Source organism: Dasypus novemcinctus, chromosome 2, assembly GCF_030445035.2.
Source record: "Dasypus novemcinctus isolate mDasNov1 chromosome 2, mDasNov1.1.hap2, whole genome shotgun sequence".
NCBI classification, from domain to species: Eukaryota; Metazoa; Chordata; class Mammalia; order Cingulata; family Dasypodidae; genus Dasypus; species Dasypus novemcinctus.
Genome location: NC_080674.1, coordinates 84,541,321 through 84,613,409, shown reverse-complemented (window position 1 = coordinate 84,613,409; position 72,089 = coordinate 84,541,321). Strand labels below are relative to the sequence as shown.

Sequence of the window (72,089 nt, the reverse complement as noted above, 5' to 3'; positions counted from 1 at the left end):
CTTGATGAAGTCCTCTGAATCACAGAAATGTTTAAGTTTGAAGAGGCCCCATTTATCCATGTTTTCTTTTGTTACTTGTGCTTTTGGTGTAAGGTTTAAGAATCTACCACCTACTGCCAGGTCTTGAAGATGTTTCTCTACATTTTCTTCTAGGAGCTTTATTGTACTTCCTTTTATATTTAGGTCTTTGATCCATTTTGAGTTAATTTTTGTATAATGAGTGAGGTAGGGGTCTTCTTTCTTACATTGGCTATAGATATCCAGTTCTCCCAACACCATTTGTTGAATAAACTGTTCTGTCCCAACTGGGAGTGAAGCCTTTCTTTTAATTTGCACTGTGACCATGCAGTTTTGCACAAGAATTTTATCTCTTAATTAATGGCCTATAACTAAAATGTCTCCAATGCTTTCAGACAATTTTCTTTTGCTTTAGAACCTTATGTTTTTCTTTGACTTTAGCAGACTTTGGATGAGCAAGACTAATTATATGTATATTTATTGAGGCTATTAAAGCCTCAGGGACCAGTAAGACAGGAGACAGGGATGCCTCAAGTTTATTTCCCCCTGAGCCATAGGGGCAGAGGCTGTTAGGCTAAATTTACCCAAAATATAATTTTAGTTATTATTCTTCTGCTGTTTTACAATATAAAGGCATCTATAAATAATATTAACTCTGAAATAACGATAAACAAAGGCAAGGGGTGAGGCCAGGCTTGAAGTGACCAAGAATGAAGGTAAGGTCAGTGTAGAATTTGGTTACAGTTTCTAGTAAGTTTTTACATAAGGTGAATTGGGTACTCTTATTAACTAAGCCTCAAGAATTTTATCAGTAACAACTTTGTGAAGTTTCTCTGCTTTTTCAGCAATTAAATAAATTCTACTTGTGATTTATACATTAAATCCACTAGCAAGACAGTATTGACATTTAAAGATTCATTTTTAGCTTACCTTTCAACGTTATCCAATTTCTAACAGGTAAATCCCAAATCTGATTTCCTAGGCACAAGCAAACTGACAAAGTTAAATGCAGATTTTAAAGTTGAACACAGAGTTAAGCACAGATTAAAATAGAAGAGAGAATTTTATACCTCCAGCATTTTTAGGAACTCTTTGATCTTAATTGATGGAATATGAACTCTCTTTATCTTGATCACTATTCACAACTTTTATAGGCACAACTGAGTTTAAACTGAGAAGTCTGAGGTATATTTCCTCATTTCTTTAAGGAGTCCTGACATGAGGTTTCTAGGCCTCAGATTTATCTGTTCTCTTTTTTCACACTCATTTAACTGGAATTCAGCATTTTATACATGTGGACCAGCAGCAGGCAGAATTTTGTGATTCGTGAGAAGAGACTCTTATGGGGAGTTTGCTGGTATGCTAGCGGCCATGCCATTACTTTAGGAAGAATGAAGAGGCACCTTTTCAGTCAATTGATCTGGTGTCCCAGAGTCCTAGTCTGACTAAAGTTCACCATTCCACATAATTTAATATTACCATCTGGAGGTATGAAAATATACACTGAACAAACAGACAAACACAAAAGAGCTGAAATACAGCAGTTTGTATTGCAAATAAAGTTTGATAATTTAATTTATAATTTTTACACTTTAGGTATGGTTGTTTCCAAGCTTTTCATCATTTCACATTTTTTAATTTTTATTGCTTTTAAGATCTTTGACTGGAGCTAAAGAGAACTTGCACAGCATTAACTCACAACTTTTTGGTTCCTTTTTTTCCCTACAACTCAAAGAAGATTTGAACATATGGGACCTTTTGTCTTTTTTTTTTTTTTTTTTTTCTGTTTACAAAGCAAATTTAATTGCTATATAGTACTGAAATTCAAAGACCCATTTCTGGACAAAGTTTTCTGTCATCTAATCTATATCTAGACCAAGCTTCATTACAAAAATTTATTTATTTATTTTTCTGTAACCAAGATCCCCCAAATTTAGACCAATTTTATAGGCTGCATCCTAGTAGGAGTCATTGGGGTACCAACATGTAATTTCCCATGGTGGCAGAAAGAGAGAGAGAGAGAGAGAGAGAGAGAGAGAGAGAGAGAGAGAGAGAGAGAGAGAGAGAGAGAGAGAACAGCCAAAATAAAGGCACAAAAAGGCAGTAGGCTTCCCCTTAAAGGGAGCGAGGGAGTGAGATTCTAACCCATGAAACCTCTTCCACTACCACCAAACAGGCTTCCCCTTAAAGGAAGTGAGAAAGTGGGACTCTAACCCATGAAACCTCTCCCACTACCACTGAACCTTTACTACCTTGGTGAAGGTAAACCAAATATTAACTTGTGGTGTTTCTATTTTTATTAATGGTTTTAAAACATTCCAAAGCATTCTCACACAAACCTGTAACGAGAAATTCAGAACAAGGAGTAGGAAGGTAGAAATTTGGGTAAAGGTTTTCAGCCTGCAACCTAGCAGGGTCCTACTTTGTGTGTTTCCCATGTTCCTACCCTGTGCCGGTGCAGTGTGACACACATTCAGCCTTTCGCTTCATCTGTTTCCAGCCACTCCCCTCTCAGGGACTTAGAGTGCCTCTTAGTATGGCAGGATGGTATAAGCCCACATCTCAGATGAAGGGCCCTTAACAGAGCTCCTCACTGCCCTTAACCATATGAGGTCACTACAGAACCACAGATTGGGACTTCACCCTCACCCCACAAAGGTTCTTTGCAACTTACACGTTCTTCTCAATCACACACACACAACCACCCTCCTGCCCTTTCTTTCTCAGACCTGGAGAAGAAAGTTTTCTCTCCTCTTGGGAGTACTGAGGTCTTCTCAGGAGGTGATCAGGCTCCCCTTCTGACTTTCCCTATGGCCCCGGGGGACTTACCTGTCCAAAGCATGGAGTTCCTTTACTTTGTTCTCAGGGTCTCCTCCAGACCTTTTGGTGCCCCTGGTTCCCCGGGAGGGCCTCGGTGGAGCTTGCTACCTTATAGTGGACTAAGAGTCCCAGGGCGCCTTGGGCAGGGTTTTTCCCAGGACGCTCCCAGTCTCTGCAGGGGATCCAAGAGGGGCAACTAAATGTTACCATCTATGACTTTCTTAGTGATCTCGGATGATACCCCAGAAATGTTGTGACATTGAGGAGTATTCTATGATCGCAGTATCGAAAGCTAGGATTTGAAACCTTCATGGGAAAGAAGTTTATTACAGCTGGCCAGACCTGGCAGATTTGAGTCCAAAAACCAAGCCCCTAGCAGGGTTTTCAGGTTGCTTTTATACAAGAGACACACGGGGGTGGGGGTGGGGGTGGGTGGGGGGGTGGAGAGGCCAGGAGAGGTTTTGGTGCTTAAGTGTGGGGGGAGTTTTCTTATATGATTAGGTTGAGGTTTCTCGGAGTCTAGGTACTTTTCTGGGAATTTTGTGAGCCTGAATACACATACAGCCCATATCAACAGGATATCTAAATTTGAGCTAATCATTTTTAGCCTGAAGGCAGCTTTTCAGCTAATGGCACTTTCATTCCTTGCATCACCACTTCAGCTAATGGCACTTTCATTCCTTCAATTGCTTAAGCCTCAAACACCAACTCCCTAATATTTTCTTTTTCTTCACCTCTTTTACTGGTTCCGTTGATTTTTGCCCTTCAGCTACCTTGCCACCTTCAGTTTCCCATTCTTACTCTCCCCTTTTAGTACACTTCCTGATTACCTTTCCCTGGCATATTTCAAAGTCTCTGATCTCATTTGTCTTTTCTTTCTTTCCTCACTCATCCTCTGGATAAAACAGCTAGATTATTCTTTTAAAGAAGAATACTAATCACATTGCCATTTTGTTCAGCAGCCCTTAAGGGCTCCCTAGTCCCTGTCTAATTGAGCCAAATCTTCACATCCTGCCATTTGTACCTACCATAATAGCCCCTGATCACACTAACCAATGGATATATACTATATTTATGTCCAAATTAAAATGGTGGTGAGTCACCCCCTGCAGAGAATATTTCTTAAACTTCTGGTTCTGGTTATCAAACATCATTTTGGAATAAAAAGAAAGAAAGAAAGAAAGCTGTTATCAGCTTATATTTTGGGTTTTCCTGAAGATTGTTGCATTCCATTCCATTCTTAGTAACAGTGGCACAGATCTCCTTTTTCTAGCTTTCTTCTTATATACATCTTAGTCCTTCCTCCATCCTTGTCATGAAAACTAAAAGAATGTAACTGAAAAGATGAGACCTTCCTGGTGGGTGGAGAAAAGAATGACATAGTACAAAAAAATCATACTTGTCTTGAGCAAATAAGTGGGTAAGGAAGATTGGCAACAGTCAAACCTTAATAATTTTGGCCCCAATCACAGTCTTTAGCAGCTTAGTTGACATTTGGCACCCTTCAAGTGCCTCCTTTCTGGTTCTTCCTTGTCAATGCCTGCTTCATAAAAACCTCATTGAAGGATCCTGAGCTCCTGAAGGCTGATGCCCATAGATCACCGTCCAGATGAATGGGACCATACATTGGCTTTTCCCCAAACCCACTTTAATTTCTTGACTCTATGTGTTCTCTCTTTCTGAAACGATATCTTCCCATTTCTGCCTGTTATAGTCCTAACTGTCCTTCAGGTTCCTTATCTCATACCAGCTAGTCTCTGAGCTAGTTTCCCCAATTTCTTTAATAACAGGACAATAGTCTAAGTCAGAGAACCATTCCTGATTTCCTTGAATAACTTGCATAACTTAAGACTAATTTTCCTATCTGAATGAAAAAAAGGAGCAAGTACTTTTATTTACCAGATAAAGTGGGACTACCACTGGTAATAGCATAAAGAGAGATGTTAATTTTCTTCATTTTCATACTTGGAAAATAGGTGATTCTTGACAAATTTTAAGCATTTTGAGAGATATACATTATTTTGAAATCTGTGCACACAGGGACACTTTGTTAATGATTTTGTTTTATATGATTTAAAAATTCGTAGTGTTGTAGCAGAGAAAAATAGGGTGATCATGGTACTGAAGGTCAGGATGTGAGAAATCTCTGAGAAGGAAAATTTATTAATAGCTGGCCGGGCCTGGTGGAATTCTGTCCAAAAAAACCAAGCCCTGAACAGGATTTATAGGTCTCTTTTATACAGAGGATGTAGGAGCGGGGGGGATGGGGGGGGGGGTGGCAAGTGGTGCTTTTATGCAAAAAGGACTTTGTTAGTTTTTTGGAGTTTTAGGGGTTTGTTTGGATACCAGGTAGGTTTGAATTAACATATGGCCCACATTCTAGGTAAGCTTGAATTAATATATCGCCCACATTCCATCTGGATGTAAGTTTGAATACACAGTCAGTCTGCATCCTTCCTGAATATTCAAAGCCTATAGAGCCTATATCACTTAATTGGCTTTCTGGAAACTAGGCAAACTTTGATACAGAATTATATGACTTTGAATTCATGCACAGGCCATATTAATATAATTAAAATTCTCATAAAACACAACTGTAATATCTACCAAACAGCTTTCCTTCATCAAAAATAAATCATGTTTCATTGTTTTACAATGAGTTGACTTTTTTTTTTAGGAGGTACCAGAGAATGACCCTGGGACCTCGTACTGGAAAGCAGGCACTCAATCACGAGCTACATCTGCTTCCCAAGTTGAGTTTTTGGTGATGGTCAAGCTGTGAAAGCTGTGTGCATGTGTGTATATACTCCTGAAACAAATGTTACCTAAAGACAAATGACTTGAAACTATTAAAAATATATTATTGTCTGGAATCTCAGTTACCACTCAGTATTGTAAGACTGAAGGGCATTCCTCGAGACCACATAGCATGCTATCCTTCTGAAAAGGACTCTTGAATGTTAGTTTCTATGACATAGATTTACATATTCTGCTTGCATTTGCATATGTTGTGACTGACACATTTTAAGGTACTGTCTATTTATGTTATTGTTAAGATAGGAAAATTTCTATAAGTATCTCACCTTTTGCATATGCCATATTAAATAATAAAGATACCAGGTTCCTCAACACAGTCTAGCATAATGACTGTTTCTTAGAATATGACAGTGAACAAAAACAGGCAGTCTTAAAATATTTTTTTTAAAACATATACTACAGCATTTTCAGAAGCAGATTTGCCATTTTTAATTCCATAAGTTACAGTGTTGGAGGACAGAGATCTTTTTTCCTTAGCTAAACTAGGGATTTTTTTTTTTTTTGCAAAGGGAGTCAGGATTCTTGGGACAGATGGCACACAGCTCACACACCTCCATTCCCAGGCAGGTAGGAAGTCCCAGAAAGGGGCAGAGAAACACACAGGTGGACCCAGAGACTGATGAGATCTTCTTTTTACCAGTACTCATCCCCCTCCCCTTTATTACATGACACTCATGACTCAACCAACACTTTTAACAAATGTGGGTTTTTTTTTTATTAAAAAAAGTGAAAAATATTGCATAGGTCTTATACATGAATATCAAGTGTATTCATGAGCAAGTATCTTCAAATAAACTATTTTAGATGGCACCCTTCTGGGGGCAGGGTTCCAGTCTCCACCCCACTCAATCCCAAGCTCTCAAAGCTCAGTTCCTCAGTATAAACCAGGACGGGGACAAAACGCAGCTCCCAGGTGTAGTTTTTCTTTAGTTGTTAAAGATCCCAATGCTAACTCCCTTCCTACTCTCACATTCATGTGTCTATAAGAAAACTGCCTGGAAGAGGTCAGTAAAGTTCTGATCAGACAAACAAGAGATACAAAAACAAAGAACAATCACTCTTGGTCCCTTCAGACGGTGAGACACAGAAACCCTGCTGGATGACACCCCACCTGCCAGGGCTGGCTACCATGAGCACACACCCCTTGCTGTGGCCAGGGCAGCCAGCTGCTTTCCTGGCTCTATTAGCCCACTCTTGCCATAACTTCCAGTAATAATAAAAATAATAAGGTACATGCTACATATCCAGCCAGAATCCTGGGTGGCTCCTAAGCCTTTGTTTTATGCTACAGTACTGAGGGGCCTGTGTCCTTACAGGGAAGCCACCTGCACGCACCTCAGTGTGCACATATGTTCACATATGAAGATTCTTTTAGTAGAGCAGAGGGTAGAAAAACCTCACATGCAGAGGCAAGAATCAGTTTCTAAATGCGGCTTCCAAGCAATACTTGAACTCTTCCCTAGTGTAGCAGTTTGATATTATTGATGAATTCCAAAAAGAAATATTGGATTATGTTTGTAAACTGATCTTTTCCTCTGGGCATATTAGATTATATTGGATTCATAGGTTTAATTGATTAAGTAATTATATAAACATCTTGTGCTAGTAGGGCATTGGGCCCTCACCCATCAAGGGACTCACAGAAAAAAGACATGGCAGCGGTGGACTTGGCCCAGTGTTTAGGGCGTCTGTCTACCACATGGGAGGTCCGCGGTTCAAACCCTGGGTCTCCTTGACCCCTGTGGAGCTGGCCCATGCCATGCGCAGTGTTGATGGGCGCAAGGTGTGCCCTGCCACGCAGGGGTCTCCCCCGCGTAGGAGAGCCCCACGCGCAAGGAGTGTGCCCCATAAGGAGAGCCGCCCAGTGCGAAAGAAAGTGCAGCCTGCCCAGGAATGGTACCGCCCACACGGAGAGCTGACGCAGCAAGATGACACCACAAAAAGAAACGCAGATTCCTGTGCTGCTGTCAACAGAAGTGGACAAAGAAGATGCAGCAAATAAACACAGAGAACAGACAACTGGGGTGGGAGGGGGAGGGGAGAGAAATAAAATAAATAAATAAATCTTTAAAAAAAAACAAAAACGAAAAGACATGGCAAAGGATAGAGTTGGAGGGTTTTTGATGTTGTGTTTTAATGTTGGAGTTTGATGCTGAAGCCTTCAGTTGGAGCGCCGGGAAGTAAGCTCACAGAGAGAAACCCTAAGTCTGAACAGAAGCAAGCCCCGGGAAGAAAGGAACCCATAAATCCTGAACTCACAGAGGTCGGCAGCCATCTTGCTCCAACATGTGAAAATAGACTTTGGTGAGGGAAGTAACTTATGCTTATGGCCTGGTATCTGTAAGCTCCTACCCCAAATAAATATCCTTTATAATGGCCAGCAGATTTCTGGTATTTTGCATCCACACCCTTTTGCCTGACTAATACACCTAGTATTCAGATAGGTAAGTGTCAGAACCTATGCACTTAAGAAACAAGTTCAAGTTGAATGTCACCCTTGATATGATGAGTTGGAATAAAGTCTACTTACCAGAACTCTTCAAGGGTGTGCTAGGTGTTCTTGATAAGACACGTGTGGAAAGAGGACAGGGGGCCTGGGTAAACTGTATGTCTCTGGGGTCTCAGGTTTTCCTGGGTGGGGTATACAAGTTTGAGGCCAGAGCTACCTTGTTCAGGGGAATAAAATAGAAGCCAAACTTTAATGAGGGGGTGAAAGAAGAAGGACCACTGGGGGCAGCAGAGAAAGAGACCACCAATATAGTAAGCATATCTGGTGGGAGAATATGGAGTGAATTTGATGAGGCAGTACACTAGGCACACTCTTACTTTTGTCGCCTTTATGAAAATCTTAATGAAGTCTACATTATTCACAAATGTTTTGATATGAATGCTTATTGGAGAAGGAAAATAAAAAGAGATGCTGACATCTGTATCAAGATTTGGGGACTTTAGCAGAGATATTTTACTCAAGGACAGCCATATAACCCAGGGCATAAAGAAACAAAAGGGCTCCCAACTATGGTTTTAATAAGTAAAGGAACATGGCAAATGGAGAAATGCTGCAAATCCTTTTTCTTCTCTTCTATTTCATGACATGAAGATGAAACAGGTATAGTCTGAAAAGGAAGCAAGAACAAAAGCACACAAACAATGTTTATCATTTGAAGAGAGAAAAATGTACAAAGGAACATATATATATATAACCATGACTTTAATAAAAACATAAATAAATTTGAGTATGTAACACTTTAGTTTTGTTTCTGAGATTGAAAATCTGGCACTGGGTGAAAGAATCTGGTGATTTCCTCTTTCTCATTGAAATGAATATGAACACAACAATTAGAAAACTAGTAAGTCATACTCTAAGGAACAAAGCAAGCCCACATTTATGCTGTAGCATAAATTATGCCTTAACATAGTTTGTAATTACAGATTACATGTCTCATGGCTTTTTATGTGTAGCGTTTTTAGGAGTCTCAAAAATTGAGGAAAGTTTAAGCCTTCATTATCTGCCCTTAAAATACTGACTGGATGTAGCAAGGAATTTATAATTTCTTAATACAAAATGTCAGTCAGCTATTACTAAATATTCAGGTTATTGCAATACAACATTTGAAATCCTATAAACACAGGTATTCTTTGAGGAAAAAAATTAATGGTCTGAAAAGCAGACATTAAAAGTAGCATGATATTTTTACTGCAGAATTTTAAAGTGGTATAATTTTATGTTAGAAGCAGTGAGTTCTTCTCATGATAAATTTTCTTATACCATTATCTTTACTTTTTCGGATTTTGCCAGCAGTTGTTATATAACTAATATAAGGTAGTTTAATTAGAACCAATAATTTTATTGCAAAATCAGAATGATGATAACTATTTCATGATCAATGACCTCATACAAACAGAATGCTCAGTAAACCATAAAATACCATACAAATTAGTTATTATTGCTCCAATTTTAGAACAGTACCAGATATGTAACATATGGCCAATGAATGTTTATTAAAAGAACAACCTTGGCTATGTCCATACAATGTGATGTGAAATTTGCAGCAGGTCTTTGGATAAGACAGTGAGTTCAGACTTTTAAGGATAGCTGTCTAAATGAAAAAAATTTATTGAGTGTCACGATTCTAGTACTTATAGGGAAACATTGTGAAAGACTTTGAAAACAATCAAAAAGACTCCTTTTAGTGGAAATCTAGGAATCATCTTTCCCCAATCATCACATCCTCTTTGTCTTTCGTTGTCTTTGAACAATCCACAACCCTGAAAGTTGCAGATAACTTATAGTTATGCAAATTATTCTTGTCCATAGACATGCAAATGAATTTTGTCTAGTGGAGGTTCAATTGATTTCCCTATGTGAGAAAATATACATGCCTGTTTTTTGGGATCTGCTTTGAACTAGTTATAACATCTTATTGGTTTCCTCATTAAGGGATTAAATAAAATCTTGGCCTTATGTTCATTTTTTATTGGTAGGGGAGCCATTATTATTCCTTTAAAAATTATTTTTTAACAATTCTGGGGGGGTCTGCCAAAATACTTAATTGATTCACCTGACAAAGCCAGGTAAACTTTCCTGCTGAAGAAGTGCACCTCATGGAAAGCTTAAGTTCAGGTACTGTCGTTTCATGGCACCCAGAGGTGATTCTCAAGCAGCAATAGAACTTAACTTTGCTGATTCTATTTGTCCAGCTTTTTCTTCTCTCTACAGATCAGGATTAATGCTATCAAAAAGCTTATAGTCCACATAAACAGAAAAATGAAGATGCATACAACAATTAGAAAATACCTAAGTGGTAAACTATAATGTGCACTCATGCAAGAGCAATGAGACTTTAGAATATTACATTATTAACAGTCTCAGTGAGACAGGTTAGTATAGAGAATGAGGAAGACGAGTCACAGCTGGGACCTGGCAGAGAACATGGCTTTGAGACCCTGCCCAGAAACCCCCTGAGGGAAGGCTGCTCTAAGAACAAAGCTGGAAAGACCCTGCTGAGACCCTGGGACCTTCTTGGCTCAAAACAGTCCTCCTCATTGGTTCCGGATAACTCCAAACAAAAGACCTCATCATTGGTCCCCTGAGAGCTAACAGATGGGGACAGAAAGGCAACCAATCAGAACAGCAAAAGCCGGACTCCTCCCTAACATTAGGAAAGAGGAGTAAAGAACAGCTTTAGTAAAGACAATCCGCCGACCCCAGGGGCTCCTCTTTCCCTGGAGGTAGCCGGCATCCACGTCTTGGGTGTGTACTTTTTCTCTTTTCTCTCTTTTCTCAATGACTTATTTTTACTGACTTAACTAAACTGGCATGTTCTTAAATTCTTTTATGCGACATAGCCAAGAACCTAGAGGAATCCAGTGCCTTCTGACTTCTTCAGGACTTGTCATCGCCTCAGAGGAAATTGGCTTTTATTTCTTAGCCCCTGTCTGAAAAAAATGGGACTCATTGGCGAGCTTGGTTTAATTTCCTACCTCCAGACCATTAACTAGGACCAGAGATAGGGTCAGATTGTGTTGTGATGGTGAGGGGAAGTTCCCATGGAACGTCCCATAGAAGGGAGTGCTGTGCGAAGGAAATAGTGTGTATCTACAGCATCCACCCAGACTGGGTCCTCTGGAATACCTCTATTTGTCCATAACCAACTTAGCTATGATCTAACTGAAGAATATCCAGAATTGTAGGTAGAAGAGGTAAGTCTCTATGATACAAAATATATTCAGTAAGGAAAGTTAGTATGAAACTAAGGTTAGTGAAACTTTTTGCCTAGGGTAAATAGCAGTGAGTATTATCATTAGCAGGTATCTTTTCATACATGAGACGACAGTGTTTGAGAATGTCACAGTATGCTGTGTGGAAAGGACTGGTAAAACCTTATGTAATCCAAACTACACTGGGTCCTTCTTTTCCTTTGAAGCATTAGTAAAACTTGACTGAAAGCCCCTAAAATTTATGGTTTACTTCTTCCTTCTGTCTACTTCAGGCACTTCTCTGTTAAAGCCTACAGTCTCTGCTGCTTTCCTTGTAACACACTTTAATAAATAAGTAAGTAGTAAGTATGTAAGTAAAAAAATACTAAATCCACATGGAGGTTCTGTAACTTTTATTGAAGATATTGAGGGAATGTGGTCTCATTGTGGCAGCTTTTTGCCATCTTTCTTTCTTCTGATCTCTGCCCATTTCCTTTACCCTCCACTCCTTTCCATACCTCTCTGGTATAACCAGAAAATCCTTCTGCTTTGTCTTATAGAACAGTTTGAAGAACAGTCTTACTTGCACCTTCAACTCTAAGTGTCCATGAAGTTTTACATAAGAATTTCAATATCTTCCATGAAAGGAATTCTAGCGAACACTTTTTTTTTTTCATTTTTTTACACTATGGCAGTATAGGAATCAGGGCTTAAAATTACACTGATGATATTAATATACTTGTGTGTTATTAATATCCATGTGTATAATACTTATGTATTATGTATACTATACTTTTGGAGAATATCGTCATTTTTATTTTGGAAACTTGTCTCAGAAAGAGATCTTGTCTATGTGGCTTGACAATGGGGTGCCTATTCTAGTACCATAACTTGAAGTGTTGCTTTTACTTTTTAATAAAATGTAATGCTATTTAAAGATATTAATAATTCAGATATTTTTACACTAATAGGAGTTACTTCCATGAATGTGGTTCTTATCCCAAAGATTGTTAATTGCAATGACTAGACTAGTCTGTTGGTTAGAAGAGTGAGCAAATGGGTCAAGGCAAAAAGATTGCCTTTCTAGGTAGTTATCAGAATAACAATACTTATCACCAAGTTCTTTAACACTGATATGGTCATGTTTCTCCCATGAAGGGAAAGGCTGAAAGTGTTAAGTAGTTGACAGACAAGAAAATTTCACTCTCCCACCTGTACTGCCAACCCTCTGGGGGAGAAATGATTCTAAAATGATATCTAATTGTTATGGAATGGGTGAGGTTGTCTAACAAAATTTTGGATTTTGAAAAAAAATTCTCTAGTCTTAATTTTGAGTCTTTTGCTTAAAAACATGAGAAAAAGAGGAGTTATGTAGGAAAGGATGGGGAATAAAAAGTGCATGTAAGTCTCAAGAAATTTGAAGTTTCCGTTTTTGTTGAATGTTTATCTTCATTCAAGAATTTACAGAAAAGAACATACAAAGTGGTCCAACAGAAAGAGGACAACGTATTAATCATGCAGACCTGATCTTAGTAATGGCTGCTTTCTACTTCAAACAAAAGACTTACTATTTTAGGGCCTGAAAAAAAAATGAAGTCAACAATATGAAACCATTTGATTACTTTTCAAGTGATTACTTTTGGAGTGTTACTGATCCAAATGACATCTGCTGAGGGAGGCTACCTTAGTTGATATCTCCAAATACCTAACCCATTTATGGCTGCCTGATAGTTGAAACTTTTTGAATGTCTGTGGAAGTGGTCAGTTTGGTGACATTTACCAAGGAATATTTCTTAGTTTACACTTTGTTTTGATTTTAAAAGCTTCTAGCTTGAGGTTTAGTCCTGAGCACATGGGCAAACGTTGTCTGTTTACTTCTGTTTCATTCCTGGAGTTTGCACCTTGCTTTTTTTTTTCTTTCCCTGAGTTAGTGGGATTAGGGATTGAACCTAGGACCTTGTATGTGGGAGGCTAGCACCCAACTACTGAACCACATTGGCTCCCCTGAGTTGGGTTTTTTGTTTGTTTTTTTTATTTTAGGAGGCACTGGCAACTGAACCTGGGAACTCCCATGTGGGAAGCAGGTGCTCAACTGCTTGAGCCACATCTGCTCCCCTGTACCTTACTTTTATCTTCAAGAACAAGAGAGCAACTTCAACAGAGAATTACAGACTCAAAGAGTGTGAAGATGCATAAAAAATTGTAGTGGAATTGAAACCAGTAGATCAAGAGGATTGTTCTCCAATTTCTGGCCTAATTTCCCCATAGGGGATAGCTTACTTTCTGTTTTCTTAGCTTTTTTCTCTGCCTAACTTCCTCATGGCTTCTGTAATTTTTCTTTCCTACAATGAAATGAACACGTTACTGTGATTTCCGAGGCCTCTTGTACCTTCAATGAGGATGAACTAAATGACAAATCCACTCAGTAAATTTCTTATTATTTATATTTCTATCTCCTTTGAGAAGAGCAGTCTGGTATTTTGACCTAGAGAGTAATCAATCACTGGGTTTTCCTGAGAAAGTAAAATTGTGAATCTGTTATATGAATTAAAGACATTTATTAAATGATAATCTAATATACTACATGGACATATTTGCATGCACATACATATATAAGTTTCAGTGCAGAGGATTTGATCTTAGCATTGCCTGCCCCCTGTCATTACTAATCTTTCAAGGAGATGGAATATATTTAGAGAAGGTCAGTATCTACGGTGCCACCTTCGTAGGTCAGTTATTAACCTGTTTGACAACACTGAAGCATGTTTGTAAGACTATAGAGTACAAAGGAGTAAGCATCTAAGATGCATGTAAGAAATAAGTCTTCTTCTAGAAGAAAATAAGGCTCACCCGATTGTGGAGAAGAAAAGAATTTATTCTCAATCTTGCAAGAAGGGGAGCACAACCAGAAAACATGGCTGGCGCCCCGAACAAAGAAAAATGACATAATTTATACCTCTAAGCCTAGCATGCAAGCCCTTCCTCTGTTTCTCCATAGATTGGATACTTCAGAAGTTATGACCTATTCGAGAAGATCTTACTTTCCCGCGCAAAATTTGTGATCAACTGCTGCCCTCATCACATTCCAACCATTTTAGTTTTTACCTGCTCCCCTTTGCCAAATAAGGAATGGAATTTACTGCTGAATTGGTATTGACTTAGCTCTTTCTTGGGTATCTTTTTTACTGCCTATAGGATTGACTTAAGCTGTTTTTCTTTGTTCCTGCTCCCCTGGGAGTGGGAGACTGAGGCAGTAGGCTGCCAGGTAACATTAATTAATATTTTCTTCCTTTATAGTGAAAACTAAGCTAATCTTCATTTCTTACAATTGCCCCTCTTTCTTTTAAACTCTTTTTAGTTTTTACATTTCCATTCTTTAAATTTTCTAAGTGCTATCTCACACTCTTCATCATAAGGATTTCCTTCTTTAAGGGGGTACAGATTGTTTTACCTATACTGTATGGGAACTTGTTTGGTTAGGGCAGTTTTAAGGAGTCTTTGAACTAGCCCTCAGCACATAGAATGATACAGCATCTGACTGTGGTAAGCACTCCAGCTGAGATAATGAGGGAAGTTAAGATGGACAGTGCAACCCCTTTCCATTTTCCAAACTAATTTTCAAGCCATCCTGTGAGTGAATTGCTAATGCCAGAATTCTCTGCTAATTCCTCATATAGGGCTGTTAGGCCTTGTAAAGCTTTAGTGATAGTTCCGTCAGGGGCAGTGTTATTGGGGATGAATGTACAGCAACTACCTCCGATCGTAACGCAGACTCCTCCTTTCTCAGCTAGCATCATATCTTAGGCCATTCTATTTTCCCATGCCATTCTGCTAGTAGCATCTAATTGTTTTGCAATTCCCTTGACTGCATTCCTGGTGTAATTAATAAATCTCTGTTGATTATAATAAATATAATTAATCAAATCTATATTTTTAGTAATGGTGACCCACCAGAACAAGAATGACTGAAACACAGCTGTTACTTTATTTTTAGCCTTAAATTTATCTGGGACTCCTCAGGGAACTCTTTTATTGTTTAGAAAGATCTGCTCATCAATAGAACCAAGTAAACTTCTCTTCTCTCTCCTTCCCTGGGATGTTATTTTTGCTTCTTTTTCAAATGCCACAGTGAATGGGATAGCCAATTGGGCCAGAGCACAGGTTCCGCCCCACCTCTCAGGCAGTATTGGCTGGAGAACACCCTTTCCACAGTACCACCACAGGTGTGCTCGAGGTCTGACCAAACTGGAGAAATTGTCAGTACGATCACTGCTTGCATTCCACACTTGTCTACACAAGGCCATAGTTCCAAGGTCCTGGAATCCTTTCCCCTGTCTAGGGAGAGAAGCAGAGTGATTTCCTGGGCCCAGACAGGAGGCAGGTATGGCCTTGATGTTTCCGTTTTTGACTGGTGGGAAGAGAGAGGACAACGTACTACAGTTTTCACCAGGAGTAGCATTTTGGAAGAGGAGTACCATGCACTTAAACTCCTTTTCATGCTTTTCCATACCTAGCGGAAAGGGTACAATATGAGCTGTGGGCTGGCCTGTTGCACAAGCGTAACAGTTGCTTTTGTTTAGACTCTGGACTGTATATTTGATCCATTCTACCCAGGCATTTATGTCCCCATATCCTGTCTCTATTTCTATGGTTTGCTTTAAATCTTCTGCCTTAAGTATCCTAACAGCTTTGGGATCATTTTGAATTGGGGAACTGGCCTTTGGTGGGTTTTCCTGTGGTATTTCTGACGGGTTAGCTGGAGAGGGTGTTGTCGATGTCATATCTACAGGGGGAGGAAAGACTCAGATACGGAACCTCCCCAGAGGGTCTTTACCTATAATGTTTGCTCTCACTCCATATACTCTGTCGACTACTTGGTCTCTGGTGCTGCTCCCAGTTTGTAATTTGTCTGCTTTCGTAATAGTTATTCCTACTGGATTACACTGATGACTTTTGCAGTCTGGCAGGGTATTACCTTTATAAAAGGTTATCTTACCCTTTAATGGCCTCGAACTTGGTGAGACCCATCCCATATTCACGGTCATACTGGGTAGTCCACCATACATCATCCCAGGAGGGTCAAGGGGGGTGCTCAACTGTAACCATTCCCCACTGGCTCTGGGTATAGGTATTTATTTTCCCCACTCAACCATCACTGGTACTCTAAATTCCCACAGTCTATTACTTGGCAGGCATCAAACTGCTCCGTCTGGGACTCCAGACCTTCAGTCACATTTATAACTAATTTGACGGTGCTAGTCGCTTCTCGGGTTTGAAACATCATGGCTAGTAAGATTGTTTTCACCTTTAACTTAAGGTCTGAATTTCTCCTTTGGAATTCCAACTGGACTAGGGCCATTGTTGACTAGGACAATACACAGCTCAACCCTCTCTCCCTTCCCCCCTCCCCCCAGTTATTGTTTTTTCAGTGTAATCGTTAAGGGATCTGGGGCTGAAATTATTTTCTAAGACTCAGACGAAGTTGTTGGGTACTTATTGTCCGGTTCAGGTACTGGTCCTTTTACTTGAGTGTAATGAGTCCAGCCTTTTTCTGCCATTTGCTGTTTCAGTTGTCAGCAAGACTTGATAAGGTCCTTCCCAGGTAGGTTGGAGTTTGGACTCTTTCCACGACTTGATTAGGACCCAGCTGTAAGGTCCGTGTTGGTGGACTGCAAATTCAAGAGGTGGAGTCTGAGCCAGCAAACCCCGATGTCTGAGGGATGACAAAGTAGAAGACAGGGCCAGTATATAATTTTGAAGAAAGAAATCTTTCAACTCAAAGGAGGGGAGTTCTCCAGGCTTCCCAGGGAAGGGCAGACCAAAAAGCATTTTATAAGGAGAAAATCCCAGTTCCTTCCTAGGGACAGTTCGGATTCTTAACAGAGCTATAGATAAACATTTAACCCATGGTAATTTGGTTTCTAAGACCAACTTAGAGAGATTTTTTTTAAGGTTTGGTTCATGCTTTCCACTTTCCCTGACGATGGTGGGTGCCAGGGTGTATGGAAGTTCCGTGTGATATCTAGACCCTGCATAATATTTTGCAACACTCTGGATGTAAAGTGATGACCATTGTCTGAATCTATATTTTATGCTAATCCATATTGGGGAATGATTTGTTCAAGGATAATCTTTTAAGTCCCTGATGCTGTAGCTGAAGCAAGAGGGTATGCTTTTACCCACCCTGTCAGGTGATTCACAATAACCAGAACATACGTTAGTCGACCTACTGGGGGCATTTCAGTGTAATCAACCTGAATGCTCTGGAATGGTCTGAGGCAGGGCTCCCTCCCCCTGGCACTGGCTTTCTTAAAACTTTCTTACTAACTTTCTGACAGATTATGCACCGTTCACTTGTTTGGCTATAGTATAAAGGCCCATACACCTGAAATGCTTGAGCACCAGGTCACACATGGCCTGTACTCCCCAGTGACTCCCTTGGTGCAAAAATGCTAATACTTTCCTCATTATTTGCTTGTTTAACATCTGCCAGCTGTCTGGGAGAAGCCTCTTCCCTTGGCTATAAAAGGTTGCCACCAGTTCTAGTTCTTTTAATTCCTTTTCAGAGAATACAGGGATTCCAATTTTGGCCTTCTCATCAGCCAATCTGTTACCTTTTGCTTCAAAAGTGTGACATTTCTGATGCCCATTTATATGTACCACAGATATTTCCCTTGGTAAGAGCAGACTGGCTAACACTTGTTTTACCAGTTCCATATGGACTAATTTTTTTTTTTTTTTTTGCTATTGATCAATCCCCTTTTTTCCCAAATTTTTCCAAAGATGTGGACGACACCAAAGGCATATTTAGAATCTGTGTAGACTGTACCATTTTTTTCCTCTAATAATTTAAGTACTTGATTTAATGCATACAGCTCACAAGTTTGAGCTGACCAATCATTGGGCAGTCAGCCAGTTTCTTTTACTTCACAAGTTAGCCTATCAACAACAGCATAGCCATTGTGCCTTTTTTCTTCCAGGATCCTAGTAGACCCATCTATAAACAGTTTTTCCCCCAAATGTAAGGGAAAGTCCCCTTGGTCAGGCCAGACTGGGGTTTGGTGTTTTATTAAGTCTAAACAATCATGTTCAGGAGTTTCTACCTGGTTGGGACCTTTCCAAAGGAAAGAAGCTGGGTTCAGACTATGATCAATTGTCAGTATTAAATCATCTTTTTCCATTAGAATTGCCTTATATTTCAGAATTTGGGAATTCATTAACTACCTTCCTGCTATTTGAGACAAAATAGTCCTGACCTGATGAGGGGTGCTAATAACTAAGGCCCCTCCAAAGGTCAGTTTCCTGCTTTCTTCTACTAAGAGAGCAGTTGCTGTCATGGCCTAAATACACCCTGGCCATCCCTGGAGACAAGGTCCAGGATTTTGGAAAGGAAGGCCACGGACTTCCTTTGGCCTCCGCAGATCTGGGTTAGGACTCCCAAGGCTGTCCCTTTATCTACTGTAGCAAACAGATGGAAAGGTTTTTCGAGGGAGGGGAGAGCTAGAAGAGGGGCTTGCACCAATGCCCGTTTGAGTCCCTCTAAGGTGTTTACTTCCCCCCCCCCTTCCACTCTAATTTGTCAGGCTCCTCCTCCAGCAGTTTTTGGCATAACCCCTTGGTTTGGGATGCATAAGAATCTACCCATAATCTACAATATCCCACCAATCCCAAAAATCTTCTTAGTTCTCTTTTTGTCTGGGGAAGAGGTAATTCAGTAATGGCCTGATTTTTTCCCTGGATTTATCTTCCTCATTCCTTCACTAATGAGATCACCCAGGTATTTTATTTCCTTTTCTACAAATTGTAGCTTACTTTTTGACACTCTTAGCCCTTGATCTCCCAGGAAATTCAATAAGCTCTTGGTAGTTCGGCCCACTATCTGCCTTTTTTCACCTGATAATAGCATATTATCTACATATTGTAAAAGGGAAATTTCAGATGGGGCTGCAAATTTCTCCAATACTTTTTCAGTTCCTGCCCAAAGAGGTTGGGGGATTCTGTGAAGCCTTGGGGTAAAACTGTCCACCTATACTGCTGTTTTCTTCCTTCCTAAAGAGGGATCCTCCCACTCAAAGGCAAACAAGTCTCCACTTCCTGGATCGAGGGGACAGGCCCAAAAGGCATCCTTTAGATCTATTACACTAAACCATATATGAGGGCAGGGGATCTTACTAAGGAGAGTGTATGGATTTGGGAATACTGGGTGTTGAAACTGGGTGATTTAATTAATGGCCCTTAGATCCAGTACCATCCTCTAAATACCATCCGATTTCTAAATGGGCAAGATAGGGGAATTGAAGGGAGACATGCAGGGCTCTAAGAGTCCATCCCGAAGGAGGCCTTCAATGATGGGTTGAAGTCCCTGCCTCCCCTTAAGGGGAATGGGATGTTGTCTTTGACAAATAATTTCCCCTTCCTTTTTCAATTTGATTTTAATAGGGCATACCTGCAAACCCCCTCTATTCCCTTCTCTTACCCACACTTCCTCTCTGATATCTTTTTCATCTTCTTCAGTGAGCATGGCTAAGACAACTTCTATCTGCCCATCCCTTACTTCCAAATCCAAACCCATGAATACTATTAAGTCCCTTCCCAACAAATTACCCATGGCTTCTGGGATGTACAACAAAGGGCTTACAATCTGATTGTCTTCCTGACAAATATTAGTGTAGTGGGAGAAAGAATGGGGACCTCAAATCCTTCTCCTTTTACCCCTGAGACTGTAAGGGAACTGCCAGAGAGTCTGGTTCCTCTGGGAAGATAAGTCACAGAGGATAGGGCAGTGTCAGTGTCCACTAGAAATGTAATTTCTTTCTGATATGGGCCCACCCTTAGATTTACTAAAGGTTCCTTGTGGACTTTAGAAGTGAGGAGCCTCAGACCCCCTAATCCTCAAAATTCATGAGGGGAATTATCTGACTCTCTTTCTTTAAACTCCGGCATTCCCTTTTGAAATGACCAGGCCCCCCACAGTGATAGCACCCTGCAGAGCCTTGCCTTCTCCTTGTCCCCTTATCTAAATAAGCCCATTTTGCATTTTTATCTCACCTCTCTCTGTTTCCTCCGCGACTCATCTCCAACCTTTTCCTACCATTTGATCATCTGTGCTTATCATCACCTTTGCTTTCTGTTTCTGCTTTTCCTCCTCTCTCCTTACAAACACTTTCTGGGACTCTCTCAATAACTCTTCCAGTGGTTTATCCATCCATCCTTCTATTTTCTGAATCTTCTTCTGAATGTCAGGACAAGACCCTTTCACATAGCTGACTTTTAACATTCCCTGAGCCACAGGATCATCAGGTCCATTCCTGAATATTTCCAATCATTGCAGGTAAGCAGAGGGAGTTTTACTCTTCTCCTGGGCTACTTCAAAGGCCTTATTCAAGTTTTGAGACTTGGGTACTGCCAATTTGATCCCCTGTGTAATGAGGTCTCTAAGATTTTTCATTTGTGCTCTGTCATTATTATCCCAGTTAGGGTCTGTGTTTGGGAACTTCTGTTCGGCTGCCATTACCCCCTGTCCGGACAGATGCTGCCTTTTCCACTCCTTCATAGCTGCCCTCCGCACCATTCTTTTTTCTCCCGTAAAGAGGATGTCAGTATGGACATAAGTTCAGGCCAGGTGTATAAATTAGGACCTAGGAATTGATCTACTTGTTCAGCCAGCCTCACTGATCTTCCATTAGTGATTTCATCTCCTTTTTGTAGTTACTTACTTCAGTACTCCTCAGTGGGGCAAATATAGCCAATTTCCCCTGGCCGCATTGGTACTTCCCTCAGCAGATACAAAGGCTCAATGGTGTTTTGTTCTTTCACTCTCTTCTCAGATGCTCTAGGGAATGGAATATTTTTTATCTTTCTTACACTGTTCCAATTCTTTCCTCAACTGTTGGTGGGTTGTAACCAGTGGGGCTGTTGGCCCCGCTTGATTCTCCAGTTCCCAAGGGTTCACAATGTGTTTTACTGGGCCCTCCAAGTCTAATGGCCCTTCTCCTGGGAGGGGAGGGGGAACATAAGGAAGAGGGAGATTAGACAGGGGGTCCCAGGGTTTAGTTTCTACAGTTTTTGTTTCTGCAGCCTTAGTTTCTGCAAGCTTAGTCTTGGGGCCTGGATTTTCAGCTTTCATAGGGTAGAAAGTGGCCCCCTTTCCCTTTAACAGCACATGGCATAGTCAGGCTCTTCTTTGGAGAAGGGTGTTTTTCCACTAACATACAGTACAAGGTCAGCACAAAGCCAATCCTCATCTGCCCCGTATTTTGGCCAGAATACGTCAGGCGGTAAAATACTTTCCTTGGTCCAGCTACAACAGAAGTGTTTAATCATTTTCTACTTGTCTTTTCCCTTGGTCCAATTACTATCGGTCCAATGCCTCAACATCCTCCCTAATGGACCATCTGGAGGAATGTCTCCAGGAGATCCTACAGATACCTCCTTACCCTTTTTCCCAGTCAACTGACTGCCTCTATTTCCCATTCCGAATATTGTCTGGGTCTTTTTCTCTTGAATCTTTCACTTTGTCCGTCTCTGGCCCTTTCCTTCACAGGAGAAGGGAAACGTGAATTGGGACTCTGCACTCACTTCACACCGTATGTCACGCATCTCATGCACACATAGTTAACCTCAGACTCATCAGAATTCCTGACCACCAAGGTAATACTTAATAGCCTTTGTTCTTACCTTGGTCCATGCATGGAGTCATCTGGTCAACGAGAGACAGATTTTCCCTTCCCTTTTTCTCATCCACAATCAGCAGATCTAAGCATCTGCTCTCGGGCCTCCTGGCTGCCAGAGGTGAGGCCGTCACCGGTGGAGTCCAAGACCGCTTAAACATGGGGCGCACCTCCCTGTTGTCCACCCTGGGGGTCTGCTATCTGAGGTTTCAGCATCCCAGGCGAGCCCTCAAAGCTGTAAGAAATAAGAAATAAGGCTCACCCGATTGTGGAGAAGAAAAGAATTTATTCTCTATCTTGTAAGAAGGGGCACACAACTAGAAAACGTGGCTGGCGCCCCGAACAAAGAAAAATGACACAATTTATACCTCTAAGCCTAGCACGCAAGCCCTTCCTCTGTTTCTCCATAGATTGGATACTTCAGAAGTTATGACCTATTCGAGAAGATCTAACTTTCCTGCGCAAAGGTTTGTGATCAACTGCTGCCCTCATCACATTCCAACCATTTTAGTTTTTACCTGCTCCCCTTTGCCAAATAAGGAATGGAATTTACTGCTGAATTGGTATTGACTTAGCTCTTTCTTGGGCATCTTTTTTACTGCCTATAGGATTGACTTAAGCTGGTTTCCTTTGTTCCTGCTCCCCTGGGAGTGGGAGACTGAGGCAGTAGGCTGCCAGCTTACGTTAATTAATGTTTTCTTCCTTTATGTGAAAACTAAACTAATCTTCATTTCTTACATGCACATATTATTAATTAGGATTATTTTTGGCTGCAAGTAAAAGAAAACACAACAGAGGCTAAACCAAATAAGGAGCTTACTTTTCTTACCTAACAGTCTGGAGAAGGGCTGGTACCAAATGTCATTAAAAAACCTGTTACTTTTCTGCTCTTCCATCCTTCCTGAGAGGTATTCCCAATCATGGGCCGAAGATGCTGTTGAATAAGTAGCACTGAATTCGAATTCCTGGCAGGATGAAATAGGAAGAGGAAAAGGTAAGATTTCACCCTGTTATCTGTGAATGCAAGTCCTCCCCAGGGTTTTCCACTTACATCTCACTGGAAAGAACTGATCACAGGATCACAGGGCCAGCCTTACCTTTGATGGAAGATTTTTCAGGTCAGCAGTCAAAGAAAGCAGGGGAAAGGGGCTGGAGTGCTACTGAGTGGGCCAATATACATTATTTGCTGAACATGCAACAGGGAAAAGTTCTGATTTAGAGGGGTCTGCAGAGATGCCACCATAGTTCCATTGATGCCACAGGCCAGAATCTAAAGGTGTGCTCTTCTGTGTAACTTTTCTTTTAACACTAGAGAAATTTAGACCTTGAAGGCACTCTTTTGCTGCAGGACCTTGTATTATCCTTCTTGGACAAAATAGATTCAGAGAATTTTGGAACACAAAGATTATTTGGTTGAAAGGCATTTAGTTTTCTCTTTTCATTTAATGATGAGAAAAGTAGATTTCTTTTGGACCAGTCCCTGTTGGACACATCATATTTTTTCTTCTAGCCCTTTATTTATTCTGTGTTAATTCCTATTTTCCTCCTCAGAACTAGGGAAATAGATTTATACCCTACTCCAACAAACCTTACCATATCTATATATTGTCCCACTAAGGCAGGATCTTTCATATTCCAAGATGACAATTAGTAAATTCAGGAGGAGACCACCCATCTCATCCTTGAGCCCAAGATTTGCTTTTGTTTCTAAAAAAGGAGGTCTATTTAAACATTTCAATTAATTACATAAAGGACTAGTCTAAAGATATTCTTAATTACTAATAATCATACTGATGACTTATTGTGGCATCTGTTGGTCTGTACATGGCTTTTGTAAGATGCCAGAGTAGAAAGAACATAGGATCTGGGGTCAAATAGACCTGTGTTTAAACCCTGGCTTTGTTGTTTTGGGCATGATACTGAATCACTCTGTCTTGAGATTACCTGTATCAAAGAGGATTGCTTTGAGGATTAAAGGTAATACATGCAAAATGCCTAGCAAAAAGTGCCTGGCGCATAGTTGACACTCCGCGAGAGGTAGATATGCTTATTTTTATAAGTTCAAAGATTGCATCTCCTCTGGGGCTGAAGCCATACTTAGGAACAGATGATTGCTTCTGTGTTAGAGGAGGGGAAGAATGAGAACTCATGATAGAGGAACCTGCTGCTGTAGTTCCCCAGCTCACCACTTCCCCAGTGCCATGTGATCCTATGGATCTTAGAATTCCTTTCTTAATACTGTCCGTTCAAATGGAAAAAAAAATAGAGCAGTATTTACAACCAGTGCCTTTTCTCCTCTAGGATACTAGAAAAGTTGTATTGTTAACACTTGCTAAGGTTTTAAAGATTCTGAGAAGAAAGATGTTAAACATTAATTATGCATAGTTACAAAATAGTATTCTCTGTGATGGAAACGTTTTAAAAAATGAATTAGAAGGCGAAGGAAATGAGCAGCAGAAAGCTCTGAAACAAGGAAACATTATTCTTTCATAATTTTCCATGAATTTGAATCTCTTGACAGTTTTCCAATTATAGCTTGTAGCTGTGGGCTTCAAAGCAATTCTGCAGTTGAGTTCACCTCAGTCAGTCAGTCAGTCAATAATGTTTATTGAATTCCCTTGAAGAGATGAATACTGAGTTTGGGGCCTATTTTCCTTTTTCTCAGCACATGTGCCTTGATCCAAAGAGTGTGTCATTCCGTGTTAGACCTACAAATGGTCTCTCAGTTTGACTCTTCCCCACAGTGTTTTCCCTGAGACTCTGTGAGGCTTACGCTGCCGTCCTCGCACCTCCCATCCTACATCTCTTCCTGCCTGCACCAGAGGAAAACCCTTTAGGTGAGAAGCTTTCCCAGATTAATACCAGACTTTTAATCTCAGACTACCTCCTACTCAATGCCGTTCAATTTTATTTTATAAATACATGTACTGTTTGAGCTGAACTAAAACCAAACTGTAATCTCCCCACGTTTAAGGCTTAGACTCACTCAGAGGATCACAGGGTATCTGAGTTCAAAGGAAGTTTTCAAGGCTTAGCCCAATCACCTTTTTTTTCAGATTAAGATAAAACAAACCTAAGACCCAGAAAAGGAAAACTACTTGTCATAGTATATTGAAAAGACAGCAGGCTTTGGAGCCTTCTCGGGAAATTGCTAGTTGTTTGGACTTGAGCAGGTCATTTAATTACTCTGAGCCTTAGTTTTCTTTTAATCTGTAAAATGGGGCTCCATAACTTTGTTGTGTGATTGAGATTTTTAGAAATGAATGTCAAGTGCCTGGAATATTCTGGATGCTCAATAAATGGTGATTGTTCTTCTCCAGTTCAAAGCTGATAAATGGCAGAGCAAGAAATAGAACCCAGTATCTCTTGAGTCCAAGTTCACTGTTTACTCCTTCTTTCTGGCAATCCTAATGCTTATTTAAACTGTACTACAATTCCCCAGAGCATTCAAAGGAGCATCACCCACATGAGGGTATTCAACAAACACCTCCTGGGGATGGTTATTTCCCAGAGAGATTAGAATTCTTTTGAGTCAGCCAGGTAGGAGGGATTTTGTTATTGTTTCTTGCCTTGGGGAAAGATTCCATCAGTAAAGTAGCAATAAAAATGCTCCTTCTATTAAGTGGAAATGATTAACACTCCTGTAGTTAGGCAATATTTTCCCAGCCATTTCTGAATCTGGCCTCACACGAACCAAGCTACACAGATGGGGAACCAGAAACCTAAGAAAACAAGCAACAAATTGGTTTGGTGAGTGGATGTGGTTGAAATCTTTCATCTGGTTTGTCTCAACTGGCTGTAGAACTTACATGGATTTTGAGTAAAGTGGAAAGTCCAAGCAAAATGTTATGAATATGAAGCCACAGGTATCAAAGCTTGGAGAATCTGATGAAAAATGAACCAATGTAAACCAAAATATGAGGACATTACACACCTCCTTTCCTGAGAGTCAAATTCTCGTAGGAAGAAACACTTAACTTGTAGGAGAGGAATATGCAGGCGTTCTAATTAATTATTGCCTCAGTGTTTATTTTTCAATGAATCAGTGGCTGGAATGATTAAAGCATATGTGGCTTAGAAACTCAAGGCAGGAAAGAGTAAGCTGGGACTAAAAGCCGATGCTAAATGTGCCCACATTGACTGTCCCTGTGAAACATAGCTTTGCCATGAATAGAAGAGTTTTCTGAAGCATAAGTACTTACACAGTCTGCCAATTTGACCCTCCACATATTTGTGGTGATTGCTTGGAAATGGTAGTTCCAGATGGAAAGTTGGGAAAGGGTGAATAAATCAGTATAGAAAATGATATACATTGCCCATTTTCTTGGTATAGGACCTTTAGTCATAAAGGCATCTAAAATCTACGATATCTTATTTTTGTCTCCGGAGTAAGAGATTTTCCGTCAGAACAAATATCTGAGATAGAGCATATGACTTTTCTTGTTTTTCTCAGACCTGTGGTTGAGACTTTGATAGTGGGTGAGATTGAATAGAATGCAGAAGCACCTATTATAACTTCCAGAATTACAAATGAAACCTTTTTTCTCTCTTACCTTGTAGCTATTCTCTAGCAATCTTCAAAGAGTCTAGCCCTATGGAATCCTTAAGACTGAGTAGGACAACTGGTTTTTTGATTTGGTGATTTAACATAGAAGTTATGAACCTCTCAAAACCCACTAGGGAAACTATGTTTGGAAGCTGCCTTGAAATAAGTCATTTTTCAAAAGCGTTTGTGTGGCTATAAAACTGCAGTTTTTCAGAGGCTAAAAAATAATCTGAAGTTGTTTTTGAAATTTCGAGAATGAAGATCCAAATTGAAAATTTTAGTTGTCCTATTTAATTATAGTAAATATTAATAATTCATAGAACAAGATGGGTGTAGATATAAATTGTAAAATTGATTTGCTTTAATTATAAATACCTGTGAACAGACCATCACATGGATGAATTAAAGCTCTTGTGTTTAGTTTAAGAGTTTAAATATTCACAAGGAAAAAAAGAAGGTAAGGCATTTAAAAGACTAGTTAGAAACAGTATACTAAACTAGTTAATGGGTAATCTTAAATCATTCTCTGTAAAGTAATGCACAATAGCAGATTTGAACTTGAAGGTTTAGTTGAGAGCAAGGAATGAATTAGAGGCTGGGCCACTGATGAGATTCTTGAAAAAGGGGAAAAGGCCTTGGTGAAATGTTTCTTGGGTAATAGTAACTCCTTGAGCTCCTAGTCTTTTCCTCACCCACTGTGAGAAAGGGAGAATGCTGGGAGGGAATTCTCTTTGGACAAAGAAGGTATAAGGATTTTAATTTCTTGGGTTAAACAGGTAACAAATACAGGTAAAGCACTTACCAAAGCAATTATAATAAATACATAAGAAAAAGCCTTTTATGGTTGAAGCAGCATCTTTCATATCAAGCATGGAAGCACTAAAGTGACTCATCAAACTGCCAAACCCTAGTGGACTGACATCAAAACCCTTTTGCGCATGTACACAGGTTCAGTGCAAATGGAAAACTATTTTCATTCAGACCAGATTGCAAATATAAAAACTGAAAGTAGCAATGTTAGTTAATAATTACTGTTACTAAAGCATACTACAGTGGGTACACTGGAAAATGGAGTACTGTAATTGTTGGGGAGCTTTATTTCTCATCCCCAATTCTGGACTTAAAAGAGAGAACAGGGTCACACTTTCTAGATCATTTAAAATAACACTTATGGGAAGCAGATGTAGCTCAACCAGTTGGGTGCCCACCTGCCACATGGGAGGTCCCAGTTCGGGTCCTGGTGTCACGTAAAAGAAGACAAGCAGATGCCGCCCCAGCCATAATGAGCAGATGCCACAAGCCAAGAGGTGCTGCAGCCTGTCTGTAGCGGGTGTGACTCAGGCCATTGGGCACTTACCTCTCATGTGGGAGGTCCCAGGTACGGTTCCTGGTACCTCCTGGAGAAGACAAGCAAACAATGAGCAGACAGACAAGAGAACCATTGGTGGAGGGGAGGGGGGAGATAAATAAAAATAAGTAATAAAGTGAATAATTTTTGAAAAATAGCACTTAAACTGTGCTTTTAAAAAATATTAACATATCTGGACATTCATTTCAAAATGATGGACTCAGCACATGCTTTAGTTTCTCACTTTACATGGCGTTCTGGGACCAGTCGAGAAAGTATTCCAGGTATTTTAAACAAAATGAATTTAATACAGGGGATATGTTACCATATAATGGAAATGCAAAGATGAAAAACAGAAGACAGTGAGACCAAGGACTAACAATAGCAGGAAGCTACTATTAATATTTCTAAACTCTGGTAACAGAGATCAAAAGGTAGGGCTATCCAGCCATGGCTCAAGCTAGGGCCTGTGACCCTAAAAGGAGGGGGTAAGTGGTGCTGAAGCCATGAAGGAAACAGTATTTGGTAGGTTAAATTATGTACCCCAGAAAAACATGTTCTTAATCCTAATCCATTCATGTGGGTATGAACCCATTGTAAATAGGACTTGTTGAAGATTTTATTTTTATCAGGATGGGTCTTACTCCTATTGCTGGAGGCTTTATAGAACAGACCACATAGAAAACGCCTTGAGGAGTAGATGAAGGAAGTCAGTGGAATCCAGGAGAGAAAGGAGAAGACTGCCATGTGCATTGCCATGTGACAGAAATGCCAAGATATTTGTCTTACCGGCAGGACACTAAGACACAAAGCTATTGCTAGAGATGAAAAAAAAAGCAGAGAAAAGGGAGGGGTAATGTCCTGGCTTTCCTCTTTCTACCTTCTGATCTTTGCCAGTGTCTCTCATTGGTCAAACCTACGCAGAAGTAGAAAGGAAACATAGAAGGTGAAGTTCTTGGAAACATAGAGCAGAGAAGGAAAAAGGCAGGGTTGTATCTGAGAACATAGAGCAGAGAAGGAAAAAGGCAGGGTTGTATCTGAGAGAAAAATGACATGCAATCCTCCTTCATGGAATCTCTAAAAATACACATATGGCATGCATAGAGAGAGCCACTCTTGGAAAATAGGACAGAACCCAGAGACCAAACCTGGCTTGAATCTGATGAATCTATGAAAGTTGGAAAGAAGATGGAATCAAACTGAATAGGGAAATTGTAGGCCAGGAGGTGTGCAGGGGAGGAGACCTTGAGAGTAGCACTAATGGTGTGCCAGACAGAGGTGGAGGAAGCTAAGAGTGGCTGGGGCTTGGGCACTGAATAGGATCACTTTTTGGAAAGTCATTAGTAAGGAGCAGAAATGCTCACAACTCTGTGCATTTCCCTAACTTGGACCGCAAAACCTTAAGGAGTCCCCTCCAGTTGGGAACAATGCGAATGGGCACTGTGGTTGAAGGAAGGCTAGTACTCCTGATGGTTGCTGTTGCTTGGATAAAGGAGGCACACCCAATCATGAGAACAGCCACCACCCGCGGCATATCTTACCTTCCTCCCTTTCTCCCTGGAAACAGAATGGCATGCATGCCGCAGAAGCAGCCTTCACTTTCTTCCCAGAAAATTACACAAGGAGATGCAGCAGGTAGTCTACTAAGGACTCTCACTGATAAAGATGAATACATAATCAAAAGATAATGTACACTTACGGAAAGCTAAATCACAAAAGGGAGGCAGTATACTTGATACCAAAGAAAACAGTGAGAGCAATCAGAATAGAATATTGAAGTATGTAAAATTGATATCATACTATTATAAACAAGGAAGGCTATTGTGTCTGTGAAATTAGAATAGGTAGTTATGAAACAAAAATGACAGAGATAGGTTCAAATGAAAGAGAATGGAAAAGAGATTTACTTTATCTAGGGTACACATTTAGTCTATTTTCAATGACTACTCACCTATTAAAAGCAAAAACCTTCAGTTTAGATTTTAAGTCTTGTGTGTGTGTATTTAATGAGACAAACTAAAAATATTTCTGCAGTTAGACACAGGAACCAAATTGAGTAGCCCAACAGGAATTTTTGGTGCAAGCAATGAGAATATGAAACTCCTTACAATTAAAATCTTCCACCTCAGTGTACAATGATATCTGAATGTCACCCTTATGAAAATCACTTTTGTTTTTTAGCACATTTTGCTTTCAGTGCTTTGCTTTACGGTGATTTCACTGAGAAGTGCATATGTGTGTTTCATCAAAGTCAGACCATAGATGAAGTGTCCTGTTCTGCCTTCAATTTCATCTAAGGCTCCCCGTAACATCATGAAAGCTCAGAGATCAGCAGGTGGATTTCTAGGTTATCAGAAAAGCCTTAGAAGTAGATGAATATAAAATCCACAGAGATGTCTCAGAATATGGTAGAATCATTAATGTGGATTTCTTCTTCTCTCAATAACATAAATGTTGATCTACCTCTGTAACAGTTTGAGATTATTTATGAATCCCAAAGGAGAAAGATTATGTTTCTAAATTAATCTATTCTTCTGGGTGTGACACCCTTTGTATAAGATCAGCTGAGATGTCTTTGTTTAAATTACCAGGTAAAATTAGGGTTTTGATTCAACCACATCAGTAAGGCGTGACTCAAGTTGAGTCCCTACCCCCTTGGTGGGCCAGTATAAATGGATACTTACTCAAAAAAGGCACACAGGAAGAGAAAGGGCTCTGTCATTTTTGATCCTGAGGCCCCAGGGAGAGAGGAACCATTTGCCCGATGGTTTGCAGCTGACCTTGGGAAGAGAGCTGAGGCTGATATAGAAAGCTTTACTGACTCAGGTGGAGTTCCCACCCCCTTGGTGGCCTATATAAATGGACATTCACTCAAGAAGACACACAGAAGAGGAGAGAACTTGGTCATTTTGGTCCTGCCATGTGACAGAAAGGAGAAAGCTCAAACAGCTAAAGCCGCTGGAAGCAAAATGAGCCATTTTCCTCGTAGTTTGCAGTCGAAGAGGACAAAGCAGCTTAGCAACTGAAAAGGCCTGAGATACCAGGCAGAGATCAGCCAACATCTTGCTTCAACATGTGGGCACTTTAGTGAGAAGATAACCTTGGTTTGGACTCTTTAGGGCCTTGTAACTGTAAGCTTTACCTCAAACAAATACCCTTTATAAAAGCCAAAAGGTTTCTGGTACTTTGCATCAGTGCCGCTTTGACAGACAAATACAACCTTTTTTTCTCGCTTTCAGTCTAGCAGGAACCATTATAATTCTATAAGAGTAGAGCTTACTGTATTCTGCCAAACTTAAGATGCATACTTTTAGCATCTTTGAAATGAGGAGGCATCTTACAATAGAGCGCATGTGAGCTTAATTAGTAAACTTTTTTCTTAGTGGTACATAAATAATGGTGGATCTTATAGTCAATGGCATTTTAGAGTCAATGAAATTTGTTTTTTGTTTGCAGTTTATTTTCATCAATACATCATACATGTGACTAACTTGATAATTATTCTAGCCATCATCCATTGTTCATGGAATGAGCATGTTTGTTTGTCTGCTGGAATTTTTTTTTTTTAATAGTAAAACTTTCCAGATACATATTTTCAGAATGCTGTAGAGCTGTGCCTCCTAATCTTGCCAAACCAGCAGAATAAACAGGAGATTTTAAAGCAATACAAATCTATCATTGCCTCCTGAGGGTATGGTTCTACATGCATCTGAGCATCCGTGTTCTTAGAAAGCTCCTGGGCTGATTCTGATGATCAGAGAGGTTTCAAAGAACCATGCCAGAGATGAGGAAAACAAATAGGAGTATCTATTTGCTCTATAGAAGCGTGTAAAAAAATACTCTACTATTTAAATACATCTGTCTTAAAAGTAGGGTAAGAAAAGTCTTCTAAAAATTATGTTCTTTTATGTCTTAAAGTTTCTGTTGTTTAATTTTTTAAAAATTTGTTGTTTTTAGTGAATTTCCCTAGGAGTAATAAATCAACTATAAGACCCAAAAAGTATTAAAAATTAATTTTCAGTGACTGTCAAAGTTCAAATAGGATTCTTACCAGGGAAAATGGCATTAATTTCCATTGAGATTTCAGTACACTTCAATTCAGTGCACTTTTTATGTTGCCTCCATGATTTATTGCACTAAACATTATAGAATTGTGTTAGAAACACTGGGTTTATTTTTAAATTTTGGTAGGCTTCATTGCACATGAGGAGACATGATTTAATGGAAAGAGCCAGGAATCACAGGAGAACTGCCATTAACTGTGTGACCTTAGGCAGGTCACTTAATTTTTTTGGTCCTAATTTTCTCCTCTGTAAAATAATTAGATAGGGTTAGATGACCCCTAAGGTTTCTTCCACCACTAACGTTATACAGTTGTTGTGTTTTTTTTGTATAAATGGAGGCAAAGCTATACTATATTTATGGCTTATTGGCAGGAACTAATTAATTTCCAATGTAAAATTGAGGCAAATTTGCTACTGGTGACCTTGAACTGTGATAATTCAGTGCACTTATAAATGGGTCTCAGAAAGAATTTCAAGTGAATTCAACTTTGAGAAAGAAAAGATTAGGAAATTAGAGAAATCTAGAAACTGACCTGAATGAGTTTTTAAAACTGATGTAATCTTCAGGATAGAATTAAACATAGAAGGAATCTTAAGTAACTTAGGAGACTTCCTAGTTAAGTAAACAAGTCTTAAACTTAGAAAGAAAAGTGAGAGTGTTTATATCTGTTTGGATGATATCAATTCTAAGTAATAGAAACCCTACTGGAACAATAAAAGAAATGCGTTGGCATATATACCCTATTAATCCAGCTGTACTGAATGGGCTTCCATCATGGTTTGACTGGGAATCTGGGTTAATATCTTGGCAGTTCACTTGACTCTGCCTCCCTCTATGTATTGGCTTATCTCCCTGCATATATTCCACCAAGCAGAGCTAGAGAGAGAGCTTTTCTTCCCACCGTCATGAATAAAGACCTGAACTTCACTCGGAGCCAACCTGAACCAATCACTGAGGTCAGATCTAGTTTACTGCTCCTTCCTCAACCGTTAGGAATAGCTTAAAGGAATTGTCGTCCATCGGGACCCGCACCTGGACTGAGGTATTGCACAGAAGTTAAAAACACTAACCAAAAAACAGTAAAGGCAAGCCATTGTATGTGAATTTTATCTAACATGCATGAAAATATTAGCAGAGTGGTCGAGTTTGAGTCAGATGCACAGGTTTAAATCATGGTCAGTTCCTAATAGCTATGTAACCTTGTCCTCCATTTATATTATGGCTGCAATAATATCTGTCATAGTGGTTTTATTTTGTGAGAATAACATGAGATAACGTATATAAAATGTTACTCAGAATTAGCAGTAGATGTTTCTTTGATGTCAGACATAGCAATATACTGATGAAACTGTTAAAAGCACGAAAGACAGTCCAGTCATTTTGAAAGAGCTGCAAATTAGGGAAAGAAAAGAAAGGTAATTCTCAGTGACAGTTATGTCAGCAGAAAATGTGAAAACTCAATGTTTAAAAGAAAAATAAAAAAACAAACAACTACACTCAAATAATTACCATGCCGAAAAACAGAAAAGTGGTAGTTTTTTGCAAAATGCCCTGAGAGTCTGTAGCTGGAATATTATGCTTTATTTAGGGCATTTCATACAGTTCAGAGAAGATACTAGTTAATCATATAGAAGTCAGTAATCAACAGCTGAAGACAATTGTTTTTGAGTTATGAGGAAAGACGAAAAATACAATATTTTAATTGATTGCTAGGGAAAGCTTCCTAACTATAAAAGCTGATAATCTGCCTACGAAGGTAGTAGAAGTTTCATCATTTTGGGATCCTAAAAATAAAAATGGATAAATTGTATATCTAATTCATTTAGAACCAGCCAGATATCAGACAGGCACATAATAAATGAGTGCTGGATAAATTATTTTAATTACTACATTTTAATTAATTCACCAATATATTTACAATTACATTTTAATACTATCGCCAAGACACTATTCTAGGAGTTTGAAATGCATTAGTAAGCAGAAGAGACAAAAATGGTTGCCTTTTTGGGGCTTCCATTCATCATTAACTTTCTAAGTAAATAATTTCTTAATGTCAGAGTTCTCTTCTCTTGTTAACACAGATTATCTGAGGGAATCTTAATTTTCTATATGCCAGAAAATCAGGTTCTTTGTCTTAGTGTCAATCCCAGAGTTTAATTAAATAAATACAAATTATGTGAAATATTAGCATTGAAAATATAGAAAAAACTAAAAGTCTGTCAGTTGTCAAAATATCTGCAACAATTTTGACTACTGAAATATGTTAGTATTACACTTTGACATTCTTATACATTTAGTATCTCCATGGCTTTTATTATTGGTTCACTGAAATACAATGTTTCTTCATTCATAATGGATTGGGCAGTGGATCTTTACTCCAGGTCTCATCCCCTGCACAGAACCTTGCAAAAGATAGGCGACAGTACATTTACCTGGAATAAAATGAAGCCTATCACAATGTCATGGGTTAAAAATATTATTTGCCCATTATCTGTGATGGAATTCCTCTTAGCAAGAAAATTGTTCTTGCTAAACTACACTTCGATAACTTGGAAGTAAAAAGTTCATTCCAAGGGTTGCAAGTCAGGATTGCGTGTTACTTGGAGAGGATGGAACAAGGAAAGGTGGGTAGGCAGGTCTAGAAAAATGGCAGAACGCAGTGCAAAATGTGATGTGACCTCTTCCCACGACCTTGTGAAACTCTGGGAAAGTTTTAGAAGGCATAAAACTGTTGGTTAGAATTGATCTTCTATGGAATCAGCTGAGAGACTCAATTTTGTGTCTTGATTAGCAGGAGCTAGAAACAAGGCAGCATGTACAGACTGAGCAAAATTAGACTACAAATTGTCAGGAATTGGTGGATTATGAAAACCAGGAGTTAATGCTAAGTTTACCTAAAACTTAGTTTGGAAGTGTGTAGGTGAAAAGACAACCCGTTTATTGGTTAAAAATTGCATGTGGAAAGGTGAGAAGGCATTCAGTTGGTAACTGGGTTACAATAAAAATGAACACACTTACCAATGCACCTCTTCTTCTCTGATTGGCAAAACTATCCTTCAGTAATTCAGTCAACTGTGCCTTTAGGTCTTTAGGCTAAGCACTGAAATTGATGTTTGAGATGTGGTGATGGATATACACTGACATGGTTTCGTGCTGATAGATAACAGCAACTGGCATTTACAGAGCACTTACTGCACATCCTGTGTGTTATCACTTACATGCAGTATCTTTTTTAAATCCTTACATCAACCTCGTGTTGTAGGCACTGCTCTTATTCTCATTTTACTGATGAGGAAGCCAAGACTTAAAAGGATAAAGGTGAATTAGCTTTCCCAAGTAGTGAAGTAGGCATATTTTTGGGTTTTTTGAGATGAGGATTTGAAACCTGGTGGTCAGACTACAAAGCCTGCATTCTTAGATGTCATGCTTTATTAATTGCTTATTCCTGAATGCCCAATGTTTCATATTAAGACAGAGAGAGCGCCATATGTTGGGGAATGTATTTAGTTTCTGGATCAGAGAAATATTATCTGGATCCAGATAGTGGATTCCAACCACAGGCTCGAGTGTCATGTAATTTTTTCAAAGATGACATGAGTCCATGTGTGTCCTAAATACTTTCCGTAGTCTGAATAATAATATAGGTAGTGAAATTAATCTTAGTTATCCAACACCAAGCATCCAACATACCAGGCTAACAGGAAGTCCTTTCACAGTCACTCCTGGATTTCCTCTCCCAGGGTGGTATCAGAGTCCTCAGGTTTTGTGCTCCTGTGATGCTTTCATATTCAGCTGCTCTGTGGCTCCTGGGCTGAGTGGATTCCTCTTCATGGACCTGCCAGACTGTGGTCTTCACCAGCTTCTGCTTTCATTCCTGTAAAAATTCCTGAGACCTGATGTTTTGAATATTTTTGTTTTTATCTGCCTAATCCTTATTTGGTAACAGCACCTCCATTTCTTTTGGCAACATACCTCTTCCCTATCCTTAGTTCATGTAGCTTATATGGGAGTGATACTTCCATAAGTGGACACATAACTGAATCCTGGCCAGTGAGAGCATTGCATCCCTTTGACCACAATGATGGGTTAAGAAATGGACAGGAGACCCAAGCTAGGCGAGTAGAACCCAAGCATGGCGAGTAGGACCCAAGCATGACGTGGAGATAGACCCAAGCTAGGCGAGTAGGACCCAAGCATGACATGGAGATAGAGGCTGTCCCTCTGCTGGGATTGATAGGCCTAGAATTGAGAGCCAGAGAGAGAAGCTGCATGAAAATGAGACCAGCCAAAGGAAAGCACAGCACAGACAAGGACAGGGACAGATAACATCATTTGAGCTTTGGCTCTAGCTGTGCTTGGACTGTCCAAGTGAGTCAATAAATAAGCTTTTGTGGTGATTCCACTTTGCATTGCAATTGAAAGAGTCTTCACTGATAGGGTCTTTACTGATACACTGAGCTCTATTCTTGGAATGCAAGGGAGGAAAATATTAAAAAGTCAACAAAACATGTATGAAAATCTAAGAAATGATCCTTCCACCTACATCTTGCACACACAGCGTAAGATCGTTAAGTGAGAGATGTCAGACTGATGAGAGGTGTGCAGTCTGATTTAAAACCAAACCCTGAACCCTTCTAAAGAACAATAAACATATTTTACAAAAACCAGAAAGATTGTTTATTCAGACTATGTGGAAATAGCTTGTTCCAAATTAATGATATTTCCAGAGTTGAGATAAATAAATTCAAAAAGAGCAAATTAATAATAACCAACATGATTCTTTCCCCACATTTCAGGGTGTATTCTTTTGGATTTTCTTTCTGTTATATATATTAAGAAATGAGATGGAAAATAAACAGACATTTTAACCACTGCTATTAAGTATTTAAAACATGTATTGCTTGCCAAAATATGCAAATAACAAGGCTGCTGTGTGGGCATTTCAGTTGTTCGAGTCATATCACCTTGTTAATGTTATGCATTCGCTCCTGCAGTGTGAAGCCTTCATTCATGGCATGCATTATAATAAGTTGTCCTTCAACTATTACATTGGTATAATTTTTAAAAAGTGTTGGATATATAGAAAAATTGAAAAATTCCATTTTTGTGCTTTCATCGTTTAGATGCCAGAGAAATGACATATATTTTCAAATATATGTGATGCTGTAATTTTTTAAAAATAAAAATATTTATTTCAAAGATGTAATGAATTCATAATAACTCTCTGACATTGCCTTAATCAACAACTATTATGGAGATTGTTCTCCTGATTTTTTTTTTTTTCTTTACTTTTTGGATAGAAAGAGATCCTCAGTCTGGAGGAAATGGAAACCACTGATGGAAGGATTTTGTGCACTTTAACACAATGGTGCTCTGTGTGGTAAACTACAGAGACACCCAATGCCAGCAATATTCACCCATGGCCAAATCCTTCAAAGTCATGCCTTTGGAGACACAAGTTAGGTCTTGTGTTTTAAGGCCATTTGTTGAGGAATTTCCCTTCTTATGCTAAACTTTTTCTTCACACTTACAGCCCTTCAAAAATGAAAACACTTCTGGTTCGTATCAGAGAAAATCAAATAACTTCAGTTAAGCTCATTAAATGTTCAGATTCCAGATGACAGCATGAAAGTTGACACATTCACTAACATGAACAAATGAAAAAAAAAAAATCCAACTGTCACCTTCTGAGGAGACTACCTATGATTCAGAGGTAAGTAATTTTAAGATTAAGTTTTGTCAGTTTCCCTTCACACCTCTCTTTAGAGGGGAAAATTAATCCTCAGCTGATATCCCACATATATCCAGTAAGCACCAATACATTTTAATCCAGGGACAATGAAAGCTGCTTTAGTGTGCAGTTTTCCTGTCTTGATCTATTTGCGCTAAGCCCCCAGGGAGACGTTTCTGTACCACTGTTACCTCCACCTGCAGGTAACCACTTTGGTTGCAATCCTGTCTTCAATGTGGTGTCACAAATTTGCCAACTCTTCTGTTTTCAGCCCAGATAAATGTGTTTTAGTTCTCTTATATTTATAAGAGAAAAACATGCCCTTTGTAAAAACATCTAAAAGTTTTTCAGTGAACATATAAAAATATTTTTTAAAGTAGAATTTTCTGAAATCCCAACATGCAATGACAACCACTATTATGTTGGTGTATGTCCTTCGAAACATCTTTATTGCATACATACATCCACACATTTGCAACAAGCGCTTTTAAGATGAAAACTAAAAATCTTGAAAAATCATTTTCCTATGATATTCCAAATCATCTCCCCACTAACAATTGAGGATGATCAATTCACCGAGCAACTGGGATTTTACTTTGTAAACTATGCTCAGAAAAATACACAGAGATACTTACTATGATTTGTGTTCCTCAGCTTGAGGCTATGGGAGGTGCCAGTTAGAAGCTCTTATTCTCCGCTTCATCAACCCGAAAGAAGCTGCGGCATTGCTCATGCGCTTTCATGCTATTCCGTAGCATAATGAAAACAAGTATATGTCATCATCTTCATCCATCCCCTCTTCCTCATATTCCACATCCAAATGTCTACAAAATTCTGATAATTCACCTATGGATAGCTTCAGTTCTGGACTCTCCTTTATGTCCTCAACTCAACTGCTTTGGCCAGTTATTAGTTTTAAGTTTGTAGCATTTTGGCTGCTTACTATTCTTTAAGCTGGGGTGGGGTGTGGAGTAAAAGAGAGGTCTTCCTGGGCTCTATTTCATTTATTTTTTGCAAAGTCAGGAGACCAGGGAATGGGAGAACCAGAGCCCAAAGTGATCTTGTGACCCCAGATTTTTTGCATCCTAAGTACACAGTAGTTACCTCTCATTCATTATGAACATGCTTATCATTGAACTTAGGGGGTAGACTTACTACAAACAAATAATTAGTGCCATTCTCAAAATGGCACATCTATAGAGACTTATTTATTGATTTATCTACAAGTTCTCTGACCACTCCACTAAACCGTGAATTCCTTTTTCATATTTGAATCATTAATACATAATGATTAGAGACATTAAAAAATATTAGTTTGAGTGAATTGAATTTAAAAATTTATCTTTTCTTTTCCTTAGAGACAAAACTGTTTAGTTTCTTGGCTGTTGGAACAAATACCATGCAATAGGTTGGCTTAGACAATGGGAATTTATTGGTTCATGGTTTTGAGGTTAGAAGTTCAAAATCAAGGCATCATTAAGGCAGTGCTTTCTCCTTGAAGACTGTGGCATTCTGGAACTTGTTGCTGGTGACCCTTGGTGACTGGCTTTTCTGTCCCACAGCAGTGCACATGGCGGCCTCTCCTGGCTTCTCTGGATTGCGTTGACTTCTGGCTTCTTCCTGTGGTTTTCTCTCTTTGTGGCCTTCCCTATAAGGGAAGTAATATGACTAAGACCCATCCTGATTTGATTGGACAACACCTTAACCGAAGTAACTTCATCAAAATGTTCTATTTACAATGAGTTCACACCCACAGGAACGGATTAAGATAAAGAACACGTTTTTCTGGGATATTTAACTCCAAGCTACCACAAAGACATTAGTCTTTGCTTGCCATTTAACTGTTAATTATTAATGGCAATTATTAACAGCAAAGTTTAAATAATCCACTTCACCTCATGTGTCTAGTATCTAACAGTATACAACTATAATTGTTAGTAAATCCCAGAATTCATGTGCTTCTAGTCAATGACATAAAATAATACCTTCCTTCATTTAAAAATTTTCCCTAAAGCATTTTTCACCACAGAAAACTCAAATCATCATCTTTCATGAAGCACCTTATACTAAGAAATACAAGGGAACTAAATAATTTGGAAACAGTTGTCACATTTCTCATGATAGCGGGTTTGGATCTGTCTGTAAGTGGACACTTGAGATCAGGGGTGATATTCAAAATGTTTAATGGTCAGTTTACTGTGGTCACTGACCATTCAGAAGAGACTCTAGCTAGAAAGCTGGAGGAGAGTCCTGGACTCATTCAGATGCTGGATCATGGGAAGGTCCCAGGAAGGAGGCTGTGGCAGCTGGGATGATGGGGCTATTGGATGGAGGTTTGGGTAGTAGCTCTTTACATGTATAGGGATGTGGGAACCCTGCCTTAATCAGGTATATCAAACCGTGTTTCTAGAAATTTTGGAATAGATTTTATTTGGGAATATTTTCATGGATTGTCCACATGAAAAGAACATTGGAGTAGAAATTGAGGTATCTAGGTGCTAGACTTAAATTTATCATTTTTTTGTTACATAGACTTGGACAACGAAATCACTTTGAGCATCAATCTCTCCATCTGGAAAATGGTGATTTACCCTGTCTGTCTTACAAGGTTATTGTGAAGATTAGAAAGGGTGATTTCTTTGAAAGTGTTTTGAAAACTTGATAAACACTATAGAAATTTAATATAATATCATTATGGCACCCAAGTTCTCAAATGTAACTATATATTTTTAAATTTAAGAACCTATAAGATCTCCCAAGATAATATGATTATTTCTTTTCTTTCTCTTATGGATAGAAACATTTACCATTGAGACAAGCTCATTCAAAATATTTTACATTCTTACAGTGAATTGCTTTTGGCGGTATAATTTCTTTCTTGGAATCTTGGTTTATAGTATTTGGTTGCTCAGTCATTAAAATATATTACCTCTCAAGCATGTAATATATACTTCTACACTAAGCTACTCTTAGATGATGAAATATTTCAAATGTGTGCAGTGACATACACTCGCACTAACTTGGCAAAGGATTGTAGAATGAACAGATAGAAGACACACCTGATACTAGTTGAAAACATGAAGATATTTGGGATTTCCTAAGTTTTAATGAAAAGGATATGGGTTTTCATATGTGAATTTATCCTTTTATAGTCAATCATTATTAAGTTCCTGGGAACTTTGACCAAGAGAATTTTACTCATTTTTTCGCATGGATATGTAGGATGATTATTTCTTTAAGTGTATATTTTAAAAAATCCTTATATTGTTAAAGAATTTTCTTCTAACAAAACAGTAATAAACAGCATTTTAAACAAGGTAACTATAGATGCTTTGTTATGTTAGAAATAATTACCCACCTTTGCCAAGGAAAGTGTATTTTCAAATGTCTTTATGGGCTAATTTTATGTTATACATGTCAACAGAAAGCAAGAAAGCTTGTGGGCTTCTTCCATTTCTTTGAAGACCCACAGCATATCACTCTTTCTTTGACATGTAGTTATTATGCTGTTTATGAAAGTCAACTCTAGCTCTATCGGTGGAGTCCAAGAGATTTCATAGTAAGGTATAAAAGCTTCTTCCTTAGGAAATTACCTCAAAAGCATGCAATTTACTAACCCCTAGAGACATTTCATTCTGTAAATAGCTTCCAGAGAGCTCTCTTTATGTTAATTACAACTGAATATGGATTTAAACATATCTGGAAAATATTGCTAAATTACTCCAAAACTTTTCTTTTTACAAAAACACATATATTTGGTCAATTTACAACATTTTTACAATATACAGTACTATAATAAAAATTATCTTCAAATTCCAAATCTAGTGGAACCCACATCATATTAATGATGCCAGTTGAGAACAATGGGCAAGTCGCTTTACATATGCCTTTGCAAGATCCATTTATGAATTTCATGTATAGCTTTATTATACTGGAACAAAATAAGAACCCAAGGTTTACATATTTTTGGCTTCCACTTGTCAAAGTTTTGTCAGCAGAAACTTTGACCTACTATCAGTCTATGACACTGATAACTCCTTTTCCAATCTCTTATTCTTAGAAATGTTCACAAACACCCTGACTGAACCAAAGCTGATCATAATGTTAATAAAAGAGGCATCCATCCACGTTGACAGCTCAGTCTTCATCTTTGAACCAGAACCTGTGGGTTAACTGCAAATAATAAGACAGGAACTACTTTCTTTTTGGCCTCCTAACCCTTATTTTAGACGGCAAGAAAACAAATATATAATCCTAAAGACAGAGCTCATTCCAAAGAATGCCCAATTCCTGATGACAACTGAAGAGTTGGGGTGACAGGCTCTCCTGCTAGAGCCAGGCAGTTTACTGTTTTGTTAATCTTTTGTTCAACCTTTCTTCGGCTGTTTTTTTTTTTTTTTTGTCCTTGCAGTGCAGATGTTGAAAGTGCTTTCAGGTCAGATGCAAATACAGATGCATTATCACTTGACAGGCCTGTCAGTGTTCTGCTGTTTAAAACACATTTTTGGCACTCATAATCATCTCTTTTCACCTTAAATTGTGACGTTACTGGCCTTTCTGGGGAGGCCTGATGCAGTGAAGTCTGAAGTTCCTGCCTCAAGCTTAGAGTATGGAGTATCTGCAACAAAAGGTACTAAAATCTACTGCAAAACAGATGATTTTCATTCAGGAAATATTCCCAGAAAGAACAAATATTTATAAAGACCATACTGAAGTAAACTTAGTGTTTCTCAAGCTACGTTGTGCTTATCTCTGTCTCAAAACAGTTTTGTGGATCTAAAACAGGTCTGTAATACAATAAATCTCTGCAAAACTGCACTGTTTAAGAAGACCCTGTCATGATGGAAGTAGGTGAAGATGATTTATATTTATGACTCAGAACCATCTTTTATTTTATATATATATTTGAAGATGGGAGAAAAGCTGGGACTATTTCTATTCTGCATAATAATTCAGTAATGATACAAGTAGCTAGAAGACAACTATTCACATAAGCCTTTCCCTGTTCTTTTCTTCTTTCCTATCTTGCAAATACTTACTTTGACTAATTGGCAAAATACTCTGACTTCATTCAGGATAATAAGGCTGAACGGACGGTGCCACCCAGGTGGTTCCTAATAACAAAACGGTTTAGTGTTTGTTTCGTTTTTCCTTTTAGTACTTCTCTTTTGCACAGTATGTAAATTAGGCAGCAGTTCTATAATTTGAGCTGTGAACTGTTAGTTTTGAATAATAGTTGCTAGGTATTCACAAGATCAATTGGATTTATAAGCTTTCACTGTATTTTCCAAGTATCCTAGTATTTGGAATAAGATTTGACAATCTGGCTAAGAGTGAGTAACCTGAGGCTCCGCTGGACCAAGTGACTTTGTCAAAGAGGCAAAGTGAAATTGCCCAAAGTAATTTCCTCCAGACATTTATAAAATCCAAACCTGATTCTTGTCAAATGGTTAGTGTCTGAGGTTACTTTTGTGTTAAGGTATATATTAACACCGACAGGAAAGAAAGAATTCAAACTTTTATCTGTATAAATCAGTGGTTCTCAAAATGTTATGCCTGGACCAGTAGCCTCAACTTCACCTGAGAACATGTTAGAAATGCAAATCCAGACCTATTGAAACAAACAATCTGTGTTTTAACAAACCCTCCAGGTGACCCTCATGCTGACAGAGTTTGAGAATTAATTTTAAAAATTATAAATTATATATATAAATTTAATTGTATTTTATGGTATAAATTTTATGTATTTTAATGGTATAAATTAATTTTAAAAATTTTATCAGTGAAGTTTCAAGCATATGAGTATTTTTATGCTACAGAATCATAAATCTGAATAACTTATGCTCAGTTACTTTTTTACAGTCTTAATTTGGGAATGATGAAGCTATGAAGTCAAATTTTAAAAGTAAAGATTTAAGAGGGCTGTTGATCTAAGGAAGACTTTTTTTTTTTTAAATGAGGTTTCTATTCCATCAACCTTCCTTTTCACTTGATTTCATTTCACTTAAGGAAATATAAAAGTGATTCTAACTGGCTGAAAACAATGTTAATCATGTATATAATAAATATTTAGATTCCTATTTTAGTTTATTTTTCTTTTGGTACAGCTGCCTAGTCTCTGTGTTTGTGGTTTGCTATTGTCAACCACCTGCCAAATTATATAATCTAAAGTGAAAGGAGACTTCACCTTCACAGAGAAATATCTGCTAGAAATCAGTAGTTCTAGAAAAGACACTCACTTTCTGGAAAGTTCCTAGAATTTGATATGCGAAGGGAGCAAACGAACTAGAAAGGATGCAGACCCTTCTTGAAGTAATACTCATATACTCACAAGTGGTGAAAGGCTGGTTAATGTTTTACAGGTGAAAGACATCCATGGTGTTATAGGTCACAGAGAATTGTGTGTGTGTGATTTAGAATTCTAAGAAGAATGGGGGAGCCAATTAGACAAAGAAGAGAAATTTTAAAATGTGAATTTCAACAAGCTTAAGCATTTCAAAGTAAAAGGTCAATGGGAATGAAGGAGGAAGCAATCCGGAGAATTAGGCATTTCCTAAAAGAAACAATGGACTCCATTCTCCTCTTTACCACTGGAGGCAGATTAGTTACGTGCTCCTCACATTCAGAAGGTGGCCAGCAAATCAGTTCCCTCAGTTTGTGGCCACAGCATACCCTCTCCCTAATTTGGTATAAAGAACCATAAGCCAAGAATTAGAAAAGTCAAGTCTTATTCTCTGCTCTCTACTTCTGGCTTCGAGACATTGAGAAAATCATCCAATGTCCATACTCATGAATTTCAATATGTTTTCTTATTTGTCAAAGTAAGGGATTATACACGAAAGAGCCTCTGGAAATGTGCAGCTTAACTATTCTCTGCTTTTCTCTTTACCATTGCCAAGTTATTAGATTAAAAATTGTAGATGACTTCCTAGACTAAATATAATGTGTTCTTTTTCTTTTGGATAAAGACGATGATTTTGGCTATTTATCAGGAAACATGTTTTCTGGGTACTGCTTCCAGTATTGGTGGATAGATTTATATTAAGCCACCCACCCTTTCGCTCTGTTCTCCTTGTGACCAATAGCTCATATTGATGGGCTAGGATTAAATGTTGAACCTTCACTTATGAATCAGAGGAAAATCCTCATTTTAAGTTCACTTTTATGACTTTGACCTCATTAGTGCTGAACTTCAACCCCTAACCAGCTGAGCTAACCAGTCACAAATATTTATCAGCCTAGGAAAAAAGAAAGTTCTTTGCTTGTTCAGTCTAGTTGCATTTACCAAACACATGAATTTGAACAGGCCACTTGAACTCTGGTTCCTCAAGTGTAAAATTTCGCTATGATTTTACTTGTAGGGCACCTGGGAGTGCTTTGTGATAATACTTTTAAACCATATGGTTACCTTCCAGTCCTTAGCAAGTGCTCAATAATTGATAGTTGAAGTAGTGATGGAGAGTTCATTGAAACAATGGAGACTTCTGTTTGATGTAGAGGAAGCTTCAAATAGCAATACAGATCATATTAAAATACAGGTATCCTTCATGTTTGCAAATGAAAGAAATGAACTTAGAGGGAGATTGACACTCCCCTTTCCCTTCCTTGCCCCATATGTCAGTGATTGCAAACCAGTCAGAATGCAAATGAAAGATGTTTTAATATGACCAGGAATCACAATATCATTATTTCTACCCCCTATTGATTTTCCCAAATATAAACAAATCTCAATCTGTGAATGTAGGTAACACCTATTGAGAAGGTATCTACATCATGTAAAATAAGAAACAAAATAATTTTTTAAAACCTGCTTTAATTTGAGGGACGACTATCTCCTCCTCCTTTTCCCCATTTCCTTCTTCAGAATGGCCATCACACGGTGATGGATAAGGAGGAATTAATGCAAGAGTGTTTTCTCCACAGGCAGAAGGAAAAGCTGGATAAAAGGATCTCCACCCACATTTAAAGTTTACATCTGCAAAACAAGTTCTTTGAACAGTGTTATTTGTTAATGTACAATAAGCACCATCTTGCCATGTTTGCACTGAAAAGAGAAACTTTGCATGGCTGAAAGAAACTGTGGACTTAAGTCATCTTCTTTCTGTTTTCTTATTTGGGCAGCAATTACCATACAACAACTTTCATTTTCCATTTACTGTTGGATGTGAGATGCTTTCTTTTTATAAACCTGCAGGACCGTGAAAGCAAATATGTTCAAAGTTTCTGGGTTCCTTGTAAGTCCAGCCTTTTTGGAACCTATGGGAAATCATGGTCTCCACAATGCAACTGTGGCAGTTTGAAATTCTTTTATGAATCCTCAAAAGAGAAAGATTATGTTTTTTAATCCATTCCTGTGGATGTGAGACCCTTTCAATTAACTATGTCAAGGAGGCATGACGCAGGTTGAGGCTCTGCTCTCTTGCTGGGTCTGATATAAATGGAGACATACACAGGAAAAGGGAGATCTGCCATATTTAATCTGGACTGCAGGAAAAGGAGAAGCCCAGGGGACGATAGAGAACTTGGCAGGGATTGGCAGCCATCTTGAGCTGCTATGTGGCCAGACAACAGCTGATTTGGTAATAAAGCACCTCTGATAGTGCCTTGATTCAGACATTTCACAGCATCAGAACTGTAAGCTTTTGCCCTAATAAATTTCCTTTTATAAAAGCCAACCCATTTCTGGTACTTTGCATTGGCAGCTCTTTGGCAAATTTAAACAGCAACTTTTGAGCAAATTAACATATGAAGGTGACAGGGTGAAAAATTATGTTCTCGGTATACTAGAGCAATTGAAAAATATTTTCTTTCTTTTGCTTGGAAATAATTTCTCTTTAAGCCCAGCATATTAATTTAAAATCCTCCACATCATTTGATTTAAAGGAAAACTTAGTGTTATAATCATTTGTAACCAATTGTTGACTAATATATTGCAAGACATTTTTGGTTGTTCAAGGGCCTGTGGCATAGTGACTGTTGGTTGGAGGAGTTAGGACTCTTCTTTCTCCCCCCACAATCTATCCATTTGCATTCAGCTCCTGCATATTGCTATAGGAACCTCCTGGAGAAACTAGGAATGGAGCTTTGATTTTACTCCTCCTATTTTGAGGTCCAAAGTATGGACCGAGTGTGATGGTGAGGCTTTTCTGTTTTGGTGTCAGCTTTCCAAGAATGGACAAGGGGCCAAAGACAATAAGCTCATCCTAAGAGCTGACATTGGCATATTGGGTAGCAAGAAAGCTTAGCTGGCTAAGGGCGTGTGCCAGCCCACTGCTGACCCTGGAACCTGTTCACATCAGGTCACAATTTGATGTTGTGAACCTGCCTTGGGAGAAATATTTCATGTCTGTGATTTGAACAAGCTGCACTATTAAAGAGCTGTAACATTTGTGGTCCAGACAGCGGCATGGGAGCCTTTCCCTAGGTTATCTGCCCACTTACTCCCATCTCCACCATCATTACTCTTGTGGAGCATGTGCCCATCATCCCTTTTTGTTTGTTTACCTGCAATAACCTCCATATTATTTTTCCTGTTTCCACTCCTTTCCCTGCTAAAATCCATTCCCTTTTAGCAATGAGAGTGATTTTTTAAAATAACATGGATCAGATTATTTTTTTCCTGTTTAAAACATTTTGAAAGTTTTCTGTTTTACATATAATTAAGTTCCAAGCCCTTTCTATGGCCTACACATCCTACATAGTTTGATTTCTGCTTTAGTTTCTACCTCTTTTTCCCTACTGTGCTCCAGAAACACTGTCTTCCTCTCAGTTTCTTGAGCAGTCCATGCTCATTCCCACTCTAGGGTTTGAGCTCACTAGTTCCCTCTACTTTGAATGTGCTTTCCACAGATTTTGTATGGTTGAATATGTCTAAGCTCAAATGTTACCTGTCCATCCTTTCCCTGATATTCCCACCTAAGGTGTCTCCCTTCCCCTTTAACTGCTTCGTTTGCAATGATTAGAATCTGAAATTTTCCTAAAATTTGTTTACACCTTGACACTTTCCCTACTAGTGAAACCTCTGTGAAGCCTGGGACCCTGGCACTCTTGTTTATCACTCAGTCCCCAATATCTAAACTTTGCCAGGCATATAGTAATACTCCATAAACATTTGTTAATGTTGAATCATCAGAAATCATATCTCCCATTTATTTAAGAGACTATTAGGGATCAGGCAGAGTTCCGGATGCATAATATAATGGGCTTCTTGAATTCTTTCCCAAACCCTGCAACATAAACATTACCATCTTCAGGTAGAATTTAAGATTCAAAAAGCTGAATGACTTGCCCAGATCTGAGTTTTGATTCTCTATGTGGCTCCAAATGTCATGCTTTTCCAGGACACTATTTATGCATTCTCCTTCAGGCATACAGCCATTTAGTAATTATTTATTAAAAATTTTTTGCAGGGAAGTGGATGTGGCTCAAGCGATTAGGCTCCTGTCTACCATATAGGAGGTCCAGGGTTTGATTCCCAGGACCTCCTGGTGAAGGCAAGTTGGCCTGCATGGCAAGCTGGCTGGAGCAGAGAGCTAGCCCATGCAGGAGTGCTGGCCCACACAGAGAGCTGGTGCAGCAAGATGACGCAACAAAAAATACATAGAGGAGAGATAATAAGAGATGCAGCAGGCCAGGGAGCTGAGGTGGCCAAGTGATTGAGTGCTTCTCTCCCACTCTGGAAGGTCCCAGGATCAGTTTCCAGTGTTGCCTAAAGAGAAGACAAGCAAACACACAGAGAGCACAAAACAATTAGGGAATGGGATGGGGAGAAATAAATACTTTTTTAAAAAAATTAAAAATTAAAAAAAAAGAAATTCTTTGTTTAAAAAAATTATTGCATTCTAGATATTGTACTGGGTTTGGGGGATAAAACTATGAAAGAGATGATCTAATCCATTGGTTTCAGTAGTCTAAAGCAGGGGTTGACAAACTTCTACAAATGGCCAAATAGTAAATATTTTCAGCTTTGCTGGCCATTAGGTTTCTGTTTTGACTACTCAACTCTGCTGCTGTGGCATTCAGTCAGTCATAGACAATATGTAAATAAATGGGTGTGACTGTCTCCCCATAAAACTTTATTTACAAAGACAAGGTGCTGGCCTGATTTAGCCTATGGGCCATTGTTTGCCAATTTCTGGTCACTGCATTGCATTACATTTTATTGCACTGATAAATGCAATTGCATGAGAAAGAACATGTTGCCTTTGGGATGACATAGTAGTTGTGGGTAGGAACTGTTTAAGGCAAAGAATGTGGAAAAGACATTTCAGAAGAAGAGAAGAGCATTTGTAAACATGATTTGAGATCATTACTGGCAATTGTACATTAAGGCAGAAATATAGCAATTGTAGGGAATGGGCATATAAGGCAGGAGGGGATGTGGGATATGGAATTAAGCCAGAGAGATAAATAGCAATCATATCCTGAAACACCTCATAAGCCAAATTAAGGAGTTTTACTTCATTGTGATGGCAATGAGGTGCCATTTAAATATATTTTTTTAAAGATTTATTTATTTATTTATTTCTCTCCCCTCCCCCCCCCCCCCGGTTGTCTGTTCTCTGTGTCTATTTGCTGCGTCTTGTTTCTTTGTCTGCTTCTGTTGTTGTTAGTGGCACAGGAATCTGTGTTTCTATTCTTGTTGGGTCATCTTGTTGTGTCATCTCCTCCGTGTGTGCGGCACCATTCCTGTGCAGGCTGCACTTTCTTTCGCACTGGGTGGCTCTCCTTATGGGGCGCACTCCTTGCACATGGGGCTCCCCTACGCGAGGGACATTCCTGTGTGGAAGGGAACTCCTTGCACACATCAGCACTGTGCATGGGCCAGCTCCACATGGGCAAGGAGGCCCGGGATTTGAACCGCGGACCTCCCATGTGGTAGACCGACGCCCTAACCACTGGGCCAAGTCCGCTACCCCATTTAAATATTTTAAGCAGGCAATTGATTTAATCAGATTAGTGGTTTAAAAGAGCACTCTGGTTTCAGTGTTTAGGAGCCAAAAAGGGAGGTAGGGAGATTAGTTTGGGGCTCTTTCAATGTTCCAGTGAGAGCTGATGATGGAAAGTGGCAATTGATGGATTAAAAACCTCTTTAACAAATAGAGTCTTTGATTGGATGGGTGTGGTAGCAGTAGAGCTGGTGAAGGGAGAATGACATGGGATATTGGAGAGGCAAAGAACTTCTAAAGTCAGGATAAGGAGTTTGGATTTTATTCTGAATGTGATGGAAATTCAATGGAGGAAATTCTTGGGCAGAGGACAGACAAGAGCTAACTTACATTTTGAGATCATTCTGACTGTTGTTTGGAGAATAGATTATAAGGGGGCAATGGCAGAAGCAGGGAGATGAGAGATGAAATACAAGTTCTAGCTTCAGAACTTTACTTAGTTGCTGCCTAGTAAATTCTTCATGACTTACCAGGTCTTTAAGATTGATAACAGAAAGTATTCCTTGTAACAGAATCATAGAGTAACCCAAAGAATGCTTTATTTAAACTTGGTAAGATGCACAAAACTTATTGTATAAAATGCTTAATTCACAGAAGATGTGTAGTAGAGTTAAGTCTTTGACTTATTTCAGTGGGCATTCATATCTATTGAAACCTAAACAAATAACTATTAAATCATTGAACTCCTCTTTATGAAAAACGTTCAAAATACAAGTCATCTGATAGCATCTGGCTTTTGCCATTTTCTTTACATGACGTGATAGCAAATCTCTCATTCTCTTGAATTGTAATTGATGAGCAGTGAAATTTAAAAAGCAGAATCTATAAGAAATTGATATTACATCCACATTCCTCTGACAAACCTGGCTCCACTATGGTGCTCTTGGTGGATTGACATAAACTGACAGGGTAAGTAAATCCTCTTCTTTTCAAGTTGCAACACTGAAGGGATTGAGTCATTTTGTTCTGAAAGGAAATTTATCCTCCTGAGTTTCTTATACCATGAAAGACACAAGGTCTTCCATGGAAGCTAAGGTCTTTAGGGCTATAACATCTGGAACTCATTGCTGAGCAACTGCCCAGCTTCCCTGCATAAACATTGCCTTCGTTCTCTGCACCTTTCTTTCTGATGTTAAATTAAAATGTTGGTGAAAAATCCAATTTTGAGAATTAAGAAATATTTGAGAAGCTTCTACCATAAGTTCTTTCTATTCACATAAAACCTGGAATATGAAAATAAGCCTTAAATAGAATGTCTATATTGGTTAATCTCAAGGATTTCCTTTTGTTGGTTCTATCAAAATAGCATATTGATGCTATCAAATATAGATAAAGATGTTTAGAGCACAGTTAAGATCTACAGGTCAATCATCAAGATTGGAGAAACACACAGACATGTTTTTACATTCAAGGTCTGAGTACTTAAAGGCTTTATTCAATTCACAGTAAAATGTTATGCATTTTGAGGTAAAACATATGTATGTACAAAGAGAAAGAAAGTTTTCCATTGCTGCCACTTGACAAAGAGCAATTATTTTTAGAAATGATGGTGGTCATAGCAGTTTCATTTACAAACGTAATCTCCCAGTGCTGGGAGATTTAAGTTTCTTTGATAAGAAAATCTGTTATACATTTTAGACTTTTTTTTTCAGACATGCAAACCTGAAGAAATTTCTGCTTTTAATAAGATGCAAAAGGCAAATAAGAAAATCCATGTGTTCAAAGATCGTTAAGAACTTAATGCCAACTAAGAAGTTATGGTTGCAGTGAAAAATGTGCAAATTTTGTCACTTAAAAGGGTTATGATTATTCTTCTATTTCAGTGGTTCAGGTGATAATAGGAAATTTTCTTGCACCTAATATGGACAAGCTATTGTTCTAACAGCTTTGTGTATTAACTCATTTAACACTTAAAGCAACCTTTTCTTCTTCTTATACCCATCTTATGGATGTGGAAATTGAGACACAGAAACGTTAAATAACTTGCATAACAGATAGCAAATGTTATTGTTGGGAAATATTCCTAGGCAGCCTCTTTACCACTACTTCTTATTGCTTTCCAGAAAATTATCAAGTGATGATGTGGCAAAGATTTTGGGTTTCTAAAGTCTGTTTCCAATTCTGCCCACAAGATTATCTTTGCCAAGTTTCTATTTTTCTTTTTACTTACAATGGCTACAGTGTGAATGCTAGAGATGTAACTAAACGATTTTCCCTGAAAGTTTAGGAAAATAGTAGAATTTTAAGAATTGATTTAGTAGTTTATTTACCCATTTTGTTATTTGTCACTTGTTATCAGTAAGAACATTTACATTAAGCTAAAGTTTCACCTTTTAATGTACTGTTCGCTAGTATTCCCACTTAAAAATAACTATTCTGGGAAACCGACTTTGGCCCAGTGGTTAGGGCATCCGTCTACCACATGGGAGGTCCGCGGTCCAAGCCCCGGGCCTCCTTGACCCGTGTGGAGCTGGCCCATGCGCAGTGCTGATGCGCGCAAGGAGTGCCGTGCCACACAGGGGTGTCCCCCGCGTAGGGGAGCCCCACGCGCAAGGAGTGCACCCATAGGGAGAGCCGCCCAGCGCGAAGGAGGGAGCAGCCTGCCGAGGAATGGCGCCGCCCACACTTCCCGAGCCGCTGACAACAACAGAAGCGGACAAAGAAACAAGACGCAGCAAAAAGACACAGAAAACAGACAACCGGGGGAGGGGAGGGGAATTAAATAAATAAAAAATAAATCTTTAAAAAAAACAAAAACAAAACTATTCTAAGGAAAAATGTGAAATATAAGAAAAGCTATATACTATATACATTAAAAATATCTTTTTGAATTATCATCTGAATGTTAAAAGTGCATGTAAGAGTACAGGCCTGGCAACCTATATTGAAGTTTCTAACTGTATGAATTTGCTCATTCTAATTGTTTCATATCAGTGAGATAATACAATATTTATCCTTTTGTGCCTGGCTTATTTCATTCAATACAATGTCTTTAAGATTCATCTCTGTTGCTGCATGTATAAGAATATCATTCCTTTTCATAGCTACGAATTATTCCTTTGTATGTCATACCACAGGCCCTGTCTAGGTATGTGCTATGTAAACTTGGGAGTGCTCTGTTACCTTCATTTTCTGTTTCATAAGTTGGACCAGCAGAAGAAGTTGATTAACAAAAAGAGAGGAAAAATTGTGCAGAAAGGAGTAAAGATAAAAGAAGGAAGGACAGTCGTGAAGACACTTGAATCTCTGGTTCCAGTCTTCTTTGAGGCAATTTGAGGCAAGGTTGCATCCCTGCCTTTAGAGTCTATAAAGCATCTCCTAATCCTTACAATAAATTCCTTTTTCTTTGCTTAAGCTAGCATAAGTTGGTTTCCACTACTTACAATCAAAGAATGTAAGCACATGTGATGCAAATAAGAGACATGCAGAAATGTTTGGAGAAAGAAGTCTCTGCAGGAACCAGAGGCCCATCAGCCAATAGTTTTTAGGAATTAATGTTAATGTGACACATTTATGCCCATAGGCTGGTGGGCTTTGGGGACATCTAGCTTACACATTGTAAATAATATAAAGCCCAGAAACAGGCTTTGTTACAAAATCCACATTGTCCATAGTTTAAAAACAAAGTAATTAGTTGCTCTCAACTGCTCTTGAGACCAGAAATTTCTTCTGGTCCTCAGAGTGGATTCTGTAATGTAACTGGAAAGAAATACAATGCCAAGCAATCCCACCTTTTAGGATATTTATCCTAACATGTAGTTCTCCAGCTGGACCTGACTTTGAATCAAGGGTTCTTAACAAAGGGTCAGTGAGCTTGAATTGAAATATTAAAAAAAACATTATTCTTGTGAGGGTGTGTTGATGTGGGTGTGATATATTTATTAAATGATATACAGTATAGTGTGGACTTAGTTAGGGGTCTGTAGTTTTCACCTGACTGGCAAAGGGGTCCATGGAACAAAGAAGGTTAAGACCCCGGCTTTAAATGAGCTCTTAGATCAAAGTAAATAAAGATTTCCCTCTACTAGGTCCAGGCATTACCTCAGAATGAAAAATAACCAAAAACTAAGCCATTGAAATCAAACCTCTCTGGGAATTTACTGACTCATGTGCTCTTTAGAGTCATTAGTCAGGTTAATCACAAAAAAGTTTTGAATTAGAATTATACTTCACAGTAATAGAATATACATGAATACCATTACCAAGTTCAGGCTGCTGAGAGGGTACTGAGTTGGTTTGTACTAGAAGCTAATGACTTGTCTTGGGAATTTGAAAAGATAGCCTGATGCTTATAGCTTTCTCCACAAATAGCCAAAGATTTAGTAGAGTAAATACATGTTCTTTTAATTATTTTTAGTATAAAGTAACAACTAGGCAACTTGAGTTTTGATGTGTTTCTCTACTCTATCCCTTTTAATTTAGTCTCTGTCTCTTTTTCCCACTTGCTTTGCCTAGCAATCTATAATCAAAATAATTCATATTATGGATAAAATTTAAGTCATTTAGAAGAATATATAATGGAGAGTTAAAAGTCCTCTGAACCACTATCTTCATCTTTATTTCCACTGCATAGAGCAAAGCACAGTTCATAGTTCCTTACGTTTAGTTCCAGAATTTTTAATGCATTTAATAGCATGTGTATGATTACTATATTTCTCATAAAATGTCATAGAAATATATCCATAATTTGTTTAGTGAAAAAACATTGCGTTACATAAATCTATTTTTATAACAATAGTTATTGTATGGCCATAAAATAAATTTGAAAAAATAACATAAAATTCTGTTAATAGAGCTTATCTCTTGGGGGCTGGTTACCAAGGTCAATTTTTATTTGTATAGTTTTGTTTGAATGTATTACAATAACCATTATTTTTATGTGTTGAAGAAGATAGAAACAAAAAATAAAATGCACTGTCAATTTGGGACAAACATAAAACAGAGCATGCCTCTTCTTTCTTCAATATGTAAGTGTTTGCCAGTTTTCACTGACTTGCTTCTTGTGACTCTCTAATTTCTAATTTGTTTCTTTGTGACTCCTCATTTCAATTTCCATAATAATCCTCTTCATCATCTAATGAAGATATATAACGAATATTTGCCTTAGTAGATGAAGATAAGAGCAAATTAACTGTCAGAATTATGCTTTATGACAATCAACCTTCTGCCCTGGTCTCCAATGACACATTAAGACTATAAACCACATCTTTTTAATAGCACTTCTCCACACAAAAACACACTTTTTTGTTCAAAAAATAATGAGCTATGCAAGCACTTGCAAAGGGAGAGATCATTTCCAAAGTAATTGGCTCTTTTAACTGAGCTATCATAGAGAATCACTTTGTAGCTGAGATTTTGAGACCTGTGAACATGAAACCTGTACCACCCTCAGAGAAGGATGACGTTAGACATTTCCTCTCTTGGAAGTGAAACTTGTAATTTTCTACGTGAATATAGGCTTAGGCAAGTCTTTAAGATCCCACACTTTCTTGAAGGAAGCAGTGAAAGGCCAACAAATTGGCAAATCCAAAATTAAAATTAGAGCACTTGCAAGTATACCCTGCCCCCTCCATTGTTCCAAATTGTTCAGTGTAACAGCTAAATAGAAGCTTTAATATCTACGTTATATTATTTAGAGTTCAGCCACAATTCCATTGCTAAATTATTACCATAGTACTCATCTGGTAGAACAACTTTTGAAAAGCCAAAAGTCAAACAATTACTAGTGAGAGCTCTTAGTGCTGGCTAATTGCACAAATCAACAATTAAGCCATTGGTTGATATAGTTTTATTTGCAGCCATAGTCTTACGTAATTCTTTTCTCATTCAGAGTACTAAGGAGGGCATCAAGGCTGATGTCTGGTGCATAATAAAAAATGACAAAGTTGTTTTGGGGGAGATTTTTTCCTTCTTCCATTTCAAAATGCAGCCCAAGTGGTTAATTAAGAAGTCTTGAATCTGCTCTTTTCTGTTTCCCTATCTGGTCTGCACCACTGTGTATCTTCTAATATACTCTGATAAATACTGGGTTTATCTTTTTTGGTATCCACAGATTATTCTTTGAGGAATATCATTCTCCTAACTCCTGCTTGGTTGCTAAGTGAATGCATCCATTTCTTGTGATTTGCCCAGTTCCTTGCCTCTAGGACAAATGGATTGAAAAAAGTTAGTAATCTCAGCAGTGAAAACTTTAATGAGAGGAGATATACTAATGCTAGCTTAAGGGACACTGGATAGGACAGTAAGACTATAAAGTATTCATCATATGAGGTGCTCTGGTGACTTGGCGGACCATTGCTGTCTTGCTTGAGCATTCCTTCTGTTAGAGACTATGCTCTGTGAAAGTGGTCTATAATCTCTAATTCTGATCATTTCAACCTTGTTTGTTTGTAGTTTGAGACCGTATTTTAATTTTTGTCAGACAGAAAGATGACACGTGAAGTAACCTCCAGCTGCTTATACATTGACCAGTCAGAGCATGCTAGAGAAATATTGCTCCAATATCTAGAATGTAAAAGGGGTGATGAAGTCAGCTGTAGACTGATCCAGGAAGCAGAGAACATCTGGGAGTAGTTGTGTCCATCACAGTATTTCTTTGGAAGACACATGACATGAAACCATGAGGTTGAGATTATACATATCATGAGAAGATCAGTAGAGTCTAGAGGATAAATGAGATGTAGTTTTTATCTCTTCCTAAGACATCTTATCTTCATGAGATTATGAACCAAGGGTATTTCGTTAATTTGCAAGGACCACTTCCAAGAACAAAGTGCAGAGGTAGTATGCCACACATTTAAGATGGCAGTTGTGATGAGGGGGTGAATATGTGTGTTCATATGGTTAAGCATCTGAAAATATCTCATGTCATACAACATCTCTCGTTCTACAATGGGGAAAAGAGGAAAACTTGCAGTTCATCATAAGATTTTTAAGACAGAAAGTTGACAAAAATTAAAATAGAACAAACATGTTTCCTTTTATGTATGATTCATAATGACTCAAGATGCTTGGTGCTAAGTCTCTATATTGAGGACACACCCAATACAACTGTCCAGATACTTAGCAGCTACTTTCTATAGCACAAGTTATTGCTAGTGTATTACAGACTAGGGCTAAAACTGAACTAAATACCATAATTTGGAAATAAAATCCAAGGGGAGAAAACCTATTCTTGACCTACTATTTTTAAACTAAGTAGATATAGCAAATTTAAGCACATGCAGGGATAAAACTCACTTCTGTGAGTTGTAGCACAATAGTACTAAGAAACCTAGTTTCTGGGTCTAGACATGATAGTTTTGTTGAAGTTTTCCCTCAATAAACCAGACTTGCATGGTAACATCTGTATAGTTATTACATTTTTACTGCACTGGCTCTGTTTTTCACCATAGGTTTATGAAAAAAATATGGTTTTGGGCCAGTATTTTTAATAGCTCTCATTGCTTAAAAGTGCTCTACATGACAAAGCATTAAAAGCAATGACAGTTCAAGATCCTGGAACATTTAACCTGAACAATTTTTTTTTTAACAATCAGTTACAAACACATGCAGAATGCAGTAAAAAACAAGAACTACAACAAAAAACTAGTTGATTCTGTCCAGTTTTAACCTAGTTATGTCTTAAATGTTAGCTTAATTATATCTTTTAAAGGCGACCTGGAATATTTTCCATTATTCTCATGGAGGAAACACCTCTTGTGACAGTTTGAATTTGGTAAATCCCCAGAAAAGATTGTTTTTTGAACTAATCGGTTCCTGTGGGTGTGAGACCCTTTTGATTGGACTACCTCAGTGAGGTGTGACTCATATTGGGTTTCTGCCCTCTTTCCAGAGCTTTATATAAATGGAGACCTGAGAGAGACACAGAGAAAAGAAGCTGCCATATTAACCCTTCCATGTGAGAGAGAGGACTGTCGGAAATAGAGAAGCCCCAAGAGGCGGAGAGGTGTCCCAGAGTCGAATCAGCAGAGCACAGAGGCATGGAAGGAGGCTTCCTGAGGGGCTGGGCCCAAAGCTTTGCCACGGGGCAAGACCTCAGGATCACTTTGGTGAGAAGTGTGTCTGCTGATGTCTTGATTTGGATATTTCATGGTCTCAAAACTTTAAGCTTTTATCCTAAATAAAATTCCCAAGATAAAAGTCAACCCACTTCTGGTACTTTGCATCAGCAACCCTTTGGCAAACTAAGACACTCCTCAAGCATTTCACCCCCATTTTTCTTCAGAAAAAAACTGCGTTTTGAAGGGCACAACCGTTTTTTCTAGAACAAGTTGGCAAAGAAGGGAGGGGAGGCAAATAATAGGAATTACAATTTTCATAGGCATTGCTGCAAGTCCAACTGTGACAAGCAGGTGGTCTGTGGGCTCCCGTATGAAGTGGAAGTTTATGTGTTGATGGTGCCTGATGAGAGCCCAAGAGTACATAGCCTTAGTGCTTGGAGTGGAGACTGGTGGAACCCCAGTCTCTTTTTTGAGTGAAACTGGGACCAACTCCTGATTTTTTACAAGTCTTCCCTTTTATATATATACAGTATGTATGACAGATTCTTTTATGAATCCCCAAAAGGAAGATTATGTTTGTAAACTAATCCATTCTTTGGGTGTGCTACCCTTTGATTGCATTAGATGCAGCTGAGATGTCTTTGTTTAAACTACCTGTTAAGATGAGGACTTTGATTCAAACATATCAGTAAGGCATGACTCAGGCTAAGTCCCTGCCCCTTTGGTGGGCCAGTATAAATGGGCACTCACTCAAGAAGACACATGGAAAGAGAAAGAGCTCTGTCATTTTTGATCTTGGGTCCCTGGGGGAGACAGGATCCATTCCCCTGATAGTTTGCAGCTGACCTCGGGAAGAGAGTGGAGACTGATACAGAAGGCCCAGAAAGACATGGGCCCTATGCCAGGAGAAAGAGGAAACCCTGAGAGACAAGCCCTATGCCAGCCTGAAGCTGAGAGAAAACCCAGAAGGGAAGGCTGAACCCTCACAGAACTCAACATATGGCAACTGATTTTAGTGAGAAAGCAATTTGATTGGACTCTTTAGGGCCTTATAACTGCAAGCTTTTACCCCAAATAAATCCTCTTATAAAAGCCAAGAGATATCTGGTACTTTGCATCAGTACCCCTTTGTCAAATTAATACAATATGTAATATGTCCTGATGATGGTACTTTATAATGTTGTAGTTCTTAATGTTTTCATTAAGAATTAATGTTTTCATTTCCAACCTCCAGTGTTCTTCAGTGATTGGTGTTGTTATTGTCACTGTTTGTTTGTTCAGTGGTTATACAGGACTAACTCCATGAAGTCTGCATTCTTTGTCATGAGTTGCCACTGAATTCTCTACTCTTTTAGCTCAGTGGACAGCTAATGATTGGACAAAGATTTCCCTTAAAGGTTTGACATGTAAGTCTCCAAGACTTTGCCAAAGTGTTCTCTCTGTGTTGGGGTATGCTTTCAATGCTCTATCAGGCTGTTTACAACTCTGCCTTAGCCTTCACATCTGATTTCATAGAGCCTTGCAGAGTGTCAAGGTCAGCCAGAGGTAAGATATTCGGATCTTCTCCATCTTAGGCATATGCACAGTTTTGCACATGCATGTGACGTACTGGAGTCCCAGAAATGTGTTAAGACTTTTCAAGGTCTTCTATGAATATCTCATTGCCGAGCTTTTCCTTTGAAGTTTTTTTGGTTAGCTTCTTTTTTTAAAAATATTTATTTATTGAATCATTTATTCTTTTTTTTTCTTTTCTTTCCCCTTCCTTACCCTGCTGCTTTTGTTGTCTGTGTCCATTCTGTATCTATTTCTCTTTTTGTCTTCTCATCTTTCTCCTCTAAGATTCACCAGGATTCGATCCTGGGGACCTCTGATGTGAAGAGAGTTTCTCTGTCAATTGTGCAACCTCAGTTCCTGGTCTCTCCTGCAATTCACCTTGACTCTCTCCTTCATCTCTCTTTTGTTGCAACATCATCTTGCTGTGTGACTCACTTGTGTGGGCACTTGGCTCACCACAAAGGCACTGGCTTGCTGCACGGGCACTGGCATGGGCGCTTGGCTCACCATGTGGACACTTTGCTTGCCACGCGGGCACTGGCTTGCCATGCAGGCATGCTTTCTTTTCTTCTTTTTCACCAGGGGGCGGCCAGGGATCAAACCTAGGTCCTCCCATATGGTAGGCGGAGGTTTTATCACTTGAACCACATTTGCTTCCCTTTTGGTTAGCTTCTTTTTAGCCCCAAATGGAAATGCTGCCTCAGGTAGCAGTGATGTTAAATAATTGCTGCTAATTGCTTTCAACAAATACACTATGGGCAGGCTGTTCCCACAGTGTGAGCTCTGAGTCAGGTTAACCAGAGACAAGCCCTCTGAGCTGTAGGACAGGTCAAATTGTGAGCTGACAGATAGGTCATAGAATGATAGTTCTCGGTGGGGAGGATTTTTTGGGAGTTTCAAACCCTTTTTGCCCCCTCTAATGACTGTTAGTCTGCTAACATGGTTGCAAGGTAATTGGCTTTCAAGGCAACTATGGAGATGAGGAGAAGAGGTTGTAAAGAGGGAAGTTAAAATGTGACAAAACCTGCTGTTGTCACCAAGATATGACTATTCTCCCAGAATAACCACACTTCAACAAGTCTTTCATTAATTTCCAGAGTTTTGAGAAAGTTGATTTTGGCCATTTTTTTCCCCAGTGTTCTTATTGTTTCTAAGGAGGAGTAGATATTTGGAGGTTCTTGTTCCACCATTCTAGAAGTCTGTACTGTGTTTTTATATTTAAAAAAAAATTCTTTCATGATTTGTTCTCTCTTATTTTTGCTTTGTTTTAGTTGTGTAGGAATTCTGATATTTAGGAAGTTTCATATTTTTGCTCTGGGGATTACTTCTATAGGTATTCCTCTTTCTACTCTCTCCCCTTCCTTTCCTCGACCATCTCATTTGAGTAATAATATTATCTTTCTTAATGTTTAATTTTTACTGTGAAATCAAGTTAGACTGTTAATTGCTTGCATTTTTTTGTTTTAAATTCTCTCCTTTATCTTTCAGCTGTTTCTCAAAAGATGAAGGGGAAATTTATTTTAGTTACATCCTTCTTTCTTTCCTCTTTCAATTTTTCTTAGCTGTATCATTTCTACATTGTCAGAACTTACAAAGTTAATATACTATTTGGTCATGTTCAGTTCCATATTTGTTTGGGTTTTGTGTTAGATTTAAATATATACAGTGACCACTACCAATTCTTTTGCTATAGTTTTTTGGCAATCTTTTCAAAAAGGACTTTGGGGCACAATATTTTCCAGGTTCTTGAATGTTCAAAGCTGTATGTATCTTCTGTATTTAAAGTAGAACTTTGCTTTATATAAAATCCTTAGCTCACTTTTCTTTCCTTGAGAATTTTGTAGGTGTTATATTACTTCATCTGGCAGTGGATGAAGGTATGAAGAAGTCTGAGGACAACATAATATATTTTTCCCCTTATAAATTACCTGATTATTTTGTCTGCAATTATTTCTTTATCCTTAAAAATCTAAAAATCTTTAAAGTATTTTAAAAATGTACTTACTGGATGTGCTTCAGTATGGACAGTTCTGGGTTAAGTTTCCCTGGAACACAATGTACCCTTTCAGTATGTAGTTTTAACTCATCTTTTATACTTTAGGGAAGTTTTCTTCAATTAGGCCTTTAACTACTTGTTCTGTTCAATTAGGTTGTTTTCTTTCTAAGCAACCTCAAAGGACTTGTTAAATCTCCTCTTTATAGGTATAACTTTTTTCTGTCATCCTTTTGAACTCTTTATTTTAGTTTCATTTTGTTCATTTTCTTATTACCATCTTTTAAGTTCCCTACCAGATTTTTGATTCTCTCTTCTCCCTTGTGCTTCTTCCAATTTTGTCTTCTTTGCACTTCTGCTTTATGATTTTCTTCCATAGATTCAATAGTTTATTACATTTCAAAACTCACAATGAAATGTTTAGCTGCAATTCTCATTTGTTTTGTGGCAACATTTTTCTGGTGGTGTTCTTGATGTTTGGGATCTTACTTGCTATTTTCCATATCCTCTTTTATATAATCTTGGTACCAAGGCTATGTCATTTCCTTTTTTAAAAAAATTAATTTATTGAAGTATATCACTCATACATAAACATACATAAACAATAAGTGTATAATAATAGTTGTGAACTTACAAAACAAATATATACAACATCATACAGGGCTCTCATAACTCATGATACCACCAATAACTTGCATTGTTGTTAAACTTTTTTAACTAATGATTGAAGAGCATTGTCAAAATATTACTACTAACCAACGTATTTTTCACCCAACCCACACTATTATTATCTTTATATCAGTTATATATGAACATACATAAACAATTAAGTGTATAGTAAAAGTTGTGAACTTACAAAGCAAACATGCATAACATCATATGGGGGTCCCACACGTCAACCCTCCACCAACACTGTGCATTGTCTTGAGACATTTGTTAAAAATTATGAAAGAATGTTGTCAAAATCTTACTACTAATTATAGTCCTTATTTTACATTTGGTATGTTTTTCCCCCAACCCACCCTATTATTATTTTTTAAATATATATTTTATGATAGAAGTTGTAAACTTATAAAACAATCATGCTTGTGTGTAGAATTCTCAAACAACACCCCTTTATCACCACATCATACAATTGATACAGGTAGGATAATACCACCTGATTGTTACCATGTCCATAGTGTACATTTGGCTCACATTTTCCATACTGCCTCATTATTCAACACAGTACATCTTTCTCATAGATGCAAGAATATTATATTATTACTGCTAACCACAATCCATAGGTCACTCCAGTTGTACTTTTCCCACGCTTCTTCATATTCCCACCACTCTGCAGTAGTGATGTACATTTGCTCTAGCTCACAAAGGACATTCTTGCATCTGTACCGTCAACCACAATTCTCATCCACTTACTGTGCTATTCAGTTCCTAGATTATTCTCTAACATTCTGTCTATTGGCATTTCCTTACCTAGACTACCATTTTCAGCCACATCCCCATTTATAAACTAGCTGTTATTCACTATGTGTTACCATCCACTCTATACATTTCCACACTTTCACAATAAAACTAATTAAAACTTCTATATACATTAAACATCAGTAGTCCATCTCTGTCTTCCTCTTATCTCCTTTAAGAATCGACCACCTACCACCAGGTCTTGAAGATATTTTCCTACAATTTCTTCTAGAGGTTTTATGATTCTTGCTTTTGTTTTTAGGTTTTCAATCCATTTTGAGTTAATTTTTGGATAAGGTGTGAGATAAGGGTCCTCCTTCCTTCTTTTGGCTATGGATATCCAGTTCTTTCAGCACCATTTATTGAATGAACTGTTCTGCCTGAGCTGTGTGGCTTTGACAGGCTAGTCAAAAATCACTGACCATACATGTGAGGGTCTGTTTCTGAAACATCAATTTGGTTCCATGGGTCTTTGTGTCTGTCTTTATGTCAGTACCATGCTGTTTTTTACCACTATAGCTAGATAATATGATTTAAAGTCTGGAGATGAGTGTTTGCTTTTCCTTTTTATAATGTTTCTGGCTATTCACATCCCCTTACCCCTCCAAATAAATTTGATAATCGTGTTTGCAATTTTTTTTTCTAATGTTGGTGGAGTTTTTATCAGGATTGCATTGAATCTGTGTATCAATGTGAGTAGAAATGACAGCTTAATGATATTTATTCTTTCAATCCATTAGCATGGAATGCTCTTCCAGTTATTTAGGCTTTTTAAAAATTTCTTTCAACATTTAGTTGTACTTTTCTGAATTCAAGTCCTTTACATTATTGCTTAAGTTTATTCCTATTTGAGTTTTATCTGTCATATTTTATTTTCAGCACCCTTTTGAAACTTTTAGTTACTTTTATTGATATAATCTTCATCTCTAGACTCTCTTCCAGGTCTCTCTCTCCTGTCTTTTCTTTTTAGGCTCTAGCACTCCCTTGAGTATTTCCTGAAAATCTGGTCTCTTGCTTAGAAATTCTCTCAGTTTTTGTTTATTTGTGAATATTCTAATCTCACCCTCATTTTTGAAGACAGTCTTGCTGGATATACGATTCTTGGCTGGAAGTTTTTCTCTTGTGGTATCTTAAATCAATCAGACCACTATTTTCTTGCCTCTATAGTTTCTGGTGCGAAATCAGCATTTAATCTTATTGGGTATCCATTATGTGTTATGCATTGCTTTTCTCTTACTAGTCTCAGAATTCTCTCTTTGTCTTTGGCATTTGACATTTTGATTAGTATTTGTCTGAGTTGGTCAATTGGGATTTTTTCAGATGAGAGTATTTGTGCTTCTCGGACATGGATGTGTATGTCCTTCAATAGGGTTGGGAAAATTTCTACCATTATTTCTTCAAATATTCCTTTTGCCCCTTTTCCCTTCCCTTCTCCTTCTGGGACAGCCATTTGTTGGCCTTTTGCTGTCATTTAGTTCCCTGAGACCATGTTCAATTTTTTCCATTCTTTTCTTCATCTGTTCTTAGGTATATTCACTTTCAGAGGCCTTTTCTTCAAGCTTGCCAATCCTTTTTTTCTGCCTCCTCAAATCTGCAATGATATGATTCTTATGTTTTTTTAAATTTCATTTATTGTACCTTTCATTCCCATAAAATCAGCTATTTTTCTATGTATGCTTTCAAATTCTTTGTGCTCATCCAGTGTCTTCTTAATATCCTTAATCTCTTTAGCCATCTCATTGAATTTATTAAGGAGATTTGTTTGAGCATCTATAGTTATTGTCTCCACTCCTTTATGTTATCTGGAGGCTTATCTTGTTCCTTTAACTGGACTATGGCTTCCTATTTCTTGATATGGATTGTAATTTTTTGTTGGTGTCTTCGCATCTGAATTACTAGAGTATTCTGGGTGCAGTTTTTCTCTTTATTTTAGGGGCCTAGGCTAGAGTGCAATCTGATCTGGATGGAAAGAAGCTGGTGCCTATCAGCACTGTGGTTTTTAGTCTGCCCTGCTTCCCCTCGTGCCAGGCACGGAGTTAAGATGGCGGCTATCGACCTCTTTCTTACTTGGGACAGGCTCAAACTTTAGCTGTTCTCAGGATCATACTGTAGCCTGCTGAATTTACTCATCAGTAGCTGAAGTTGGTGCCTAACTGTCTCTTCCTCCCCCATTTTTGGGAAGTGGAGCTTTCAGTTCCAGCTGCGAAACAGTTCTCGAGGTGGCTTGTGCCTCCGGTGGAGAATGGGCTCCGGCCTCCATGGTGTGGAGCGCTCAATTTACGAGTCTTCTCTGCAGATGGGCAGTCTCCTCCTTCCATTCCTTCAAGGATGTGGGAGAATGCTCTTCTGGTGCTTGGAGCCCCCAAACAGGTGCTTCAGCTAGCTCTAGAGAGCTCTGGGTATTTACTAACTGCCCTGTGGCAGGAGCTGACTCTAGGAGCTCCTTACTCCGCCACCATCTTGTTGATTCTCCCCTGTGCCAGTTCCTTTTATTAATGAACAGTTCTGATTTTTCTGGGTAACTTTTTTTACAGGAAGATCCTGGAGGAGATGTACGACCACTGTAGCCTTTCAGGCCTCACAACACAAATGCTCTTTCCTATTCAGCTTTCCCAGAAACAGATTTCTCCTCTTCAATATGGCTCATTGTGAGATTTTTATATAGTCCTTCCTTCTCTGCTTCTTAAAGATTAGTTGGGTCCAGGAAGGCTTCTACTACCAACCCTGTTCATCCAGGTCCTACATCTACTGCTGCAAAGAGATATACAGCTTCTGCACCTCTAGGTGAATGTCCCACCTTCAGGGAAGTATATTTTTCTCAGATCTGCTGCTGTTGGATCCTATCGTGACTTTCATTGCTTCTTCTCCTTATCTTCTCTGTGTGACTTCTGCCTGGTCTTGGCTGTTTTTGGCAACTCTTACACTTATTTTAGAACTTGTGGTTTAAATGTTTCCTATTTTTGTCAGAAATGGAATTTGTATGTTCTCTGTTGTATTTTCTGTTTCCTTTGTTTGATTCCCAAAAGAAGAGGGAAAATGCTGACCAATACATCCATGCTCATACCAGAAATGCCTTTAATTCACATCCTTCTACTTTATCTTATATAGTGGTGTTTTTGTTAGAACACTGATAACAAACTGAACACACCTGACTAGAAAGAATATTGTCCAGAGGGAAAGTGTTTAAAACATTGCATGTATGGATCTGCAGAGTTTTAAAAAAAAGATTAAGTAAAAACAACCTAGGAAATAGTTGCTCAGAAAGTATTCAATTAAACACAAAAATAGAGAATTTGGTTATTCAAAATAATTTTATCTAGTAACTCTAGTTATTAGAAACCATTTTAAGGTTATTGCTGGGCTCACTTGCGCCCTGGAAGCTGCTGCTTAGTCAGGGGTCATGACATGACGGGCAGCAAGATGACATTTTCCAGCAGGGTTGTTCAGGTAGCCAAGCCACATACTCATTAATAAGGTTCCCTGACAGAAGAGACAACCCTAAACTCAATGTATCAGAAGCTTTGAGATCAGCAGGAATACCATCTCTCTTCTGCAATTTCACAGCATTCTTGGGAAGTAAATCACCAGATTTGCTGATGCATCAGGTCTTCTGGATACTGCAGAAATAGTAAAATCATTACCTCAGAAATACAAAAGGAAACTTATGTCTCAAAAAGAAATTGAATGTATCCAACGTGGAGGTCCAGAATAATCACTGACAAGGCTGCTGTTTATCATCAGACAAAAGAATTATCTTTATAATAAAGGGACTTCCAAATGATAAATAAACCACTTTAATAAAATATTCTGTAAAAAAATGAAATAAAATTTAGAGGGACACTTGTATCTCCTAATTTATGTGTCTTGGTCAACTTCACCACAAGCTTACCTAAGTATTTTTAAGCTTTATAACTATTAAAGTGCGGGGGTTTCCCCTCCTGATGGGGGCGGCTGGAGGGGTCAGGAGGGCCGCACCTTAGCGGGGTTCGAGGTCGGGGCAGACGGCCTCGGGGGCTCTCAGGTGTGGAGGACGCACGGCGGGGGAAAGGAAGATGCCGCGGAGACCAGGTCTGTGCGCAAGTCCGGTTTATTGAGGGAGTACAGTGGGTTATATAGCAGACGCAGAGGGTGGGGGGAGACATGGCGGTAGGGGATTGGCAGAAGCATGGGCGGACCTGTGGTTGGCTGCCGTAAGCAGTTACTAGGGATGGGGGCGGAGATTAGGATAGGGACGGGGATTGGTGCAGGCGGGTACTGCCTTCCAATAGGTGGTTGCTAGGCAGAGGGCAGGTGGAGAGGCCAGGGGCGGGGGGAGGAGAAAGGGGGAAGCGGCTAGGCGGGAGTCTACTATCTAAGCTGTTTAAGGGGATAGGTCAACATTAAAGTATACACTTTTAAATGTTAGCCTATTAATGTACTCTTACAAAGTTTGACCACTGTTGAACTATTAAAAGCACACAATGAATGGTAAAATATCATAGGTTTCCCCTAATTTCATTTTCTTTCAGGTGCTAATTAGAGATGCAAATAATTTATCAGGTAGAATTACTGTTGATTAGGATCCGTGAAATAATGACTCCATTATTTGTTCTTAATTCTTTAATGTTTTACATTGACAAGGTTACTGGAGTATAATTGGCTTAATAAGGATATATCCTCTAAAGGATATGTGAAAGGATAAAAACATAGCCAGGGTAAAACAGGTGACTTTATGGTCTTGAGACTGGGGAAATAAAGTATAAAATTATTATTTATAACCTGTATTTAGAAAACAATGTCAGGTATAAAATGGAAAATAAGAGTCCAAATGAATACAGCCTATGAATAAGTGTTTGACTAGAAATTGCAATTATGTTTTGGTGGGTGTTAAAATGTCTTGTTTGGTTTATTTTACAGTTTTGACAAATCCTGCTAATCAGTAACTTTCTCAAACTTAATGTCTGAAAGCCTCATAAAATCAACCTAAAGATTTACCTCATGAAAGCAATTCATGAAACGTTAATAAAGTCTTCCTGTGCCAAGGGCATGTTATTATTGTGTAACTAAAAGCTCACAAAGCTAAATAAATTCTCTTCCATAAAAAACAACAACAACAAAAACCATTTTAGTGAGAGAGAGAATAATTAACATGCAAAAACTAGAAAAACTGTGTCTTCTATTGAGGCCACTCTCAGTTTTCTGATGGGATGTGGCAAAGGTGTTCTTGCTTCTTCATAAATAAAATTTGCTTTAGATTAGTTTGGCCACATTTAGGATTGCAGTAGTGGTTTGTGGCTTTCAGATATAGCCTGATTAAACCTATACATCTAAAATATTTTATTTTAGAAATTTTTCTTTCATGCAGTTTATATTTTCTTAAGAAAAAGGAGAGAATATATGCTTGAAAAGTTTTAGGAATGCCTGTCTTCTTTATGTAATACCCGATATAATGGAAATATCCTGAGGATTTTTTGTGATCTTTATAATAGTGTTGACTCTGAATAGTGAAACATAGACTATAAGGAATGAGATTTTCCAGTGTCTTGACAAAGACAGTTGCTGTTAGGATGGTGCAATGAAGTTGGCAGATGGAGAAAATCCAGAGGGAAAAGGCTCTCTCCCAGGCTAAAAGATGCTTTGAAGGAGAGACAATAAAAGACAATTTGAAGAAATGTTTCTTCTGAATTTCTATTTGTTAATAAATGGATAAATGGAAAATAATTTTCATTCCTCATCTAGGCATTTTCAAATGTTTTAGAAGGGACATATTTATTTTGAAAATTATAATATATTAGCATATAATATCAATATTCATGTTACTAATTATATAAAATGATACACCCCAGAAGTCTTTCCATGTCAGTACCTGAGAGAAGTATTTTAGAAACATGCTCACGCATACTCATATTAGGTGTTGCATAGTATTTGATTTTATGACTATACAATATTTTATTTAACCCAGTCTCTGCTTAGAAACATTTAACTGTTTCCATGTTTTTCCAATTATATATTTGTACTTATAACCTTCTCATTTGAATAAATATTTTGAAAGCTAAATTTTTATAAATGGTATTCCTAGGCCAAATGTTACATATATCTGAATTTTGGTAGATATTGCAAGGTCATCCTACTATAATATATGAACAGGCATTTTTCTGGCTAGAGTACCTTAGTGAAGTGGGGAGAAGAAGGAAAGTAGGTCAGAGAGGAAATGAGGAGCTAGGTCATGCAGGCTTTATAGAAAAGATATTTTCTATCATCAGTTATTTTAATCTTACCAATATCAGAGGTAAAAGATTTCTCATTGTATATGTACTGCCCACTTGTATGTTTGTTTTATTTGTATATTTAATGTGAATTGCTTATATTTGCCTGTGTTTCCTACTGGGTTGTTTTCTGTTTTGTTTTTTTTGATTTGTGAAAGCATTTTTTTTAAAGTTGGGAATATGAGCCCTTTGGGGCATATTTCAACACCATTTTATTGTTAAATTTTTTTTTATAAAACATCATGGGAGGTCTTCTCTACTTGTGAATTACATTTAAAATATATCTCTGGAAACTAAAGGGCATTTTAGGCCTATTATTTGCTTTGCCGTGTTTGTCAATCATAAGATTTAGTAAGCAATTGCTAATTGTTCTTTAGGATGAAATTAACATATGTTGTTGCTAGATCTTCAATCATTGAAGAGCTTTAGACTTTTTGGTTGTTTGCAGTACACAGAATAATGGCACCCCAAAGACATCATGAAACTTAGGAATATGATATCTTAAATGGCAAAAAGGACTTTGTGGTTAAGGATTTTGAGATGGGGAGATTATCCTGGATTATCAGGTATGCCCAGTGTGATCACAAGGGTCCTTATAAGAGAGAGGGAGGAGGGCCATCATCGGGAGATGTAATGTAAGCAGAAGTGAGAGAGAGATTTGATAATGCTGCACCGATGGCTTTGAAGATGGAGGAAGGGGTCATGAGCCAAGGAATGTTCACAGCCTCTAGCAGCTCGAAAAGGCAGGGAGATGGATTCTCCCTAGAGCCTCCAGAAGGAACACAGCCCTGCCAACCCATTTTGGACTTCTGGCCTCCCAAAGATAGTAAATAGATAAGGTAACAAATATGTTTTGTTTTAAGCCATAAAGTTTGTAGTACTTTGTGTCAGCAGCAACAGGAAGCTATTACATTATTCAACCTCTGACCTGAATTAATCATATCACCACATCTTAGTTTTTCTTGTTTTTTCACTTGTGAGGTGGAGCGCTATATTTTATTAGCCATTAGAATTTGTGTACAGACCTTGGGTATTATATATCTGTATAGTGAAGAAGAACTTATATATGTTGCCCTCCTGAGTTTATCTCCCATAGGAAGGGATAGCATGTTCAGTTTAATACCTTCAGGGAATTCCAACTACATCTTGGTTTGGTTCTGATATAAGTTGCTCACTCTGCTCTGCTCAGTTATAAAAGCCTTCTAGAACCATAATCACAGAGGATGAGGAGCTCTGCCAACCCAGAACAAGTTCAAAGGGAAGTGCCTAGCCTGGGCCAAGGCAGAGAAGTGGTACATCCAGTGAAAATGGCTTTTGATGGAAGCTATGTCCATCGACTGATTTCTTGGTCATCCAAGGACTTTCCATTGTGAGCTCACTAGCTGTATGACATGGGCTAGTATTTTAGAGGTTACACAATAAGATTAGGCTGTGGCTGTGGGAAGAATGGTTGTTTTAATTTGCCAGAAGCCACTGGGAGAAATAGATTGGGAATTTATTAGGTTAAAAGCTTACCGTTCTGAGGCTGTGAACATCCAAATCAAGTCAGCATCAGAGATGCTGTCTCACTGAAGGTCAGCTACTGACAATCCTGGACTCATGCCACCTGGTAAGGCATAATGGTAGCTCTAGAGTCTGGGTATCTGCCTTCTCCTCCAGGCTTACTATCTCCTTGAGCTCAGCAGTAGGTGATCAGGCAGATGGCTCATCTCTCCCCTCTCCTCTGGGTCTTGTGTCTTTCAGTCTCTTGGGGGCTTCTTTCTATGCCTCTGTGCTCCACTGATTCAGCCTCTGAGACCTCTCAGCCTCCCAGGTTTCTCTGTCTCTGCAACTTTTTTTCTGTATTTCTGTTGCTTTTAGTCCTTCATTTATAAAGGACTCCAGTAGGAGGATTAAGACACCCTGGGTCATGCATTCTAATCAAAGGCCCCTTAACAGAAGTAATTTAATCAAAGTTCCCACCTGCAATAGGTTTACATGCACAGAAATGGATTAGCTCTAAGGACATGATCTTTTCTGGGATCCACAAAAAGTTTCAAACTGTCACAGTGGTATAGAGATCACTTAGTAGAACCCAAGAGTTTGTTTTTCATTGGCAGGCCAAAGAACGGTCTACACATTGCCAATTTCCCTTGTTATCTTTTCACAATTTGTTACTGTATAAAGTGCATGGCTTTTAGAGGGCCTGAACCAGTCACCTGGCCTTATTTTCACTATGAACTAATAGAAATGAATGCCTTAGTGCACTGCAAAGACAGATTATAGCTAATGAGACACTGAGCAAAGAAGTCTGGATGTTTCTCAGACATATAGGGCAGGATACCTAAGCCCACAACCTACTGTAGATACCATTGTCCCAAAATTGAAGCTTTAGGTTTATAGTTATCTGGCTTACTGTAACTTTACAGGATGGATCTTTATAGGATAAGGAGTATCATCTAGGGATCTTATCTTCCTAAGATCAAGAATAACTTCTTGTTAAAGTGATATATCTGTGAATTCAAATACAAGATACATTTTCTGTACTGGCAATTTCATGAGATCTAGAATGAATTTTCTACTCATTTGCTCACAGATATACATCCAGAATTGGATCCAAGAGGACTAATTGCTGTTCTGACTGATTTGTCAGACAGAATTGCTTATATAGCTGCTTTGTAGAGCAGGGACCAATTGTATGTCTTGTTTTTTGCTGGCTGTTTTACATGGACTGTTTCATATGGTCTGACTTAATTAGAGAGGCTGAATGTTTCCATTTTCCCAAAATAATATTGAGTGAATAAGCAACTGAATACACCGAGCTAGCCATTAATTTATGTTGGGGACCATCGGAAAATATGGTAAAAATAAAAATTTATATTGTGCTACCACTGGTAGCTATTTATAAGAAATTTCACACTATAAATGAGATAGTTGAATTTACTAAATTGTGACTCCAGGTTTGATACAAGTAGTTTTCTTTTTAATCTGTTAGTCAGACTATACGTTTCTCAAAGGAACAGTATTAGTCTCTTTGATCTCTGTCAGAGCCCACATTTGTGGCTTGTTAACATTTTGCCAAAAGCTTTGTTAAAATAGGCCATTCTCTAATCTGTGTGGAAACTGTGGGGGTGAGAAGAAAGGGCCCTTTCTTACTGAGGAAAATAACTAATTCTGTTTTGTTTTCAATA

At 38.4% G+C, this 72,089-nt stretch overlaps 1 long non-coding RNA gene across 1 annotated transcript; it reads left to right on the top strand.

The window, feature by feature from the left end:
• The first annotated feature begins 37,517 nt into the window (after window positions 1-37,517).
• On the top strand, window positions 37,518-66,502 carry LOC131273257 (uncharacterized). Its single transcript, XR_009180418.1, has 2 exons — window positions 37,518-37,697; window positions 57,498-66,502. It is a non-coding gene; the product is annotated as an uncharacterized lncRNA (long non-coding RNA).
• Window positions 66,503-72,089: the final 5,587 nt, after the last annotated feature.